The 60,948-nt window shown below is 50.7% G+C and overlaps 1 protein-coding gene and 1 long non-coding RNA gene across 9 annotated transcripts; both read left to right on the plus strand.

Moving 5' to 3' along the window:
- Window positions 1-2,638: 2,638 nt before the first annotated feature.
- Window positions 2,639-5,236, plus strand: LOC118243062 (uncharacterized). Its single transcript, XR_004777170.2, has 3 exons — window positions 2,639-2,767; window positions 3,576-3,657; window positions 4,457-5,236. It is a non-coding gene; the product is annotated as an uncharacterized LOC118243062 (long non-coding RNA).
- A 10,710-nt stretch (window positions 5,237-15,946) lies between these two features.
- On the plus strand, window positions 15,947-57,811 carry SH3BP4 (SH3 domain binding protein 4). 8 transcript variants are annotated; one of them, XR_004777212.2, is made up of 7 exons: window positions 15,947-16,065; window positions 39,787-39,999; window positions 43,263-45,625; window positions 54,411-54,599; window positions 54,897-55,165; window positions 55,806-56,010; window positions 56,284-57,811. XR_004777212.2 is itself a non-coding variant. In XM_035537003.2 (5 exons), the coding sequence occupies exons 2-5, from the start codon at window positions 39,882-39,884 to the stop codon at window positions 55,119-55,121; spliced, it is 2,895 nt and encodes a 964-aa protein (XP_035392896.1). In that variant the 5' UTR covers window positions 15,947-16,065; window positions 39,787-39,881; the 3' UTR covers window positions 55,122-57,811. The 8 variants fall into 8 exon arrangements, 4 of the variants coding, with proteins under 4 accessions (XP_035392896.1, XP_050567341.1, XP_035392897.1 ...); XR_004777213.2 differs by having other exon boundaries at window positions 56,588-57,811; XR_007708441.1 differs by having other exon boundaries at window positions 54,897-56,010.
- The last annotated feature ends 3,137 nt before the right edge of the window (window positions 57,812-60,948 follow it).

Below are 60,948 nucleotides of genomic sequence, written 5' to 3' on the forward strand. Positions count from 1 at the left end.
AAAGATGCTGCAGGCACCTTTATCATGATCCTTTTGGCTGTGAATGCCCACAAGTGTACATGCAACATCTAAAAACCATGATAGCCACTCCAAGGATGGAGTTGTCCTCTGTATGCCCTGTGGTTTGGAGGTGTTGCATGAAAGGAACTGTGTTTGGGGGTGAAACATCTTGGGATACCAAAGTGCTGCTGCTTATTTCAGGCTCCCTGTGGTCTCTGGGAACAGCAAGGAAAGGAACACAGCACTTGGCTGAGTTGTAGGAGCATGAGGCTGGAGTCTCTGCTCCAACACAGATGTCTTGCTCACTTCTGTACACTGCAAATCCCTGTCTGTGGGATGACATTATGCTGTGCTGGAGGAAAGGGGCTTATTCTGGAGCAGGAATAAACAGCCACGTGGTTTAGTCCAGGCTGGAGTAAATGGATCCCTGCACTGGTAAATACAATGCACAGGGGGGGAAGGAAGGTGTGAATGGGATTTGCACTTCTAAGAGGCTTAGAGCAGCTTTGGAAAAGCCTGTCTGGTGTGTGAGCACTGCCTCCTTCATAGCAGGGCATGGCAGCTGCCCCACCAAGGAGGGCACTGTGCTCTCCTACAGGCACACACCCTGTGTGGTGGGACCTTGTCTTTGCTTGGCTCCTGCTGTTGGGATGGGCTTGGGGGGCTGAAAGGACAGGGGGGGACCTCGCACCTTTCTGAAGTGCAGCCACATAGAAGTCCACTTGCAGTTGGACTTGATGATCTTTGTTAGGCCCCTTCCAGCTGAACTATCCTATCCTATTTCCTATCCTATCCTATCCTATCCTATCCTATCCTATCCTATCCTATCCTATCCTATTTCATCCCATCCCATCCCATCCCATCTCATCCCATGCTATCCTATTTCCTATTCTATTCAATTCAATTCTATTCTATTCTATTCTATTTGTTATTTATTCCAAAAAGCTTCCTTTTCAATAGAGGGGATTAGGTACATAGGCTTTGTGCACAGAAGTCCTTGGACATCACTCACTTCCACTGGCAAATGCCAGCTGTTGAAGTTGCTCCAATTTAGAGCTGCCTCATGACATCTCTCCCCGTATTTTGTGAAATAAGTAGAGTTTTGTGGGCCCACTGCCTTCTGAGAGACGGAGAGAGCATGGGTGATACACTGGAGCTCTGCAGCAGCCGCAGAAGCAAGACAAGACGAGGGCAATCCCAGTAACAGCATGCAGACACCTCGAAGGAGACACAGCACGACCTGTGCTTCTCAAAGTGGCCAAAAGCACAGCAAATCAGATTGTCCAGGCCATACATTCAAAATGTAATCATGGAAAACACCCAGCCCTTAAGAAGAAATGCTTTGGGTGAAATTCTGCAGAGTTTGATGCACTCAGACAGCAAATGAGATAACACATCTGACCAGCAAAGAGCCAGCAGTTTTGTGGATAGTGGATAGTGACGTGAACACTAATGTCAAATTAGTTCGAAAGTCCAGTGAAGCATGCTGCTAATCAGCAAAGGTGATTGCATCTATGCCTTAAAATAAGTGATTGCCACTGAATGACCCAAATTTGCTGCTGAGCAGCGGCTGGCGCAGCAGACGCTGCAGCAGGAGGAAGGCTGCTTGCTACTGAGGGGACACGGAGAGTCTGACAGCTCTGACAGTTGTCTCTTGAGACCGTTTCACAAAACCTTGGGATTAATGAAAATGCCACTCAAGCAAGATGTGGTGATTAGGGATGTGAAATATGGAGCTGAATTCCTTTTTTCATGACTGAGCAAAGGCAAACAGTTTGCAAGCAGGTGGCTCACACCTGGTAAGGTCACCTGAAAGCGGACCGTGACATTTGTCAGGTTTGGAAGGGACATCCCATCCTCTCCTGTCCAAGGAGGGTCATAGCTCCTTTTCGGGGCTGGCAAATCCCCCAGGAGTTGCTGGACTCACCGGCTGAGCTCCTAGAGGGTAGCTGGTGACCCTGAGGAGCAAAAGCCAGCTGCTGAAAGGAGTCGAGCTGGCAGCTGGGAGGGAGCAAACTTCTCAGCTTCAAAACCCAGTCGGTCTCTGACTGTTGTGGTCTTATCACACAATTACCACAAGTTTTCTTGCTCCATCCTCTGAAATGCCTGGTGGTGGAACGAGGAGCTGAGCGGTCTTGCAGAAAATCAGGGATTCTGTCCTGTCTGGCTGGAAGGTCACGATCTGACAGAGAACGCCTTTGGCCAAAATATGTGCAGCTCCCAACATGTCTGGGCTGCGACCTCGGACTGCTGGGCTTTTCAGCAGTGTAAATAGAAGCAGATGAAAGTGCTTGGATTGGCCCCAAAACCTAATCTCTACTGCTGGGTTTGCTGGGAGAGAGGGAGGGAGTAACAGGCTTTAAAGTGCATATATTTATATATACACACACAGGGTTTTTAGTACATTATGTACATCAATATATATAATTTAGATATTAAATTTATGTTTATATATGTTTTAACGATCATATTCTAAAAGCTCATGAGCCCTTACTGTATTAATTACAGAATGGCTCAGGTCTAAACTTCCCTTTCCTATTACCCATTTTCCTCTTGTTGATTTTGAGTAAGACAGACTTGACTTTTCACACAGTCTGAAACAAATAAATAGCACAATAGCGAAGTGAAACATGCCATTTGTCTGCATGCAAACTGGCAAGCTTCTGACTTTAGGAATGATTTACAGGAAATTTTAATGTAGTCAGCATGAGTGCATTATGGACAGCAAAACTGGGAATGAAATTTGGCCTTGAAAATGAGAAAAAAGGTACAGTATTTTTGTAACAATTTTCCTATCAGATTTATGCTTTTCTGAAGTTTTATGGTGTTAGCATGTAATTTGTGATATGCTTTCAAAATGGTGTTTTCCTTCCAAATGAAGACTGAATTGCAGAAACATTTGCCGTAACCTGTCTCATGACAGCTGCTACAGCAGCCACAGCATTTTTTCCAACACCGCTGCACGAAGTTACCCACCTAGGGTGGGAGATGTGGGCATGGAGGATACAGGCTTTTCACATCACTGGTGTAGTCCTACCTAAAGCTGTCCATGTGCTGAAAAGCTGAGATGCACAAAAAGAGCCATCTGCCTCTGCTCAGGCAGGCGAGCCACCTGCAGGGAAACCAAACGTTTTAGCGTACATTTTTAATTCTTTAAGTACCTCCTGCTAAATAATGAACACACTTCACAGACGTGATGCCTCCTTTCCTGCTCAGCTGTGGCTTTCATGAGGCGTGAAGACGGAGCCATCAAGGAGAACCAAGCAGTTTGTCGTATAAATGTTTATTTACCATCTTCTTTCCCCTCTGAAAGAGCCAGACCAAAGAGAAGAGCTGCAGGCACCCCTCTGCCAAGGCTGGTCCTTGCGTGTTGCTGAGCCCTGGGAAGGTGTGAATCTCTGCAATGGTGCTAACAGCCCCAGCAGGAGGCTTTATTTGATTAATGTTCCCTATTTCTATTCTATTCTATTCTATTCTATTCTGTTCTGTTCTGTTCTGTTCTGTTCTGTTCCGTTCCGTTCCGTTCCGTTCCGTTCCATTCCATTCCATGCCAAAGCAAGTTATTCTGTTTCCAGGCTTTTCATTACTGGTTTGTATTCGGCCAGCCACCCAGCCAGCGCCAAATCCGGCCCTACAGCAGCTCTGCTGACCCCAGGGGTGAGTTTGTCCCAAGACGTTTCTATCACAAAGCTATCAAACCTAATTTCCTCTGATCTGACTGCCTCAGAATCCCAGCGGAGGCGGCAATTCATCTGCTGCTAGATGTGAGATATAGCAGCAAATAAATGTCAGAGACAGCGCAGCCTTGCTGGAGATGAGAAATCTCATCCTGTGATGAGAGGTTGTGAACCTCTCTTATCTTATCTGCTCGGTTCCATAAGGAGAAGCCTGATGCAGGCAGCTCACACTGAGCCCCTTGGGGGGCACCCCATGGGCAGGGGCTGGGATGGGGAGGTGGCAGGGGGAGCCTCAGCCCTGCCCTGGTGGGCGGTAGGGCTTGTGTCTCTTCCAGGATCAAGGATGTGTCCCCAGGGCCGACTGGGGGCACCGCAGTGGGGTTTCTCATGCCCAACATGGGGTGTTAAGGATGAGGTGGGCAGGAAACACACCAGCATTACAGTAATCAGGGATTTAACAGCAGATACTTTATCTACCACCAGTAGATAAAGGTGGGTCATCTTCACTCCACCACCTCCAGCCCATCCCACGTGTCTGGAAACTGGGTGATTTCAGTGTGGGGAGGTGGAAGAGTCCCTGTCCCTGAGGTGTTTAAGGGAGGTGTGGATGTGGCACCGAGGGACATGGTTTAGTGGTAGGACTTGGCAGTGTTAGGTGATGGTTGGACTTGGTGATCTTAAGGGTATTTCCCAACCTAAAGTATTCTGTTATTCTATTCAATTCTTTTTTAGTATTTATTTATTTATTTATTTATTTATTTTCTATTTGCCTGTGGTAGCTACACGTCTGCTACACGTCTGCCGAGTGAGCTAACCTGTGGAGATGGACAATTCGACCAAACTCATGTAGGAAACTGGTGCCTGACCCCAGTCCTGGCACTGCCCCGGTTCGCTGGCAGCTGGCGGTGCAGCAGCCAGGAGGAAATGCTGGGGCTTAAGTGATTTAACTTGGAGAGCACAGCAGCAAGAATGAAATCCACTTACACGGGCTAATTGATAATGAATGACTCCTTAATTAGAAATTATAGAAATGCCCCCAAACTTAAGAGGAGAAATGGGACCAAGGTGTTGATGAGCTGAGGGGTATTTTTGTGACTCTGGATTTTCCTTCAAAGATGCTCTTGCCAATTAACTTTTCATGACATAAATTTGTTTGCCTTAATACATCCAGTTAGAAGCATTTTCAGATACATTATTTAAGGCCTGAAAATAAATAGTGGATGCTCAGCCTGCGCTCTGTAAAGCTCAGAGCGGCTTGCCTTCTCGCTCAATTATTGATGGCGCTTTCCGCTGCATTTGAGACACTCCTGCCTGCACAGGGGAAAATCCTGGCTTGTTTTCTTGCTTGCTCTATTCCTCAAAGTCTCAAAAAATCTCATTCGGCAATGGATTTGAGGCTTTTATCACCGCTCTGTATTTCACCCTTACCACAGCAGAGAATTTATTTCAGCTGCTGAAGCCCCATCCGTGAGCTGCCAGCCCCAGGAATTTCTCACCACAGGCACTAACGATGGGATGATGCAGTGAGATTTCACTTAGTGTATCTTTTTATTTAAAAAAGGAAATGCCAGCAATGACACAACACGATTCCACCACCAGTGGAAAGTTGCACACTTGCTAGCTGGATGAGCACAGGATGCTTCTGAAGCACCCGAGGTTGACTGCAAGGTCTGATTGATGCTTTTCTCACTTCATGGACTTTTATCTCTCTCCCAGCATGGGCTTTCTGATGTTTAATAAGGTATGAGCTTCTCACGCATTTTTTTTCCTCACTGAGACATTTACAGGATCTTTCCTCTCAACACAGATGTCACTTGATATAAACTTCTGCCACGACATACTTATCCTCGGAATTGCCATACTTGTGTCAGATTTGATTGAAATTGGCCTGGAGGCTCCCCAGGGGGGACAGCAGCCTGCCAGCCAGCTTTTTGAGCAATGGGCTGCACAGCATCACCCAAGACAGGTCTGAGTAAGAGAGGAGTGTTGTCAGAAGCAGAAATGACAAGGAACCTGTTTCAGACACCTTGCACTGAGCAATTCACTTCTCATCCCAGCTCTTTCCCGCATGGCAAATGGGAGCCACAGAGCTGGAAAACACGTTGGGCTCACATCCCTAATTAATATTGCAAACGAGCTGGGGATGGGATGCCATCAGACAGGCTCCAGATGCGTCCTGACCTTTGCTGTCAGCAGGTCTGCAAAGTCCTGAGTCTCCCAAGGGGAAATTCAGCACTGACTTCAAGGGAACCAGCGTTTTGCCTCCTCCTGCAGCCTGCTGCTCCCGTGCTGTGCCAGCATCTACTGTCACCTCTTTGGGATGCAACAACCCATCTGTGCTGCCTTCACCTGCTTTGATAACCTGCAGGATGGGTCTTTTTGCTTTTAAAATGACAAGAATGCTCCTTGCTCCACAAGTCCTTCCTCTGGTACCTGCTAAGGTGGAAACTCAGCTTTTGGGCTGGTGTTGTCCGATGGCTACTGCTGTTGTGGAAAGGGTAAGGTTTGTGACATCTATGCCAATAAACCCACTGCACTGGGAACTAAATGAGAGCCCAGCACCTGCCAGGGAGAAAAGAAGAGACCTGAGCTTCTCTTCCCCATAGAAAATAAGTGCAGATAATGCACTCATAAAAGAAGGAGGGAAAAGAAATGCAAACCCGAGTACTTTCCGTTCTCCTTTACATGCTTACAAGAAAGCAATTCAGGCTTGGTACTTGCATTTATTCAACAAAAAATTCTTGTGACTTCGTTTCTTTCCAGAGCAGTCAACCACACTGCTTGATATGCCATGACCTTGAAACATAATGAAGCATTGAAAAGCAAATCCGGCGGTACAGAAAGGAAGTGTGTTTTACCCTGCAAGAGGAGGTATTGAGGTCCAAGTAAGAAACAACCGAGCGGTTATCTCTGGCAGCTCAAATCTCATCCAGGCAGGGCTTGTACAAGACAACCTTTGTTACAAGAGCCATGCCCAGGGCAATGTGCGGAGGGCTCCGTGGAGGAGCACCTGGCGCTGGGCGCACATCTGACATTTAACATCATTTTGCAACGGTCTCATTGCATCTTGTCCCTCTTTGCCCTTGGTGGTGTGTGATAACCCCAAGGGCAGGGCCCTGGGAGCAGGGACCTTTGCAAAGAAATGTCCTCGGGGTGGGGGGACAGAGGATGTCTGGCACAGGTGGGAGAGGTTTGCATGTGTTTGCGGATTTAGGGGCTTGCTGGCACACCAGCAGCACTCCTGTGCTACACTCCTGTGGCACCAAATGTCCCCGGTTTCATCTCAGAGGCAGCTCTAGGTAGCGGAGGTGGCACCTGTAAAAGAGCCTTGGAGGCAGGGTGAGGGACCTGCCCAGGAGCCCGTTCAGAGAGCACTTGGTTGAGGGCATCAGCAAGGATATTTCTTCCCACATAGGGTAGCCAGAACTGAGAAAAAGAGACAGGATTGAAAGTCTGTGTGTTTGGTACTGTGAAGTCCTGAATGCTCTCTGTGTCCTGGTGGTGCTCAGCACCTCCCAAGATGGGACCTCAGAGACAATTATGGTCCACATAGAAACACAGAAGCCTTTAGGTTAGAAAAGTTCCTTAAGAACACCAGGTCTAACCATCACCTAACACTGCCAAGCCCTACCACTAAGCCATGTCCCTCAGTGCCACATCCACACCTCTCTGAAACACCTCAGGGACGGGGACTTCACTGCTTCCCTGGGCACCCCCTTCCGATGCCTGAGCTCCCTCTCCATGAAGAAGTTCATCCTGGCATCCAACCCAAACCTCCCTGGCACAACTTGATGCTGTTTCCTTACATCCCATCCCTTGTCACCTGGGAAGAGACAGGCACCCCCTGGGCAGGGAAAGCTTGCTCTCCTTTGGCCCCAACACGAACACCTGGGTGTCAGGGTTGGCTGCAGATGCACTCCTTTGGAGACATCTCCCAGCATTGCTTTTGCTTAGGAAGCTTAGGAAGTTCATCACCTTGGCCAGAAACCTAAAAACAGCATTAAAAATAGAGGGCTCGCTATCCAGAGTAGAAATGCAGATCTTCTTCATGCTCTCTGACACGGGCTGCAATACACTTAGGATGAATGCAGGTTTCTGGAGCTGGGAAGTTTTCCTCCTAGAGTGACTTTCAGCTCCAAGTCTTTGGGATGAGAGGAAAAGCCTCTAACTTCAGCTGGAGCAATGCAGCCCCATCTGGCCCAGCACTCTGGAGGAAAGCCAAGAGGACAGCACTCCTCCCCTGCTGGTACGTAGTTTGTTTGGCAGGCTGCAGCTCGCGCCGAGCCGTGCCGGGACTTTGCATCCCTGGCTTGGACAGGATGCTGTGAGGAGCTGGTAGGAGAAAGCATCTCTTGGCAGGGCAGCTGCCTTCACATTAATCTGTAAGTAATTGTTAATTACTGCACTGAGTTAGTATCTGCACAGCCCTTACATCCAGGAGATGCTATATAATGCAGAATCAGCTGACCAGCATCCCAAATTGGGCGAGCAATCACTGAAAAATAATCTGAGTTACTGCCCGGACAAAGGGCTAGTTGTCAGGGTCTGGTAAGCTGGGCGACGCTGTAGGGATGTGGGGCAGCATGGGGCTGTGCTGGTTGTACCACGTGGTCCTGGGCACCCAGTGTTGGCTGTGGGAAAATAAAACTGCGCCAAGTAATCCTCATGCACCCTCCGATTGCCGCCACGATGCTGCTGAGCGGGCACGTGCACGGGCAGGGTCTTGCTCCAGCCCTCGGTACCGTGTGATTTATGTCTCTGGTCTCTTCTGGATTTTGGGGCTAATTCCTCGCTCCTGTTTCCATGTGCCTCTGGAGGCCTGGGAATCATTATTTCTCCTGTATCTTTTGACAGCCCCTCTGCAAAGGGGACAGCAGATTGCCAAAGGTGTTAATACTTTTATCGCAGGAGACTTGTGCACACTTTCGCTGGGGTGATTTTGCAGAAAATGATGCTTCCCCCGGGTTCCCCCTGTCTTGTATCGGGTGCGTTCATCCCTTGGGCTCAGACCTGATTCATCCACCAGCAGGCACTAGAAATGAGACTGCTGGCTGCAGCACAGCATTTTCTGAATGTGTCGGTGGGAAGACACACAGTGGTGGTGGAGGTCACAGAGGAGCAGCCCAGCATGCCCCAAATGTCGCGGTGATCCCCTTTGACACGAGCCCCTGCTTTTATTCTGTGCTCCTGCTTCAGAGCGAGCCGAAGCAGAGGCCCCAAGCTGCAGAGACAGATAGATGAACCCAATGACCAGCTTTCAGGCCAGCATATATCTGTTAATCCAGAGCCACATGGAGCCAGGACGGATGGTGCGAGGTGGCGATGCTGGCTGGTGCACAGCTGCAGCAGCGTGGTCCGGCCCGCCCAGCATCTTGTACTGCTTGCAGCGTGTTGGAGACGAGTGTGGGCAGCTCTTCTGGCAGATCATCACGTTAAGTGGTGCTGATGATGTGAAACAGCTGCTCCGAACACAAGTCGGTGCAATCACCAATTCAATTAACCGTATTGATTAATACGGGAGCTCAGCAAAAATCTTAAATGAGGCCGCCTGTCACCGAACATGTGAAATTACCGTGCCCGACCTACACTAGTTAAATGAGGCTGAAACATTTACCTTTCTTATCATGCTGCTGTGTGAGAAGTGGAAAAGGTCTAGCAGTGATTCGATGGAAAGGAATAAATCACAGGCATGTCACCCCACAGCACCGTTAAATGGCTCTTGCTCTCCACATCTTCAACCCAGAGAAGTAGTGATGCTCTTTGGCTGTACAGGGGGAAATTGGGTAGCCAATTTCCCCAGGGTGGCTCCAGGGGACACAGAAAGGCATCCCAGGTGAACATTGTGCCAAAGTTCAAAGTCCTCATTAGCCTTTCTGCACCTCTAACACCCTCCTGCAAGCTCTGGGCCTGATCCAGCCCCACAGAAATCCCCTGGGGCCACTTCATGGACTGCAGCAGACCTTGGTGACAAATCCCATATGGCAGCTGAATTGAGCTGGGGGCAGAGGGTGTAAATCTGAGCCGATTTCTCATCTCTCAACCTCATTTCAAGGTTCACGGTGATGCATTTATAATTACGCTCTTTCTCACACCTCCTCTGCTACGCAGGGATAGCTGTCCATCTGCAGAGCCTTCACAAACAGCAGCAATTTCCCCTTCCCATTATCTTGGCCGTTTCTTTCCTAAATATGATAAAACAAACGCATCTTGGTGGTTAGTTTTAGATAGAGCTGTCATTGAGCCCCGGCATTTTTTGCAGCTTCCATCACTCTGTTGCCAGGAGAATATCCGTCAGGAACAAAAGCTATTTTATTTTGTGCAATTGGACTCAGGGAGGAGGAGAAACTCTGTACAGGAAACCGCAGCATTAACTCAGAGATTGCAGCCTTGCCATTGCAATCGGGAGCTTTGGTTTGTTCACCAGGCTGGGAATTATAAATAGGAATTGCGAGGGGATTGCTCAGCTTATAGTAGGAAGGTGAGAGGGAATCTGGCTAGGAAAAGAGGGCTGGAAACGGGTGCGAACACAAAATGGTTTGTCCACAGGGATGGGTGCAGCGTGCTAGAGGCACGCGGATGAGGCAGATGCTTAGGAGCTGGTGGCAGAGGCTGGGGAGCACCTGCGGTGCAAGGCTGGGTCCTGGGCCTCTCTTATCTCTCACCTCCGTCTCTTTGCTTTCTTTTGTTCATTCATTCCAGCAGCCAAAGAAATTAAAGCTGTTCCGGAAGCCCTGTCATTTGCTCTGCATACTTCCTCACGCGGCTTAACAAAATAATCCTTGTTATTACTGGGAAGTGATCATTACCTGGATGGGTGTTTGCCTTCACCTCGCACACCGGGGCTGGATGCTTGGTGTGAGTAGCCACAGAGGCCGTGAGATTCGTGTGGAGGTTGGAAATGGGTGTCTCAAGGAAAAGCAAAACAAGAAGACAGGTTTACCGACGTAGCATAGTTACTGCTTTTGCCTTCAGCCATTGCAATAGCTGGAGAGCTTGCACAATGTTTGTAATGCACAGACAAGGAAGGAATGGAAAAAAAATCCTCCCAACTCCAGCTACAAATTGGGTAAATACACATTCAAAACAGAGACTTGTGTCAGAGGAGTAAGTTTGCCTTGCTTTCATTACAGCCCAGTGTAATCTAATTCAGAAAATGAAGCAGAAAAATCCATTTGGAGAGCTTGGCAGAAGGAAGATGATGCTTTGTTTGCCCATTTGAAATGCATTGAGAATTATTTATTAGAAACTTTTGTGGGTAATTGGTTTTGAAATGAGATCAAGTCAGCAGGAAAGTTATACATACAAAATAAATCTCGTCTGAATCATTTATTTAGTTTATACTAGTCATAAAACAGAGTACCCTGACCGAACAGTGTTCAAACACCTGTAAGTGCAGACTGTGTCAGGGATTTCCGGAGCTCGCCTTGCTCCCTGCCAAGGGATGCAAAAGCAAAATGAGCCCTGCTCACCTGGAAGCCAGCAGTAACTCTGCCACCCAATTCTGTAGGAGAAGATCTGTCTTGCTACAGCACGACCCAGGAGGCACATCTAAAACTGCCAGCTGCCAAGGGTCCCTATCACTTACCTACACCATCACTCACCATTGTGACTGTAATTGATTTGCAGCAAGGGGAAGATTGGCCTGGAAGAGCCCACCCCAGGGAGTTTGCTGGGCTTATGGTAGTAATGAAGCGCTATGAAGCATACCTTGGCAGCAAAGTGCTCCCTTCCACGGCTCCGGAAAGCAATGCATAGCATCGCAGGGGCAAGGGGATTTGCTGGACAACTGCCAAAATTCGTGAATAACAGAAAACATGCTCCCTCAATGCAACAGGCTGCAACAAATCGGGGCTGTAGTGGGAGCTCTGACGCTCCCACCGAGGGCCAGGATTATAGGACTGGCTTGGACCTGTGAGCACTCGACATGTTCTGCTCTCTGCAAGGTTTCAAGAGCTCTGTGCTGGCGGTGCTGGGCCAACAAGCCACCACTTTGCCTGCAAGAGCTCCCTTCTGTGTTTTTGGCCCCAGTACTGGTGAGAGAGTTCTGCTCCTTGGCTCTTCGGAGCCATTAGCCGTGGGGGTGTGTTTGCAGGGGAGCACGTTTCGGGGTTTTGCTGCACAGCAAGCAGAGGTTCAGCTCCTATCTGCAATTTCAAAGGCAGCAACTAAGCAAAAAAAGCTCTCTTCCTCAAAGAGCCAGACACACTCTCGTATCTGAGTCATGGGGATGTCATCCCAGACCAGCCCTTCTGAGTGCTGCTTAGCCAAAAGGGGACAATGACAGTTCAGTTCGTCGGGCAGTTTTGCCTCCACGCTTGAGAAACACCACAGGCGAATGGACAGAGAAAGTCTTACGTGAACTTTAACATGGAATTCCTCCAAGATCATCTGCAGTGCAATACAAAAGCCTGAGCTCATTAGGGCATCCTGCTCAGGTCTAATTGCTCATCAGTATCACTTCCTGACAGGGGAAGTGAGAGTGGCACATTTCCAAAGGTGGGATGGCCCCGCTGCCAGGCAGGGAGCACCAAGGCTGCCACAGGGACAGGGTGAGAGCCTTGCTGCAGCCCACACCGGCCCTGCTCAGGGACACGGTGTTGGTGGATGAGGGAAGAGCAGCTGATGGCATCTACCCGGACTTGTGCAAAGCATTTGACAGCTCTGGGGCCTGCTCTTGACAAAAGCATTTGACAGCTCTGGCACCAGCAGGAGCGGGGCCAGAGGAGGCCACGAGGATGGCCAGAGGCTGGAGCACCTCTCCTAAAGAGCCAGGCTGAGGGAGCTGGGGGGGTCAGCCTGGGGAGGAGAAGGCTCCCGGGACACCTTGTAGCGGCCTGCTAGTGCCTGAAGGGGCTGCAGGAAAGCTGGGGAGGGACTCTTTTGTCAGGGAGTGTGGTGATAGGACATGGGTAATGGCTTTAAACCAAAAGAGGGGAGGTTTAGATTAGTTTTATGGAAGAAGTTCTTCACTCAGAGGGCGGTGAGGCCCTGTCCCAGGCTGCTCCGAGGAGCTGTGGGTGCCCCATCCCTGTCAGTGCCCAAGACCGGGCTAGATGGGGCCTGCTCTGGTTGAGGGGTGGCACTAGGTGGGCTTTGAGGTCCCTTCCAGCCCAAACCATTCCCTGGTTCTGTGAAGGATGCTGGTGGGAGCCTCTGCTTCCATCCCCACTGACTTAGGTCCCTACTGCCTACAGCACCCGGCCTACAAATGAGTACCGAGCCCCACAGCCCCTGAGGGACTGAGCTTTGCCTGCACCTCATGAAACACCTTCCAGGAGAGGTACAGAGGCAGGGACGAGATGCACTGGTGGTGTTTTACAGATGTGCTTGTGGAAGCAAGGGTTTCTGGGGCTAGTTTCATCTCTCCAGCCCCATCTCAGCCAGGCCTTCCCACCAGCAACGTGCCCAATGTGCCTCCTCAGAGAGGGGAAACAGCTTCCCGATCCCAGGATGGGCAGAAGTCGACACACATGAATTGTGTGTTTTCAATTAAGCAGACAGTTTTAAGTCCATTTCTGTTTGACATTTTGCCACCAGGAAATTTGGGTTTACCAGAGAAAGATCACAAGGCTGCTGAGTGATGCATGTAAGCCTCCTCCATCCCAAAAAACAGCTCATCTGAAAAGACATTTTTGCCCCCAAAGCCACTCAAGGCATCTTTTATCTCTGGCCTGAGATGATCCAGAGATCCCCACAGTCATTTCTCAGGATGGCAGAATAATTTAGCTATTCAGTAAATTACTAAAATGAGTGAGAATGAACTGGGGCTTGGAAGAGAGACAGAACGAGTACATTTAGACTTTGTTGGGGACTGCAGAGGACAGTGTGATTTCCCCATGACAAAGACTAACTCATTTAAAAGCAGGGCAATAAATTATGTGAAATGTCAGCTGGTTGGGACAGGAGGTTGTTTTGATAGTGAGATTCAATACTTCAGTATTCCCAATAAGGAAAACATTCAACAAGACAAGCCATTTTGGACTTTAAAGTACCAGAGAGATACCAAGTCTGACTAAGAGGATACCATGCTTCGATATCACTGGGACATAAATGCAAATAAAGTTATTTTACTCAAGAGAACACAGCACTGGTTTGCTACAGGGTCAGTTTAGAAAGATACCAAGCAGCTAGGACATCGATAAAGGAGAGGCTGAACAGCGACTTTTCGGAGCAGCTCCCCAGATGATGCCACAATGGCTGCCACCTGTGGCGTGTGCCAGGCTGTGGCTGTGCAGAACCTGATGATCTTGAGTTCATCTAAAAAAGCACCATGGCCTCATCCTGTGCAACTGCTGGAAGATGCCAAAGAGATTACTTAATAAGCCAGCAGCTCCAGTAATGCTGTTAATGAGAGTTTTCGCGTGGCAGGTGCAGAAGCAGAGGGAATGGGAGTCAGGGGGACAGAAGGACTTTGGAGCCACCCGAAATGTTTCCACTAGAAAGCCAGATCAAAATGCCCCATTGCAATTAGAGAACCGGGCTTTCCAGCTCCAGGGAGCTTTCCTTTGATAAACCCAAACCTACCAAAACAGTGTCAGAGAAATTAGCTCCCAAGGTAACTTTGAAGTGGTTACACTGCTCGTTTCGTCTGCGCTCAGTAGCCGGCGAAATGGCGAAACACCGTGTCCTGCTGCAGCGCTGGAAGCCTGGGCGCAGGAGGAGCCAGCCCCAGGAAGAGGAAATTTAATCATTGCAGCGAGCAGGGTCCCCATTCTCCCCAGGAAAAAACAAGGGGGAGGTAGGAGGAGCAGCGGCTCGGCTCGCAGTGGCTGCCTGTGCCTCCTCCTGGATGTCCTGCAGCTTTGTGCTCTCCTGCTTTTCCCAGGCGAATTTCGACATGGGACGGCCCAGCCGCCTGCGAGGGTTTCTGTGGCCACCAGCACTTGCTGTGCACTGTTTCCATCCCCGGCCTGTTGCATTTGCTGCCGATGATGCCATTTTTCCCTAAAGCAGCACCCTTGTTCCTTTAGCTGTGTAAGGTCTTGTGTTTGATGGGTCTGGTAGCGAATATTTCGTTAGTCCAGTATTTTTTCATGCAGTTTTGCCTTTGGCTTGCTGCCTGGGGGCTGGAGCCATTTCAGGCTTAGCATCCACCTTCCTGAACTGTAGTTAACTCCAGAAACCCTCAGTGGAAATGCTCCACTTAGGAGAAAAACATTGAATTGCACAACTCATTGCTTTATTAAGAACAAAGGTTTGATTTCCATCTAGCATTTTCCTCCCTTTATTTTCCCCCGGTGCAGGAATTGACATCCTTGGAGGCTGCGACTCCAGGTGAGGGCCAGCTTCCCGCAGCAGGGGTAAGATAGAAGTGAGGGGTTGCAAAGTGCAAACCTGCCACGGATTTTCTTAATGGCTTGAGGAAGCCAGGGTGCCGCAGGGAGCACGGGGCTGGGTGACGGGCTGGGCTTCGCTGCTTCGCTTGCTTAACTAAAATGTTGGAAACACACACAAAAAAGACTAGATCAGAACCGAAAAGCCCAGTCTGCGTGGAAAATGGCCTGAACATCAGTGTGCTGTGTTGAGTGGCTGTTTGTACCGCTGCTGGGTGGCATCCCTTTGCACGAGGGCTCGCTCACACAGCCCCCGTGCTGGCTTGCTTCGTGCAAGGTCTGCCCCTTGCACGAGGGGCTCCCACACTCCTTGTACATGCCTGTTTTGCACGAGGACCCTTTCCCGAGGGTCTTCCATGCCCCTTGCACACCCGTTGTGCACGAGGACCTCTTGCACATAGGACTCCCACACCCCTTGCACACACGCGTTTTGCACAAGGACCCCCTTTTACGGGGGGATCCCACACTCATTGCACACACCTGTTTTGCTCGAGGGGATCCTACACCCATTTCATACGCCCATTTTGCACGAGGACCCCTTGCACACGTGACTCCCATGGCCCTTGCACACACCCCTTTTGATGATTACTTGCACAAGGAGCTCCCACACCTCTTGCACACGCCCATTGTGCACAAGGACCCCTCGCACACACCCGTCTCACACGAGGTCCCCCTTTCACGGGGGGCTTCCACGCCCCTTGCACACACCTGTTTTGCACGAGGGGCTCCCACACCCATTGCACACGCCCGTTTTGCACGAGGAGCCCGTGCACGAGGAGCTCCCACACCCCTTGCACACACCCGTTGTGCACGAGGACCCCCTTGCACGAGGGTCTCCACTCCCCTTGCACGACCCCCCCTTCTCCCCCCGCCCCGGGGGCCGGTCGGTGCTCGGTCCGGCGGCCCCGCCCCCTGACGTCATCGCCGGGGGCGGGGCGGGCGGCGCGCGCGGTCCGGTGCCGGCGGGGAGGTGCGGGCCGGGAGCGGGGATCGGGGGTCCGGGATCGGCGGGGATCGGCGGGGATCGGCGGGGATCCGCCTCCGCCCGCCCGCAGGTGAGCGCCGGGGGCTCGCAGGGCGGCAGCGCGGCCCCCCCTCCCGCCCCGCCGGGGGCTCCGCTCCGCCGGGGAAAAGTTTGCGGCGGCGCCGGGCGGGTGGCGTGGGGGGTGCTGCGGGTCTGGGCGTGCAACGGCGGCGGGTGTGCAACGGCGGCGGTGTGCGACGGCGTGCGAGAGCGGGCAGCGCCGTGAGGGAGTGTGCAACGCCGTGCAAGGGGGTGCAACACCGTGCGGGTAATGCTGTGCGAGGGTGCAACACCGTAAGGGTGCAACACCGTGAGGGTGCAACACCGTGCGAGTGTGTGCAATGCTGTGTGAGTGCATGCAATGCCATGCAAGCGTGCATGCTGTGTGTGCAACCCTCAGAGTGCGTGTGCAACCCTCGGTGTGCATGAGGGTGCAATGTCCATACGCAGCGTACATTGTGCGTGTGCAATGCAGTGCGAGTGTGTAGTGTGTAATGTGTAGTGCCGTGCAACTGTGTACAACGTGCATGTGTGCGCGGTGTAAGCGTGCGCTGCGGAAACACACGCATGCACAACCTGTGTTTGTGCACGGTGTGTGTGCCCAGTGTAAACGTGCACAGCATGCTCATGCAGCGCCGTGCAGGTGTGCACGTGCAAGTGTAGCACAGCGTGCAAGCCCCATGCAGCGTGGGTTAAGTTGTGGCACGGCTGTCAGCTCCCCGAATTAACCGTGAGCGGGCCGGGGAAGGGGCCCGAGCAGTGAGCTGAGCACCAGCGCGATGCCTCGTGGGGTGAGCACAGCCATTCCTCGCCTCTGCGCTTGGCACGGTAATTATGTTTTCGTTTTAATGAGAAGAAAACCATTTGTGAAACAAAATATTTATTTTAGCCTGGTGGGGTTGCTCTGAAGAGCTTGTATCTATGCTAAGGAGGTGGTTTAGAACTGCTTTTTTTTTTTTTTTTTTTTTTGATGAGAAAAACATTTAAATACAGCGAGAAGCTTTTCATCCAAAAAGCCTGTCTGCGCGAGGAAGCGAGCAGCTGTAGAGGTCAGGATAGAAGGGAAATTTGCATCCCGCTTATTCTTCTTATTTTTGAAGAGGACTGAAAGTTGTGTTGCGTTCTGCTTTGGTGGGTGGATTTCTTAAGGCAGCTGCCCTTGAGGGGAGCTGAAATAAATGCAGGTAACTCGGCCTCCAGGTCTCCCAACCGTGCTTCCTCAGCTTTCCCAACGCCGTTCCGAAAATGCCTGAGCTTTGCAGGTGGCGCAGGAGGGATGCCGAGCGGGCCGGAGGTTTGCTGCTCTGGCAGAGAACACACAGCTTTTAAAAGTTATTTGCCTGGGAGCGCGGTTTGTGAAATTCAGAAGCGTGAATTGCAGCCTGAGCTCGCTTTGTGGCTAGAAATGCTGCTTTAAAAAGAAAAACCAAAGAGTAAAAGGCACTTGTGACTGTGACTTTCAGAAAGGCCTGTGACTTTCTTTGGGTGAGCCCAGCAGGTCCCTCAGCAGGCACACACACGTCCTGACGAGCTCCTTCCCTCCCAGCAAGGAGCCTGGCTTTCTGAACGAGGCAAAGCCTTGCTCCCAGCAGCTCGGTTGGGAGGATCTGGCCTTCGTTTAATGTCCACTTGATGTCCTGGTAGCACCACAACCATCCACAGAGCCGGGCTGATTGAGGGCTAATTCCCAAGGATATGAAGGACACCCGTGGCATTTGTCCTCATAGCGGTCTGGGGTCCGTAATTTCTCCCAGTGGCCCTTGGACATCACGTACACATTGCACAGATCAAATACATCTCTAACTACTTTGTCTCCCTTAGAGGACTCTCAAACTGTGATTTTTTTTGCAGCCAAACCCTGCCTGCTCGTAGTGGAGGCAAGGAGCCGATGGATTGCCTGCCTGCTCTTTCAAAAGAGTTGCTGGCTTTTTATGTGGTTTGGGCTTGATGAAAAATACCCAACACTGCAAGCCCCAGCGCTGGGAGTCAAGTGATGGCAGTGTGTTTCTGCTCCCTTGGACTGGGAAAGGGAAGCGTGAGAGTATGGAGAGGGGCATACCCCATGGCTCATGGTGACAGGAAAATGAAGGAGCACTACCCCTTATTTTTTCTGTTGTTTTTTGTTTCCTGTTTGTGTGCCTGTGAATGGTTTGGGTTTGCTTCTTGGCTTGGTCTGGCGCGGGACTCACCGGGGCTGGGAGCACCCCACTGTCCCCGCGGTTTTCAGGCGCTGCTGCCAAGCTCCGCTGCGCGTGTTGGAAATGTTCCCAGGACAGGGTTTGGTTTTTAACGGGTCAAAGAGCTTGCTGAAAGACTTCCAAGTCTCCAGTCCTTGGATTTGTGTTTCCTCTGTGCTAAGGAAGGTTCACGTTTTGGGTGGGTTGGTTGAAAGTTGCGCAGGACCTGGCAGGCACGGGTCCACCTGGGGTACGGGGACAGCGGCCACGGGGCGCCCCGCGGCACCTGCAGGTGCTCCTCTTGGAGCCAGGTTCTCTCTGCCCTGCCCCAGGGGCTTTAATAAGGAGAGCATGAGCTGCTGGGAGGAGACATCAGGCGGTGAGCTGCGAGCAGCATTCCCAGCCTTTGCCGGCTGCAGTCCCACTGTTTGTGGAAGCGAGGTTTCTGCCATCCTGCTGTCAGCATGCGGCTCCTCCTTGGCAAGCCCTAGGGGAGTCCTAGGGCTGAATATTTCAGTGCAGTCCTGCCTGAAGGTGCTCAGCTCTACCTGGCCCCTGGCGGAGGCATTGCTCTGCACCCCGCAGCAGAGACCACGCATGTAGGGTGCTATCTGCTGCTGCTCTCGGGGCCGAGGTCGGGCGACGCGCTTCATCTCCGTGAGCAGACAGGAATGATGGATGGGAACATAACTTTGTAGCCTCAAAGCTGTGTACATTAAAATACAAATGTGGAAGGTGGCTGAGTCATTGTTTTCATCTCTCCTGTTCCTTCATCAGCCAGGCACTCGGATGAAAATTAGTGGGACGGGAACACGTGTGTTTGGCAGCCCTGTGAAAGAACAAGGGGAGAAACGCGGCTCGAATGGTACATTGTGCGGGTGGCCTTATTTGAACGCCGTTGGCTGTTTCCTTAGGAACAGAAAAGCTTTGTGGAGTTGAACAGTGACATGTCCTGTGGCACGGTCAGTGAGAAAGGAAGGCAGGAGAAGTCAGGCGGAGTAGTTACGGCTGCTGTGATTTTGCCAGCGAGCTCTGTGTGGGCTTCAGGCGTTGACCAGCTTGCTGCTAGCTTTGTGTGGCTCTTTGCCTGGCATGACCATCCTGTATGACGGAGGTGTCACAGTGTGCAACCATCCCTGTAACTTTGCACCAGTAAAGTGCTGGCGAGGGGGTGGCTTTGGGATGGGGGCACCCCTCTGAGCCCTTTAGCTGTGCCAGGTGCCTTGGTGCAGGCGTGGAAGCGCGCAGGGTTTGTTCGCATGGGTGTTATATGCACCGTGCATTGCATGGTGAGAGGCGGCGTGTGAGGTTTTAGGACAAAAACCACTTAGCCTGTGTACAGGATGGGGGGACAGAGTGAAACGAGCAGAAATTTGGACACCAAAGCGAAGGTCCTGCAGGGAACTGAGACCAAAGTCTTTCAGGTCCTGCGTGCCTCCTCGCCACTGCGGCCACTCGTGATGGGTCTGAAGGACTTAACCAGGGTTAGTTTAGTTTGGATCTTCTGTTTGAGACCTCTGTGCAAATTGGGGATTGCAGAATTGGGGATTGCAGAATTGCAGCAGAAAGCAGTGGCGTGGAGTCCTGGAGAAGCCTCTGCTGTCACTGAGCACTGGCAGTCGGGAGCAGCAACGTCTGCCGAGTTGCATTTGGGAGTAAAAATAGTCTTTGTCAGTGCCGAGCTCGAGTCATGTGTTTGTGGGAGACATTAAAGTTTAACTCCGCGGTATTCCCGGCGGCCGTGCCGTTTTCTTTGTTCGTGTCTGTGCCCATAGCAGGCAGCGGGGACGTTGGGTCTGTGAGCTGGGTCTCTTGGGCACAGGGCTACGAGAGCTGTAATTAAACAAAGAGAAACTTTCTTTTTTTTGTAACCGGTCCAGCTTCCAGAAAATGGCAGCTAACTTAAGGGAGGAAAACAAAACAAGGCTTTGCCTGGCCAGAAAAAGCGTCCTCACATCTGTGGCATTTCCTCTCTTTCTTTCCCTCTCGCCAGCCTCCCTCCCCAGCCCATTGCATCCTGACCGCAGCATTGAAAACCTGCAATCAGATTAGCTGTACCAGGGTGGGGTTGCTTGCAGCCTGGACAAGCAGTGTTTCCCATCTGGACGCTGAGCCCTGGGAATTACTGTTCTCTCCCCGTGAACAGCAGGCGCTGCATCTCCGACCCCAAAACTCTCCGTGCTGTTTTCTGCCCTCGTGAGAACTGTGGTCGGCATTTTTGTGTGTGTGTGGCCGTGCCTGTGGTACAGGTGTAGCTATTGAAGTCCGCAGGAAAGCTCAGGGAATAGTTCATAACACACCTGGTCTGCGAACAGCCTGTTCTTTGCCGTTCATCAGGTTTGAAATTATGGAAAAAAAAAACCAAAGATCTGTAGGTGCATCCCTGAGCTCTTCACTTTAATCCCACCAGGTTTAAATACACTTCTGTGCGGCTGTCTGCCCCTTCAGCCACAGAGCCTGGCTCCCGGAGCGCTGCCACAGGGCGATTTTCCTGACATTCCCACTGGGAAGAGGTTTAGTGCTGGCTGCGTGGCTGTATCCTGCGCTGAGCAGGCTGCATCGGTCTCAGCAGCCTCCTTGCAGCTGTATCCTCGGTGGCTGGGGCTTGGGTCTGCTGGGGTCCCTTCCACCGACATCCCCTGGGGAGGATGGAAAATCCTGCGTTGGAAAACACAGCTGCAGGGAATGCCCAGGGCGCTCCATGTGTGAGTTTGCTTTTCTGAAGACAGATGCAACGCTTTTCTGATGCTATGTACCTTAGGCTGCTCTCTTTTTTTGCTTTCCTTTTCACAGAATCACAGGAAGGTTTGGGTTGACAGGGACCTCAAAGCCCACCCAGTGCCACCTCTGCCGTGGGCAGGGTCCCCTCAAGCAGAGCAGGCCCCAACCAGCCTGGCCTTGGGCACTGACAGGGATGGGGCACCCACAGCTCCTTGGGGCAGCCTGGGACAGGGCCTCACTGTCCTCAGAGCGAAAAATTTCTTCCTTACATCTAATCCAAACCTCCCCTGGCTTTCCCGGGGCTTTCTTTGGAGAAGGATTTTTTGATACCGGCTTTCCGGGACGTGGCTCCTTCTCAGAGCTTTGCGGCAGCTGGTCTCCTCATCCAGGAGAAAAACACAGCGGCCACAAAGCAAGCCTTTCTTCTGGCCATTGTGAGCGTTGCTTGGTTATCTCCAGGCAGGGGCTGCGGGCAGACAAAGTATTTACTGTCCCTGGGAGATGGTGATTACCTCCGTCAGCAAAACGTCTCTGTGCAGGATGGCCTGTTTGTGTTCTGCAGGCTCTGGCCTTGACCAGCTTATCGTCCTGAGAGTTACGGGCAGCGTTGCACAGTTCCCGGGGCTTATCGCGTCTGCTGTAGGCTGGAATGGGGGAAAGATGCCCTAGGATCAGGTCATGGGCGACAGATCTCTTCCCACATCTGCTACAGCCTTCCTGCGTGTCTTCTAGAGAAGTCTCCATCCCAGAAAAAAAGGCCCGCCAGGCAGACCTCGTGCAGCCTATGTGTTCACATGGCTGCTGCATACACAGTCTTTCCTTCTCTGCATCCTGTTCAGCCAGCCTGGTAGTGAAAAACAAATGGATTTTTTAATTTTTTTTTTTTATTCGGTAAGCTGCTCGGAGTCCGAAAACACGGCTGAGAAACAGCTCAGTGCGATCAGTAAGAGTTTCCAAGTAATTGTTCTCCTGCTTCATGCTGCTGCTGAGGTGTGGCCTGTGCTCCCTGGAGAGTGCCCGAGCTGCTCATAAGGAGCCTTTCCAAAATGCGTAACGCAGAGCCCTGTTCCTGAAAGTTAATCACTGCAGAAAACGCTTTAATTAACTCAATTAGCCAGACAGTCCATCTGGACTCCTGCAGTGCTTCATTAAATCCCACGAAACGAGGTCACAGCTCTACCCTGGGGAGGGGGATGGACTCCTTCAAGCCTTTTGGGGTTGTGCTGTGGGCTCCGACATGGTGCTGGTGGGATGGGTGATGGGTTTCTGGTGCCGCTGCTTTCCCAGCGCTGTGGTACCTGCTGCAAAGAGGAAATGTTTTCAAGGGAGCGTGTAGACATTAGCAGAGACCCAGAGGGCTTCTAGTGGGATGTGGACGGTGTTGTCATTGCAGCCGATGCAATGCCACAGCCTTGCGGTGGTGAGTGAGAGTGTCCTCACCGGTGCCCCAAATTACCTGGTCGAAAGAGCTCCTCTTGCAAACCTGCAACTGAGATCCCTTGAACTCGAGGGGTTTGGAGGTCACCGACAGTGTTGACCTCTGCTGCAGCTGGTGGGTGAGCAAGGCTTTTTTTTTCTTGGCTTTTTTTTTTTTTTTCTTTTCACCTGATGTTAGCACCTTGCTCACCAAAGAGCTGGGGGAGAAATGAATTTGGGGGGCTCAAGCTTGCTGAGCACAGCAGGGCGGCTGGCTGGAGCAGCTGGTGCCTCTCCTGCTCTGCCTATTAATAGGAACTGTTAAAATGTGAACCAAGTTCAGGATGCAGGACATGGCCAGGCATGGAAACAGTAAGCAAAAAGCTTTAGCCCAGCACGCTGTTGGAGCAGAGGAATGCAGGCTTCTGCAACACAGATTTGGGGAGGAGGGCAAGCATTTAACCCCCTCTGTGTGTTTTCCCTGCAGCGGGGGTGACCTTTCTGTCCCCTTGGTGTGTTGACCTCTGTTTTAAATGTGATGGGGAGAGGAGTTAATCTTGTGTTACAAGCATCCCTGGGGAAAGCTGCTTGCCATCCTGCTACTGCTGCCACCTTTCCTGCTGCCTGGCCATGGTGGGAAGCCCCAACTCAGTGAGACAGTGATGCCTTCTGCAGCTTAAATGGGCTGTGGAGGTGGCCCTTGCCTGCCAGAGCTGCGTGTCCTGAAGGGTTTGAGATCTGGCTGATAGCTCTGGGCTTGCTGTCCTGAGGGGGAAACTGAGGCACAGAGCACTGGCATTGCCCAGGGGCACTGTGATCCCAGGGTCAAACCCCGGCCTCTGCAGTTGCGGAGCCCATGCCACAAAAAATGGGCTCCAAAGTCACTTCAGAAACATATTCAGGGGGAAAAAATGTCACGGTGTCCTGTTCGCCCTACAGGCAGGCAAGATAAAAGGAATAAAAATCGTTGCAGTTTGGCCTAATTTTTAGTGAATTGTGAATGGAAAGCAGCGATGCCAGGGCTACATCAGATGGTCTGCTCACTCGGAGGGGGTAGGGGAGGTGTTTTGCTTTTGAAAAGGGCAGGTGGTTCCTGGCTTAATGCTGCTTTAGGCAATTTAGCTTGCGAAAGCAGGGCAGGAGGTAATTCCCTGCATGTAGCCAGAGATGGGTTTCTGCTGCCAGGTGCAAATCCTGCTTACGGCTCCTGGGTGTGCATGTCGAGGAGGGGCTGGGGTTTTGATTCCTCCCGTTCCTTTGTTTTTGCTCGCTCTGCTGTGGGAGAGCCTGAGACAGAGCCTGAGACGTAGGGGAAGAAATACTGGTGTGGCTGGCTGGTGGTGGCTGCTCGGCCGCCCTGCTCCGCTGGGGTGTTTGCTCGAAACACGAGTGCTGCAGTGTGTAACTGCAGAGACCCCCAGGTCCACACATCCTAAACCTGCTCCAGCGGGGACACCCCGAGCAGGGTGCCCAGCCCCACGTCCCGGCGCCTCCTGAAGCTCCCCAAGGAGGAGACCCCACAGGCTCTGGGCAGCCTGTGCCAGGGCTGCGGCACCCGCCCAGCACAGAAGTGCTGCCTGGTGCTCAGAGGGAGCCTCCTGGGCTCCAGGCTGTGCCCAGGGCCTCTCGGCCTGGCGCTGGGCACCGCTGGATGGTGCATCCAAGTCCCTCTGGATGGCTGCATGGCCCTCTGGTCAATCTGCCACTTCCCCCAGTTCTGGGTCATTCACAAATTTACTGAGGGTGTGCTCTGCCCAGATGGTTAAAGAAGATGGTGTCCTGCAGACCATAGGGATGGGGTGATGGGATTTGAGTAAACCTGGCCCAGCCTGTGTTGAGGCAGCCTCTGCTCCGTGTTTGCCTTGTATCTGGCTGGCCGTAGGCTCGGCAGCAGAGGAAACGTGCTCTCTGGCAGAGACCCAGGCCATTCTCTTCTAGGGGCTCCACGCTGGCCAGAGCTATTCTTAGTCACACCTCAGATAAAGCTGGGCCTGGGCCTGGGCCACGCTGCTCTGCCAGGAGGGGAAAGGGAGGGCTGCACGCACGCAGTCGTCCTGCTGTGGGACAGGCTTCTGTCCCATGTTGGACACAAACCGTTTGGTTTCAGCGAGATTAGTGGCTTTGAGAGCAACCTGGCTGCTCTGGGTTGGAGCAGCACCCACCAGTACCTGGTCCTGTCCTGGCTGATGCTTGGGGACAGCATGTAGGAAAACAGGTGTTGTTGGCGCTGTTGGGTCTGGAGAAAAGGAGGCTGTAGCAAGGAGGTGTCTCTTTTCTCAGGGGATGTGAGAACACCTCAAGTTGCACCAGGAGAGGTTTAAGTTGGATGTCAGGAAGAATTTCTTCACAGACAGGGTGGTCAATATTGGGACAGGCTGTCCAGGGAGGTGGCAGAGTCCCCATCCCTGGAGGTGTTTAAGAGAGGTGTGGATGTAGTGGACCTGGTAGTGTTAGGTGCTGGTTGGACTTGGTGACCTGGCCTGTTGTCTGTATGAATTGGATAGATCCATCTGAAAATCTGTCAGGTAATGTGCATTTCTTCCAATGCAGGACAGTCCTGAGCATGGCAGAGCTATAGGAAATCACCTGTGTGTTTTTTCTTTGCATGCTCTGTTGGGATCAAGAGAGGTCCCTGCCCATCCCCAGGCCCAGGCACTGCAAAGGGCTGGGTGGTGGCATTCTTGAAGTCCTCCACAGCGTCTTGCAGTGGCAAAATGTGAAAATGGAGCAGAACAGCTCAGTGTATCCCTGCCCCAGATGTCTGGCTTGGTGCAGAAATAGCGGGTATGTCACCAACTTCTAGCTTCCATGAGCTGTGAAGTGTTTTTTTTTTTTTGTCCCACCCTGATGCTTTTGCAGCAATCACCTTGGATCTCACTTCTGGTTAAGTCCAAGTAATCATTTGCTTGTTGGGATGGGAAAACCTCTCTCTCTTGCGGGACTGCGTAGAAGTTGTGATGCGTTCAAGGTGTAGCATGAACACCAGGCATTGCAGAAGCACTTTCAGGGATGCTTCTTCCTCTGGTGCCTTGGGTAGCTTGTGGGGAAGGTGGAGGTGTTTGTGCAGGGTGAAGTGAGTCATTTGGGAAGGGCTGGGGTCCCCAGTCTTTTTTTCTGTCCGTGAATGGGTTATGTGGGAATCACTTAGACCCAGAGGTATATGCCTAACTGTTACAATTCCTATATAGTGCTGCAAGCACTTCTTCCTCCCTTTTGCCTTTCAGCATCATGAAAAAAGTCACTTTTTATGCCTTTTTCACCACAAAAATGCAAGTAATGTTGGAGAAATTTGGGATGAGGTCTAGCTGATGATCAGATATCTAGCTAAGCAAATCTTTGACTTCTGAACTAATACCTCTTAAATGAATAAAGCATTATATTTCTTCTGTAGTAAAACTCTGGTCTATAAGACTTAGAAATGGCTTTTTTGAACACCTCGGTATATTTGTTTTATGCTGAATTACAAAAACGTTGTTAGTTATCGTTTTGAAAACAGACCTGGCAGTAGTAAACACTGAATTTAAAAAATGCTTGCTCTCTTGTGAATGCACGCAGTGTTTCAGTTGATGTTCGTCATCAGGGCTCTGTGAGCTGTAAATGTAGTTTACTGGGATTGCACACGGAAAACCCAGCTGAATTCCGTGTAAATGCAGAACTGGCAAGATTGTAAATGGTGGTGGGAGTTGCCTTCCTTTTGTTTTTCTTTTTCCCTTCTGGTCAGTGTAAGAAGAATTTTCCGTTTCTTTTCTGTTGATCGAGTACTTGTGTCATTCTTCTAAATATAAAACTGTCCTAGAGCATCAGCTGTGCCTTTGTTTTCAAGTCTTTTATGCGTTACTTCAAGTAAGTTTTAATTAGATAAAAAAAAAAAGAAAAAAGAGATTAAGTCCCTCTGCATTGGTTTGATATGGAGGCTCAGTTTTCCCATCAAGAGCATATCTAATTCTGCCTGTCCGTGTCTGGGTGCTCTGATGCATATTTTTTTGTTGTTGTAGAGGGGGCTTTGGTGTGACCAGAGGGCTGAAACAGCTCCTTGCAGCTCAGGAAAGGGAGTAATTAATGGCCACATTAGCCTTAGCACCCTGTTGTAGCTCCAGTTGAGTAGGCCAGTTGGTAAAGATGGCCATGGATGGTGTCGTGGCATGTTTGTTGCACCTGCACGTTGTCATCTCTAGCCAAGAGCCTGTTGCCAGAATTCAGCCTGCTCCTAGATCCCAACCCATAGATAGGGAGCCTTAAATAGGGAGTTACAATTAAAATACAAATACAACCATGGGTATTAAAGCAGCTGTGAAGCAGAGCTAGCACTGCGCTGCTCGGGCTGAAGTTGCTTTCCATAAAAATCAATAAACAGACTAAGTTCTTCACTGCAAATGGCCATTGCTCAATTGACACAAGGAAGTTATCTGTCCATAAGTATGTTCATTATTTTTTTACCCACTTTTAGCTGTTAGTTTCTAAAATAAGGCATTCCTCCAGAGACAAAGGACAAGAATTGGGTTTTCTGCATCCCACTGGATGGCTGTCAGTAACAGCTTTGTCTGTTTTTTCTCTAATACGGATGCTTTTGTGTTGGCTTCAGACAACCCTGTACCACGTCTGAGTCTGTTAACTCTACTTCACCCCTAATTCAAGCCGCAATAATCTGAAATTTGACGGTGTAGTCTGTTACCATAGAAATCTCAGCGGGGATAAATTTAGCACTCCGCTTTCAGGCTCGAGCAGGGGAGCTGCAAGCAGCTTGCCCAGGTTGCTTGCAGCCTTGCTTCTTGGGCGGCTTTCCTCGCGCCGATGGCAAGCAGCAGATGAGGAGTGAGGGCAGGTACATCTTCCAGCCTTGCCTGGGGCTGTCTTTTCTGAGAAAGCGAAGAGTGAATAACTTGTCCTTCAGAAATGCTTCCTCTGCTCTCCGTGGTGGCTTAGATTTGCCTTTTTTTTTGAAGGGAAGCTCCCATGAAGACAAAGGGATGACAGGGGTTAGTCAATTTGATAAAATGCAGAAATGGGAATGTGTTTGGATGCCGCAGGACAACAGCTTGAAGAAAAAGTGTGACGCAGAAAGTTGCAGAGACCACCCCCACTGAACCATAACAGCTCTGCTTTAAGTGGGGAAGATCCTTCGTGGACTTCCCATGTCTTTCAGGTGCTGTTTTAATTTTGCCAACTGACTAACACTGTAAAGATCATGTCCAAGATTCAGGCCTGCTTCGTCCAGGAGCGAGAGGGATTTTGAGCATTTTGCCAAATGTTTGGAAATGGCTATTTCTGTGCCTGAATATCCTGCTAAAGAAAGGCTTCCTCCCCCGAAATGCCTCACCCCAGTGGGGGGGCTGCTGGAGGGTCTGGCTACATCCCAGCACGGAGAAGCAGCGCGGCTTTGACATTGCACACCGAGAAGTTGCACGGGATATACTTGCAGTGTCATTTCATACCACATTAATTTCGAGTGCTTTGAGAGCAGCCAGGCAGGGTCCTGGTGCGTTTCAACTAAAACAAAATTTAACACTTCAAAGCGTGTACCTTTCTTTGCAGATAAACCCTTCCAAAAATGCTCTGGTCTGAAAATAATGAAATTGGTTTCTTATCAGCTATCTGACCTACGATGATGAGATCAAACAGCTTTTACCTGACGCAACTGAAACAGCGAACTCTGATGCACAGGGGTGTGGGTTGTATTATTATTATCTTTTTTTCCCGTCATGGTACTATTGATGTTATGGAAGTGCTTTGAGGCGCTGATCAGATCGTATCTGGCATCCCCGACCCCTGGGTTGTGTTCCCCCCTGGTTAATTTGCAGGTTGCCTAAAGCCTCCGTGCAGTTTCACAAGGTTTTCATTTAAGGGATAACTGTAATTAAATGATTTCAAGAAGCCATGGTATTTGCTCTTATGTTGCATAAACAGAGGGTTGTTTTGGTTTATCTTAAACCTGTTGGCTGACAGAGGTTGTGTCTGCACCTGGGAAGCTTTGTTGGTTAAAATGCCATGTGTGGATGAGCTCTAATCTAAATTAAGGTAAGAACTCGGCTGCTGAAATCCACCTGAAGTCAGCCACGTGGTCTTTTGTGCCCATGTAATGAGTCTGGTGCTGAAAGCATGCTCAGGATTGAACCAGCAGTGCTTTCCTGTACAGGTATGCGACTCGCTGGAATTGTAGATGAGGTTAAATTGAAAGAACAGGGCCAAGAATGCAAACAGGGCCGAGAGGGGTGTTTAATAGCTTCTGCTCCTCAGGAGGAAGAAGCAGTGAGAAGAGAGCCTTCCTGGTGCGAATTTACGGCAGCCTCTGAGAGGAGAAAGCACAGGGCAAGCGATGCTGACCAAGTTAGCAGAAGTACCAACTGCTTACAGCTTTTTGCCTCACATCCTAATACTTGCCCTGGGTCTGAGCAGCTGCCTGCCCTCACATCTACTTCTTTCACCTCGGGCTGCGTGCCTGCCCTTCTGAGGAATGGCAGAACGAGCTGTGGGTTTGCTTTCCAGGCATCTTACTGCTCTGAATGAGCTTTTCAGCACGGGATCATGGGCCAGGGTTGAGTCAAGCGCGGAGCATCCCATGGAGCGAGTAACCTGTACTCTGGTTTAGCAGAGCATTTTCTTCCTTGCTTTCATGCAAGAGACTGTCAGCTCCAGCAAACGGTTAAGCTGCTTAAAACCAGGTGTCATGGGGAATCTGCCTTGGAAATGTTTACCGAGGCAGAGTGCTTAAAAATGCTGTTTTGAGGAAATTCATTGCAATGCGCTGATTGCATTTGTTTCTGCCTAATTCAGGCTTGTGATAGATTTTGGCTCCTGTCAGCATTTTCAGCATAGCTGAAAGCATCATGTAATCCACCAACAGATCAGTACCTGGGCTAATCAACAAGGTGTGTAAGAACATTAAATCAAGGTTAAGCTTTTGCACGAGCTCATCACTTGAGTGAGTTCTCCTGTATGATAATCCAAAGAGGTTTTATTCATTAGTGAGAGGAGCTGGCTGCTAGGTGGTGGCTGTGGAGCATGCTCAGGCAGTGAGCCGGGAACGAAACCCCTCTTTTTTCCCCAAAGGAAGTTCCTAAACAATTCTTCAAAATAGGTCAATGGCAAGCCCAGCTGACTTTGGGGCCGCATCTGGCTACTTGCTTGCAACGTGCTCTAAGTGGCGGCTGCTGTGGGGCCATCCTAGGATGTGGTACCTCTGGTCTTGAGCAAAACCCTTTCTTTTCAAGTGCAGCAGCTCAGGTAAGTCCAGAGGATCCCGCAGGATGGATTTTCAGCCCGCGATGTTTTACGTGTGAGGAAATGGTCGGCGTCAGGGAGACGTGTTCTGGCTGGGTACGTGGGCAGAGACCTGTACAGAGTTGGCTCTGTGTTGGTCTGGGGGCAAGCTGGAGTGTAAGTGAGGGGCTAGCTCATCTCCGGAGCTTTTGGTTGTCCTCTCCCTGTGTCGCTGCACCAGGTGAGGTGCCAGCCTGCCCAGCCAGCAGCGCGAGTGGCTTTGCTGTGCCTGCCCTTCTCTGACCGCACTCGTGAGACTGGTTTCCCAACATTGCAGCTGGAAACAAGGAAAGCCAGCACGTGGCTCTGGGCGTTGCACCAGCAAGTCACCACCACTGAGGACAGCTACTCCTTTCCATCAAAAGCAAAATTAGTGAAGGGTGATGGAGACGGGACTCTGAAGTGTTGATGCTGTTCAAAGCCCTGTCATCATCTCCACTTGAGGGAAGCACGGGTTTTCAGGGACTCGGCCACTTAGCTTTTGGCCACTTGATTACTTTGCTTGAAGACCAAATCTGCATCCAAATGATCTGAGGAAGGACACACTGCTGGGACTGTGGCCCTGGGAGTAGCAGGGGGAGTGAGTTGCTCCCAGTTTCTCAAAGAAAGCCTTTTACAGTGCTTCAAGCTTTCACATTTTAGTTTACCAGCTTGCTGCCATGGTTAATACAGTGGCCACGGCAGCACAATTATGTGACTTTGTGGGTGCACTTGCTTGCCTCGGCATATCCTACGCCAGAAGGCACGTTTCTGGCTGCCCTTAGCCTGCTCTTTCTGAACATTGCCCTGAGATTGCATGGGGAACCGTGAGGAGCATCTCTTCCACTGTGGCATCACACTAAAAAAAAAAAGGCCCCAGAGATCATCAGGGCCAACCATCCTTCTCTTCCAAGGCATAAGATAAAAGATTGTGAGCCACAGAGGGGATTTCTGATGACAGACAAGGCTGTCTCTTCCTTAAAAGTGTCTCCCTGTAGTCAGTGGCTGGATTGCGCCTCTGGAAATCTGGGTTTCACTCCTCCTTTGTCATAGGTTCCCTGTGTTGGCTTGTTCTGAGGCCCGGACTGGCTCAAATATCAGTTCCCACTTTTCTGAAAGGTCAATTGTTCCTTGCTTTTGGCTCTGAGCAAACCTCAGGAGCTGCAGCCATCGGCAGAGCTCTTGGACTTGCAAAGACCTTGGAGGGGCTTGCAAAGAACTCAGAGGGGCTTGCGAGGGCTGGGAGGAAGAGCTGGTGCTGTTCCTGACCCCTGCAAAAGCCACTGGCCACTAACAGCACTGAGCAAAACCCGTCTCTTCGTTCCAAAGCAAGAACACGCTTTGCCGTGCCCCAAACTGCCGTGCTGCTGAGCTGAAAGCAATTAACGAAGCTGATGCGGAGGGCAGGGAAAGTTGCCCTGGTTGAACTCCCGCAGCCCGGGTGCTTACGAAGGCAGCGCCCGGTGTGCTCCTGAAACGCTGGCTCCTTGCCCTCCTCTGCCCCAGCAAACATCCTCCGGGCGCAAATAGGCATCGGGAGCCTGGGCGGGAGGGTGGCTCGTGCTAAAGCTGCTAATTGGTGCCTCGCAGCAGCGATTCCCGGAGCCGCCTCTGCTTCGTTGCCTTGCCACTCGGCTCTGCACATTCACAGGCACCGTCCTGGGCTCCCGTTCCCTTTGGGGGTTTTATACTGGGGTTTGTGGCTTCTCTGCTTAACCCCTGGGAGCTCTGTGCTGGATGTGATTTGGGATTATCATGCTTTTGATGCTCCCCGTGAGGACTTGGTTGGAAGAACCCCCCTGCCCTGGTGGAGGAGGCTCCATCTGCATCTGTACAAAAAACCCGAGGACTTTCCCACCTGAATTAGGAAGTGCTTTTCTCTTGGAAGAGATTTGATTTGCCCACCCATCCCAGCCCCGCTCCAGCAGGGGCACCCCGAGCAGGGTGCCCAGCCCCACGTCCCGGCACCTCCTGAAGCTCCCCAAGGAGGAGACCCCACAGGCTCTGGGCAGCCTGTGCCAGGGCTGCGGCACCCGCCCAGCACAGAAGTGCTGCCTGATATTTAGGCAGAAAAAACATCCCAAGGCTGCCTGGGGGCCGCTCTCCCAGCCGAGCACGCTCTGAGCTGGACTTTGTGCTTCGCGTTTGCTGGGTCGGGGCTGGAAGCCAGGAGCGCTCGGTGGTGTGATGCGTTTCGCAAGCCCTCTCGGTGGGTTTGCTGTGACAACTCCCAGCCATCCTGACCTGGCTTTGGTGGCGTTTCGGTGCCCTTGCTGAATTCTGCAGCAGAGGTGAGCATTGCTGGAGCAGTGGTTTCTCCTGGCTCCGTGGCTGGTTGCATTGGGAATGGATAACGAAGGCAGTGGGGAGCTGTAGGGCTGGGGCCCACGCTTGGCAGCCACAGCAGGCGCTGCAGGGAAAGCTCTCTTACCCCAAAGACACCTAATCTGTATTTAGCCGCTTGCATCTCCGTCTCCAGCATTGACTTTCAATGAGACTCGTGCTCCAAAGTCATTGCTATAAAAGGAAGCTTTCCTGTCCTTCCTTGCCTCACTTGCAAAGGGTAACGCACCCGTTAAGGAGGCTGTAACGGGTTCCCTCTCTGTAGGTGCCAGCAGACACCGGGAACATGTGCTCAGCAATAATCGCATTTTTTTCCCCTGCAGTGCCCCCCGTGTCCCCGAGAGCTGTGAGTCGAATTGCTTGCACGAGCCAAATTCCCATCCAACCCGTGCCCGGCCTGCGTGCTGGGGCTGGCAAAGAGCACCGTACTTGTAAGGAGCCCTAAATGGGAGCAGCTTGTGGCTCTTGGCATGCCAGCATCCTCAGGAGAGGAGGAAGACAAGGGCGTGCAGCATTGTCCGGCCATTCCTCTGGCTCCCTGCTGCCCGTCCTCGCTGGGGGAGCAGTGTGAGCGGGTGTACCTCAAGCTGAGACACTTGGCATTTTCCCTGCCGTCCCGTCCTTGCAGGCTGGATTTTTCCATAGCACTTGGCACGGGCTGTGCTCCCTGGCCAGCACCGCTGCCAGCTGCCAGCATCGAGCCCCTGCTGCTCGGCACACAAAGTGGGACTCCAGCACGATCAGCAGGGTGGGCACAGATAACTATATATATATATTTTTTTTCTTTCTGAATGTTCCAGTTTCTTATTTCTGGACTTGAACACCAGAGGCAATCCACAGCCTCTTTGCTGGGGCTTGGCAGGGTTTGTGCCATGTTGCACGCAGCCTCCCGGGGTGGGACCTGAAGCAAACCCATGGGAGATGAGGGCACTGTGGGAGGGACTGAAGGTCCCCGTGTTTCTGCAAGTCCCTTCTCGTTTGCTAAAATAACACGTTTTCTTCTCTCACGTCTCCCAGGAGTTGTTCCGGGGCGTACGTGAGTTCACACAAACATGTTCTTTCTGGTACAAAGAGCTTGTGTTTTGTGTTGTCTTAAGGAGCGTTTTATCTTTGGTTGGGGTTTTTTTTTGGAAAGATGAAAGCATTGGCTTTGCAAACATAAGTGGTAAAGTAGGAGGAGGAGATAACAGAAAGGTGACAAACTTGGAAATCACCAGGGTATGTGGCCCGAGATGCTTGGGCCAGGCTTCTAGAGAAAAAACAATAGCAGGCAGCTCTTCCTTACCAGCAAGGCTCAAAGTACCTTACAGAAGAGGCCAGGATGGCAGGGGGCGAGATGCTTTGTCCCCAGGACTCCGTCTTCCCAAGGTCAGCAGCACGCAAGAAGCCGGGATTCACACTGCAGCGTGCTAGCTGCAAGACCCCGCTACCGTGGTGGTGGCACCAGGGGGAGGTCTGCACTGTCCTGGCAGTGTGTGGGGATGTATTTAGTGGGTTTTCTCTGCTTTGGAGAGTCAGACAGGCTCAGGAGATCTGGCTCAGCCTGGCCTCAGCTCCTGAGTGTAATTCCGGCATGCTTTCTCAGACACGTCAGCTGGCGCTGTCTGAGCAGATGCTCGTTGGCTCTTCCAGGTCTTGGGGTGTCCCCCGTGCACATAACAGCCTGGGTTTCTGGAAGGAGTCTCTGCTGTGCCCGTCTCCATGGTCTTGAGTCACATAAAGTATAGTAGCAGTGACAGAAGCAACATTTTCAGTGAATTTATTGTCTAGGATGAATGTGCTCCATGGGTAGCTGTGGAAAGTGAATTTCTAGCTACAAAAAGTTAAATTCACTTGTATTTAAATAATGCTGACTATGTTTTAAAACTTCCAAAACCACTTCTGTTATATTAGTTTTGTTCTGTTTTGTTGTTTTTTCAGGAGAGCTAGGGGATCTTGACTTTCGTAAATAAAAGGTAAATGAAAAATAATTAGCAGCAAGTGACTGGGGTTGGTCTTGGCTTTGGTGTGGGAAGCTGGAGGAGGATGATGAGCGATTGATTACAAGCTCTTTCTTCTCTTTCTACCTTTCAGTCCGTGGCAAGGTGCAGCCCTGATTTGACCGGTAGCTCACGGGCTGTTAAGTGAGAGGTTCACCCAGCCTGGAAGGTGCCTCTGGCTAAAGGGTCTGTGCAGCCAGAGGGGGAGTATTCCCCTTGAACTTTTTCCCCTGAAGGATTTGGTGGGCTTTTTATTATTACCCGGGAAGAACATGCCTGTGAGCACGGCAGTTTGTGCAGGAATAGCTGGCTGCCTTGTGTCACCGTGGCTCCTTTTCCTGCTGTTCCCCATGGGTGTGAGTGTGTGCTGCGAGCAGATCCCGGGTTTGGCCAAGCTGCTGGGAGGAGCAGGTTGGCCGGGGACGTGCAGCATCCTCCCCACCACCCTTTGGCAGCGAGCACCACGCCTGCTGCCCTTCGTTTGGTTGCACGTGGAAGGTCCTGGCTTCATCTCCAGCCCCGTGCTTGGTACCGGGCAGCCCCACGAGCCCTCCCTCTTATCAGCAAAAATTCTCAGCAGTTGGGGGATTTCCATTGCCGGCTCTCGGATGAGCTCAGGCTCCTTGCAGTCCTCTCCCACCTACCCCTGGTTGCAGCGGGTGCTTGTCAGAGAAGGGCTGGTGCCAGTGGGATTCGCAGCCCCAGAGCCTTGGGACAGGTGAAACGGGCTGGTAAGCAAGGGTATTTTCATGCAGCTGGTGTGAGAGGTCGAGGAGGGGCCTCTCACGGCTCACTTGTCCCCCTGTGCCATGGGAGAGGGTTGACAAGGACAGAAGTGACCAAAGTCAGCTCTCTCAGTTCGCAGCACGTGACGGAGCCGAGCACAGAGGTGCTGCTCACCCTGCAGGGGCTCAGGTTTTCCCCGTACACTGCTCTGGACATTTGCTGTGGTCACCAGCACTGGTGGGCAGCTCCCTGGGCTTGTGCGTTTTGCCCCATGCCTGGGGATGCTCCCAGGAAGCCACCCCTGGGCAGGGAGCAAATCCTGCTACCTGCCCTCAAGGATTTTGCTTCTATGTGCTTCCAAGCTTTTATTGTATTTCTTTGCCTGCAGACGTGGGGATTAGACCGCCGATGAGTATTTTTCCTGAAATTGCTTTTCCGCACTAATCCAGTTTAGCCTGGCTGGGATGCCTGTGCTACATCTTTGATTTGTAGTTCAGCGGTGATTAAATTCCCTAGATAAGATACGGGCCTCTTTGTCAATCCAGCATGAGAATAAGGCTTAAACAGAGGTGCCGAGCAGGGGAGGCTCAGCTGATGGTAGAAATAACCGCTGTAGAAATAACCGCCAGAGGTGGACGTGTACTTTAATCCCACCAGTATTGGCTTGGGGTGACCGACGGGGCTATAACAGGGGGGGAGTATGGAGCTTGCTGCTGCTGTCCCCATCGTGCCACCATCAGGCCGGGCTGGGCAGGATGGTGGGCACCGGAGTCTGTGGGGTGGACGAAAAGCAGAGAAGGGAGCACTGAGGAGCAGGAGCAGGCTGGGCTGGGGCTTGGTTTCCGGGCTAAGCCACCCCTCCCGACGAGGAGCAGCATCCGCTGCAGGGAGCGGCGGCTCCGTCCTGGTCCCCCGCTGCCACCGGGGTCTCGATGCTGCTCCTCATCCCGCTCACCAGGAGAGCCCCCACGTCCCCACCGTCTGGGTGTTGTCCCCACCAAACAAAACTTATTTGTAGCCCAGGCTAATGCAAAGCTGAGTCTGCTCTGCGAGTCCCTGTTGCAAATCGCTGTGTTCATTCTCTTAGGGGTGAGTCACAGGATGTGAGTCCAGAGGCTCGTGATGTCCCCCGGGCGCAGAAATCCAGCAGGCAGGGTGGGGAGGAGACAACAGCTGCTGTCACCCCGTAGGATGTCAGCACAAGGAGCCGTGCACGGAGAAAGCAAACTCGTTTTCGTGCTGGTGGTTGGGAGTTTGGGTGCCACGCTGTTCCTGTCCAGGAGCAATGCAATCCTTGGTGCTTCTGTGCCCTGGAAAGACAGTGAGAAGGAGCGTGGTGCCAGCCAGCAGCTGTGGGAGCGTGCTTGGTGGTGCTTCTCTAAAGCTTTGCCCAACCTGTAACCCCCCGAGCCCATTTAGGATTTGGGAAAGAATAAAATGGGGGAGTCTTAGTGGAGGTGGCCCTGTGCTTGGTGTCAGAGGGGGGCATGCAGCTGGTAGATTGGATTTTTTGCCTTTCGCTTCTGGGAGGAGCAAACTGGCATGAAAAGTGGATGCAGGTGCTTTGGAGCTGGTTGTGTGTTGAGATATCGTCATCTTCCTCACTTGCACAGGGCAAAGTGGTTGCACTGGGCTCCTCGCCTCATCCCCGTGTGCTGCCAGACAGGGATATACACGGGGGGAAAAGGTCTTCACTAACTCGCCCCCCGTTTCCTTTCCTCCACTCATTAAGGATGCTGTTTATTGCTGTGGGAGAACAGATGGAACTGTGTTTTTTTTTTCCTATTCTATATTTAAGGTGCTTTCAGAGGAGTTTGCAGACCATTGTCTCAGCCATGGCTATAGAAGTGACTTCTAAACCATTCCTGCCACGGCAACCCAGCACCCGACTGTCCCCTTTTATTCTCACATAGTCCAGGTTTGAAGAAGCAGTCTTATTCTTGCTGATTTGTTATGTCCCTGCTCTGCATTCAGAATCAGCCCTGTTCCTCCCCTGGGACTGTCAGCTCCAAAACACAGCTCTCCCCACCCAGTTCCCCTAAAAATTTTCCCTAAAAATTGCAGTGGGGTGGGTGCACCCACATCCTTCTGTGCACGTGGTAGCATTGCTACATCCAGAACAAGATCCTGCATTAGGGAGAGGAAATGGTTTTTCATAATCAGTCATTTTTAATGTACATTCTTGCTGTCTTTTGAGATTTGGGATGCATGTAGGGCTTATTTTCCCAGCTGTTTCTCCGCACGATCACATCTGTCACAGACCTTTAGCATAAAGCTTCCCATGTAGCAGTTAAGGGAAGAGTGGGAGGGGGAGCATCCCTGCACATTCCAGGCACTACGAGGCTTGTGGGTATGTCTGAGATTTGTCAGTTCACAGCCGTGATTACTGATAGTAAAAATATTTGGCACTGGACTACCAAGCAGGTATTTGAAAATGTATTCATGGCTTGCACTTTGGTTCTCAGGAAAGCCACTTATCTATGACTGGTTTCTTTCTTGCTCAAGAAGCCTTCATGCAGTGCTCACCACACAGGGGTAACCTTTGGGCTGTCAAAGTATTTGTTTAGTCTAGTTTTTTTTGTTTGCTTTTAAGAGGATTGTGTGCAAGAATTGCTGAAACTGGGAAAAGTTCACCACTTTAGGTGTTCCTGTGACAATAATGCTGCACATCTAGAGCTGGAGTTTGTGCCTGTGTGGAGCTGTGGAGGGCTTTAACCCTCCAGCCCAGCAGCAGAACCCCTACAAGACCCTACCAAGTTTCTGCATGGTTTGCCAGGGGCAGAACCCAGCGTGTGCAAACCCCTCTCCCTCCAGAGTGTTCCAGCAGGACCCAAAACAACTGTCTTCTCCAAGGGAAAAGTGTTTCTACAAAAGTTCTCTCTTTCCTTTCCGTCTGAAGCCTCCTGCATCCTTACCCCAACTGCATTCCTGGCATACCAGCCCCGGGATGGCTTCTGAAGTGTCTCAAGCAGGCTGGAGTATCTCCTGCTCAGACTCTCCCGCCTGGGATGCAAATTTCCTCTTTCTGCATTCCAGAAAAGGGCACTGAATCCTTCCGGGCTTGCTTCTCCTCCTCACCCTGCCTGCGGAGACCCACTGGTGTAATAGCAGCCAGCTGCAGCCCCGGCAGTTGCTTGTCTTTATGTTTCCTTTATCTCCATATTCCCAGCAGAGCTCTACCGTCTGAGGAATTTGGGTTTGGGAGTTATTTTCCGCTTGATCTGGTTTTCAAGCAAGGGAAAAACTTGTATGGGGCGGGGAGGAAGGGAGAACAATGTTAGGAGGGGATTAAAAGCCCTTTGGGTTGCTGAGCTCGAGCAGGGAATTTGGATTTGTATATAGCTTTTGATTGCAGAGGGCTTTATGTTCAGAGCTGGTGGTGCTCTGTAGCCAGGCTGGCATGTCTGCTGGGGGTCTGACCTGGATGGTGGGGTTTGCCAGGCTGGTGCTGGAGCATGTACCTTCTCCCTGGTGCAAACCTGAGAGAGCAAAGCGTGGCTCGGGCTCTGTGCTGCAGCGGTGCTGTCAGCCAGCAGAGCCTGCCTGCTCGCCCGCGTGCTCCTGGCCTTTCTGGCCACCCTCCAAGCTCCAGAGCAGACCTGGTGACACCAGAGGAGGTATTGCCAGTGCTTGCATCAGCCACTGTGTTTGTGGTCAAAGGACCAGCGTGTTCTGCAGGCAGCAGGAAATGGGTTAATTTTTCCCTTGGCTCTAGTGCAGCGATGTATCTGTTCTTCCACAATGTTTAACCCTGTAGAGTATTTTTGCAAGTGTTTCTGGAAAAAAAAGAAAGCAGCTACTGGACCTTTCTGCCACCACCCTGCCACGTGGGTTAATCCCCAAATCCCATGGCAGTAAACATCTCTGGCAAGTACCCACTTACCAGCCTGGAAACTCTGCAAGAAGCCAAGGGAGAGGAAGGCTTAGCCTCATCCTCTGCTGCTCAAGTTCCGCTAGCATCTATGGGATACCAGAGCCAGCACACGGGGATGTGGTTTTGAGGTGATTTAGGAGAGTGACTCTAATAAGCCACCAGCTCCACAAGCTTGAGCAAGTCAGGCGGGAGGGTAGAAATGCCACCTCATTACCTCCTCCGCGTGGCCAGCTGCGATGCCAGTGGTGTGGGCTGGATTGGGGCATGGCCCCAGAGCTGGATGTGATGGCTTGGCAGCTGGTGTTTCTTGTCCTATGCTGCCCTGCTGGAGAGCACAGCTTTCAAAGAAGCTGCCTGAGACCTCACCCACAGCCTTCTTGTCATCGTCTTGTTGCTTGGGTCCTGTGGTGACTTTTTAAGGGAATCCCCTGTGGCAGCCTTGTGCTGTTTGCAGGACAAGGTGCTTTCTGTATTCGCTCTAAGCACCCTGAAATCCATTTACACTTTGGGTCTGATAGTTGTAAGTGAAATGGGGAAAGGGTAAGAGATCAGGGAAGAGGAGGGCAGTGTGAAGCCAGGTGCTGGAGGAGAACAGGCTTTGTGGCAGAGGAAGAGGTCTGCATTTGTGGGTGCTGTCCCAGCCTGGTTGTGTCTCTGGACAGTCCCATTGGTGAGGTCTGGGAGAACGGCTGCAAAGGGGTGTGCACAGACTGTCCAATGCCTGTGAGATCTGTCGTGCTGCTGGCACCTTGGGAGCAGCTTCTTAAAGCAGAGGCTGGTTTGTACAGGGTCGTGGCGAGCAGCTGTGTAATGCGAGGCCAGGCTGTCCTTGCTATCCAGAGTATCCAGAGTCCTTGGTGATTTGTAGGCAGCACCTTGCTTATTAGGAGTACCGAGGTAATCGTTCCTGATGCTTTAAGGAGAATATGACAATATGACCCTGGACATGGTCCTGAACAAGCTGCTTCAGCAGGGGGGTTGGACCATATGTCCTCCAGAGGTCCCTTCCAACCTTAATCATTCTGTGATTCTCTGATCTGAGGAAGTTCTCCTGAATCAGCACTGTAGGGTTGGCTTGCAGGTGTGGAGAGATGATGGCTTTTTCCCTGGAGTGCTTTTTTGATAAGCAAATGGAAAAGGGAGGATGCAGCTGCCCTGAGTCAGCTTGAGGCTGAAGCTGTGGCACGTGTTAAGCTCACATCATTCAAGGTGCGTCGTGTGGGTGTCGTGTTGAGAGCTGGCGGCTTTGCTAACGTGCTGGGCTTTGTTTTTGTCTGCAGGCTGGTTCCCCAGGGTGCTGTGGTAACACTGGGTTCTGCAGAGAGGCCATGACCACCTAGCAGTCCCCAGCCCTGGGTGTCTCAGTGGGCTCGAGATGGCGGCGCAGAGGATCCGGGCAGCCAACTCCAGTGCCCTGCCACGGTGCAAGTCGGAGGGGACGCTCATTGACCTCAGCGACGGCTTCTCAGAAAGCAGCCTGTGCGACGTGAAAGGTGCGGGGGCCCAGTGGGCCAGCAGGGGTCACAGCCCCCCTGGGACGGGACACATATTGACCCAGTGCCACCTTGTCACATGCAGGAGAAGAAATGGCTTCACCAGACAGAGCCAGTGACAAGACAATTGCACGGGGTTGTTTTCCCTTCCCCAGAACAGATTGTTTGAATAATCCTTTTGTTTCCTTTTGTCACTTTTTTTTTACTTTATTTACCTTACCCAGCCTAATAGTTCCATTCAAATGAGAGAGAAATTACTGTTTCCTCATTATAAATGGATCCCAAGAAGTAACTCCAGGTGGAGGTAGAAGTTAGTATGTGCTGAGGGTCTTTAAAAATAAACATGCAGAAAAGTGATTATTTTTTCACAAGGGACAAGAAGAGACCAGAACATCAAATGCTTTTGCGTTAGTTTGTTTTTAATGCAAAAATAGGAATTACTCACATCCTTTTAGTCATTACTCATTCTCATGACGGAAGTGATTGTCCCGCTCCGCTCTGCACTGGTGCGGCCTCCCCTTGAGCACTGTGTGCAGTTTGGGGCATTATAGTATAAAAAGAACATAAAACTATTGGAGAGTGTCCAAAGGAGGGATACAAAGATGGGGAAGGGTCTAGAAGGCAAGACGTATGAGGAGTGGCTGAGGTCCCTTGGTTTGTTCAGCCCCAAGCAGAGCAGGCTGAGGGGAGGCCTCATGGCGGCCTGCAGCTCCCTCATGAGGGAACGGCATGGAGCTGGGACGGGGAGGGTCAGGCTGGGTGTTAGGGAAAGGTTCTGCACCCAGAAGGTGGTCAGGCACTGAACACGCTCCCCAGGGACATGGTCACGGCACCGAGCTGCCGCAGTTCAAGAAGTGTTTGGAAGCGTGTTCCCGGCAGCTCTGTGGATGCGGGTGGTTTCACCAGAAGTGAAACTGCATCTATCTCCATGGCTTCATAGCCCTTCAGCAGCCAGAGCGTGGCCCTAAGCAGGGGTAGCTGAAATCACAGGCTTTTCCTGTTTGGAGGTCTGGCTGCTCTTCACCGCAGCTATTTAAAAGCTCAGTTATTAAACCCCTTACTGGGGCTTTCTGATGAGGTCTCGTGGATGTCTTCAAGTCCTGGGGCTTGGCTTTGCATCACCACTTCAAACAACATGGTCTTGGCAAGATTAAGTGGCCCAAGCTGGGAAGCCTCTTCAAAGCACCAAGGAGAGATGCTGCTTTCTAGCAACACGTTGCTTTTAGCCATGGCACCATGTGGGCTGGCCACGGGACCAGAAGCATCCCTGGGGAGCAACTGCAGGTAGCCCTGCACCATGCTTCTCTCCAGCAAACAGCTTGGGCTACAGAGCTAAATTGACAGCCGCTTCCTGCCAGGGTGGCAAAATAGTTTCAGTGCAGAGTTTATATATAGTTTTACACTGAATAAATGTCCTCACAACTTTCCTTACCTGCTGGCAGAGGTTGGGCGGGGGAAGTGAGTTAATGATGAATTGTTTAGTTTGTACAAACTGTTCTTTTTCCAATATCTGAGTCCTAGAGTCCTTATAGCTAAACACTGTTCTTTGCTCCTCAGTTGCTGTGTATTTCAGTAGTGGTATTGTGAATTGTGCCATGGCTGTACCGAGTATTTTTTTGATTTACGTGTTTTATGTAGGGCTGTCAGGCATTCTGACATTCTGTGTTTTCCCTTTTCTTGTAGTTTTTGTCCAAGAAGTGCTGCTTGCCTGCCGTTAGTGCCCGGAGGGATGAGCAGTCTGTTCTGCTGTCACTTTGTCTCTGGGATTTTAGGGGCTTCCTGTCTTTCGTAAATCCCCCTTTTCCCTCCAGAGAGCTCTCAAGCCTATTGTAGCAGATGGTTTCCCAGTTCTCTTGCTGCTCTGTATTTGAGAAAATCCAGCTCTTTTCCCTCTCTCCCCCTTGGTATTGTTTTTTTTTCAGGTCTGTCTCGCAAGATAATGGACATTTGAATACTGATATAACATTATCTCCAGCTTATTTCTTGTGATTCTTAGCAGAAGTATGTCCTAAATGTGAGAGCAAAACCAATAAATACAGTGACAATGTGAACATGCGTAGTGTTAATTGAACTGTTTTGTTTGCAATTGGGATCAGATAATACTAGCAAAACAACTTGCAGCCGGACCTGCTGCTCAACATTGCTGAAAGGGAGATTGGAGATGCTGCTCGGTCTGTGCCAGTGCTGTGGGAGGTCAATACTGTGTTTGTTTCTGCTGGTTCGAATAACATGACTTTGTTTGGAAAAGGAGTTGTTTTGTTGAGGAGCTTTGAAATATAAATGCTATGTATGAGGAGTGAGGTGCTGATTTTTTGGGTGGTGTGACATGAAAAAGGAGGACCATGATGTGCTCTTAGTGGGTACCCTTGGTTGTTTCTTACCCTGAAACATAAGGTATTTCACACACTCAGCAGAGGGGTTGTGGAAGAGTGAGAACATTTCTAGCCTGTGAACATTACCCTGAGTTATCATGTAATCTGTTTGTAGAAGAGGCATTCACCTTCAGCAGCATTGTTAACTATTTGCATGGAGAATGAAAAATGGCAGTGCTACAGAGCTGGTGGCCAAAGACATTGGGATACCACTGACCAAATTTGTAGGATAGTGGTTGTGAAGGATCATGTAAATTCTTTCCATGCAGCACATCATTGAGAACTCCTTTCGAAATTAACTTCTGTTGTTTTAAATGTGAAAATTTAGTGGGGTGCCTGCTATAGTAGCATGCACCCTCAGGAGCTTAGATCTGGACGTGCTAGGCAAAAGAGATAGCTGATAAGAAGGGGCTGTGACTTCCTTGAAACTCCCTCCAACACACCTTTTCGTGCATCATTCATCCGTGAATTTAGAGGCTGTCTCTTCTAGAAGCAGCTGAATGAGGTCCTGAATCAAGGGGGAGGCTTGTTGCTGAGACACTTGACTGCACTGGGAGACCTGCTTTCTCTGCCCAGGCCTTGCTTCCACAGGAGGGTAACAAATTGCTGTTTTTCCTATCTCAACTCCTGCTGCTCTTTCCAGCAGTGTTGATGCCCATCACTCTGGGGAAGGCATTCTTTTCTGCAGCATGAATTTATCAGAAATAGTAAAGGGAAAAGTCTTGTTTAAAAATTTTAGAGGAAAAAAAACAAACATAGGTTTGAGATGCTATAAAACTACCTTGGCTTTACTGCATAAAGTAGCACGGATTGCTTACCTGAAAGAAATTATTTTAAGTACCTTGTGACTCTTGTGGATTGCTTACAGCTTTGTTTTTCTTCATTTTGCAGTGCCTTCTCCTAGTGCCTTGCTGGTTGACAATCCCACATCCTTTGGAAATGCGAAGGAAGTAATAGCAATCAAAGATTACTGTCCAACTAATTTTACCACTTTGAAGTTCTCCAAGGGGGACCATCTTTACGTCTTAGACACATCAGGAGGTGAGTGGTGGTACGCTCACAATACTACAGAAATGGGTTACATCCCTTCTTCCTACGTCCAGCCTGTAAACTACCGCAACTCTTCCTTAACGGACAGCGGGATGATAGACAATCTACTGGAGAGCCCTGACGAGGGGGTCAAGGAGTTAGACCTGCTTGGAGAATGGACCGACGTGAAAAGAAACTCTCTGAAAACCAACAATAACAACCCTTTCTTGAACGGAGTCCAGACAAACCCGTTTCTGAACGGGAATTTACAAACATTGACCAGCTCAGACAGAGAGCCCAACTCTAAAATGTCTGTTGACTTGTTGCTCTTTGACACAGGGCCTCCTACTTCAACAGTTTCTAGCTCGGTCGCTAATAGCAGCATGGGTAATATTTTTGATGAATTTCCATCCACAAACAGGCTGGACCTGGAACAGCCTGTGAAAAGGGACAATCCCTTCTTCAGAAGTAAACGCTCTTACAGCTTGTCTGAACTGTCTGTTCTTCAAGCAAAGTCAGATACTCCAGCATCGTCAGGTTTCTTCAACGGTTTGAAGTCTCCCACCCCTGAGCAATTCCAGAGCCGGGAAGATTTTAGAACCGCGTGGTTGAACCACAGGAAGCTGGCCCGGTCTTGCCACGACTTGGATTTGCTTGGCCAAAATCCTGGCTGGGGTCAGACACAACCGGTGGAGACCAACATTGTCTGCAAACTGGACAGCTCTGGTGGAGCTGTTCAGCTTCCAGACACCAACATCAGCATCCATGTGCCAGAGGGTCATGTATGCCCTGGGGAAACGCAACAGATCTCCATGAAAGCTATGCTAGATCCACCACTGGAGCTGAACAGTGACAAGTGCAGCACCATCAGTCCAGTCCTGCAGATCAAACTCAGCAACATGGAGGTGAAAACATTTATTATTCTGGAGATGAAGGTGTCAGCAGAGGTCAAGAATGACATCATGAGCAAGAGTTTGGTAGGACTACAGTGCCTACGGAGCGACATGAAGGAGGGGCCATACACACCCATGCAGCTGAGCTATTCATATGGGGACACGATACAGGTGCAGCTGGAGAATCTAGAGCCTTGCATGTACATTGCGGCTGTAGCTCAAGGGCAGAACATCCTCTACCCTTACACTGTTTGGGATTACATCAGCAAGAAGATCACGGTTGGTGTCTACGGCCCAAAACATATTCACCCTTCCTTTAAAACAGTTGTGGCCGTGTTTGGGCATGAATGTGCACCCAAGACTCTCCTAGTGAACGAGGTCACGAGACAGTCTCACAGCCCAGCTCCGGTTGCCCTGCAGCTCTGGGGTAAGCACCAGTTTGCTCTGTCCCGGCCTCAGGACCTCAAGCTTTGCATGTTCTCCAACATGACCAACTACGAGGTGAAAGCTAGTGAGCAAGCCAAAATTGTGCGAGGCTTCCAGATGAAGCTGGGCAAGGTCAGCCGCCTCATCTTCCCCATTGCCTCCCATGACCCCAATGAGCTCTCAGACTTCACACTAAGGATACAGGTCAAGGACGACAAGGATGCCATTTTGACCCAGTTCTGCGTCCAGACACCACAGCCACCTCCTAAAAGTGCCATCAAACCGACAGGGCAGAGGCGGTTCCTTAAGAAGAATGAGGTTGGAAAGATCATCCTTTCACCTCTGGCTGCCACTGCCAAGTATCCAGTTTTTCAGGACAGGCCAGTACTGAGCTTGAAGTATGGCAAGCTGCTGAAAACAGTGGTGCGGCAAAGCAAGAACCACTATTTGCTGGAGTACAAGAAAGGAGATGTCATAGCCCTCCTCAGTGAGGAGAAGATCAGGCTGAAGGGGCAGCTGTGGACAAAAGAGTGGTATATTGGCTACTACCAGGGCAAAATAGGCCTTGTGCACACCAAAAATGTGCTGGTGGTTGGAAAGGTCAAACCCAGCTACTTCTCTGGGCCTGATCTCACCACCAGCCTGTTGCTCGAGCAAATCCTGAGGCCCTGCAAATTCCTGACCTACATCTACGCCTCCGTGAGGACTCTGCTCATGGAGAACCTCAGCAGCTGGCGGTCCTTTGCCGATGCACTGGGGTATTTGAACTTGCCACTCACGTTTTTCTGCCGAGCAGAGCTGGACAGCGAGCCAGAGCGTGTGGCCTCCGTGCTGGAGAAGCTGAAGGAAGACTGCAACAACACAGAGAACAAGGACAGGAAATCTTTCCAGAAGGAGCTGATGACGGTGAGTCCAAGGTTTGCCAAGGGCATCTTAATTCTCCGTGGCGCAGTCCAAGTGGTTAGGGAGAGTGGGAGCTCAGGTTTCCTAATTCAGTCTGTGAAGAATGAAGTGCATTTTAAAGGTCCTCCGCAGGCTGCTCGGCATAGCCGGATGGGAATTCAGGCGTGTGGTAACATGCATTGACAGGCTAATGGGATCGTGGCTATAAATGAGGGAAGCACTGGGTGAGAAACTGCATGTACATATAGTGTGAGGGAAGCAAACAGACTTGCTTTGGGAGGTAGCTAATCTGAAGGCCCTCAAAATCAAGGTGATTTTGATCCAGTGCTTTCATGGCACTGGGCCTTGCTTCTGGGTATTTGCATAGCCTTTGGTGATAGCTAAAAGATGTGCCTGTCAAGGAGTTACCCGAGAGCTGCTGGCAAAGTGATGTCTGTGCATGAGCTCCTGACTTTCATGGCAACACTGATGAGAGCATGGAAAACTGGAAAAAGGCAAGAAACAAACAGTTTTCTTGTATGGTGCGTGGTAGGCAAACCACCTCTCAGGCTGTGTGTGTTTATATCGGATCAAATTCATCAAAGCATGCCGGAGAGGGGTTTTATGGCTGCTCTGAGAATGGGTGCTACGACTTTATGTTTATGAAACAACCTAAAATTACTCTGTAACAATGTCTGGTTATGTCTGCTTCTCCTCTCCGTGAGTAACAGCTAAACCAAGGGCTCTTCTGTATTGGGGTGCTTTATGTGCAGCTGTGGATCGTGTTTGCAAATCGTCCAAAATGCCTGGCTTGCTTCTGTCCTGACAGCTTCTGCAGGAGTTTGGGGAAGTGCCATCTGCAAGTATTTCTAGGATGCTGTTAGAAAGTCTCTTATGAGAAATCGTCTTCATGATAACAGCTTCTAGCGTTTTGTAGGAAGTGGGCCAAAGAAAATGCAGGACTTTGTGTCTAGAAGAGATTTCAGCTCTCACGTCTCAACAGTCTGTCTTGGAGAAGTAGATAACTGAGTTATAGTGAATCATGTGTTTTAAAATGCCAATTTAATTAAGAAATAGCAAAAGCTTTGCTTGGCAATGATGTGGACAGGCAGTAGGGCAGGAACATGCAGCATGCAAAATGAAATTATGAGTAGGCAACCTGGGTAAAGAGGGCTGCAGCTAAATGAAGTCTTTCGTATCCCAACGTCCCTTTAATAAGAATGGGGAAATGTGAGGATTGAGCATTAGGTGTAAGGCATTATGATGAGCATGGATCCCTTCATTACTCATGGAAATTTTTTCTGGGGAGTTCAGGGCGGATGAGTTGTGGATGTACTTCCTCTGCCTAACAGCACAGGGCAATTAATAACTCTTTATAAGAAGCTCTGTCTGAGTGTTGGTGTCATTGTGGAAAATGGGAAGATCATTTCCAAAAGTCTGTGACTCACGCTTGTTACAGGGCAATTAGACTGATCACTGGAGCTCTCTTTGCGCACGTTCATTTTGGGCGAGGATATTAAAAAGCCGCATTGCACTCCCCAGAGGAGCCTGGCAAGTTGAAGGCTGACAGGCTGTAGATCAGCCTGGGTGGGTGGAGGTGCCAGCCGAGGCTGCTGCCTGGCCCCAGGGTTCCTCCAAAGGAAGCTTTGCACCTTTCATCGTTCACCTCCGTGGCTGATGGGGTGAAATGTGTGCTCCTCTTGCTGAGTACTTCCTTGGGCTTTGTGCTGTTTGCTTTACTGGCTTGCAAACATGTCAGCATTTCTTTTATCTATTCCCTTTGTCTCCAAGGGTCAAAGACAGTCTGCAGGTAATGGAAAAGCTTCGCCAAGCCTAATTGGGGAGATGAAGAAAAAAGATAAGGCTCTCTGGGTGCTCACAGAGCAACTAACTCAAGGGGAGGACCATAAGCTGCCAGAAAACATACTGCTCCCAAAGGGATGCATCTCATGCAGAGTCCCAGAGCAGGTTTTATTTTCCTTGGCTGAATGGAGATTAATCCTGAACATTGGCTCCATTTCCTATTCTGTGCAAGATCTTTGTAAGCCTGAGCCTGTTGGTAAAGGATGAGCCCTTTTCCTGATGGAAGGCTGTGCTTCTTCTAAGCCCCTTGCTGCTGTCAGACTTCCTTAGCTTACAAAGAAATAACAGTGAGCATGATTTAAAAACAAAAGAAATGAAATAGATGTTTCAGGGGATGACAACTGAGCAGTAATGTATTTTGCTGCGTTTAAATCTCATTTTATTTGCAACAAATGGACTTGCTTTCTGGCGTCTGCTGGCAAGAACTGGTTGGATTAAAACCTGATCGGGCCATTTCATGTTAGAGTTGATTGTCTCATCTCAAAGGGACTGTGAAGAGAGAAGTGGTAAGCACCCTTATCTGACTTCAGTGTTGAGTACACAAAATTGCCCTGGCAAAGCCATACACCAGTAGCCAAGCATGGAAAAGCCCTGTCATGAGGACTAGTTAATAAATAATCTGCATTTATTTTTTTAATCTAGCAGAATCAGCAGTGTGTGAAGGTAAGTGAGGGTAAGTGAATTGCTCAGAAGTTAGTCATCACATTGGAAGGAGAAACCTACCTCTCCCTTCCTCCCTCTCTGCCCATCAAAACCAGACAGTGCGCAGATCGTCTCACTAACAAAGCCTGTAGGAATCAAAGCCCCAAATCTGCAAAATTCTCTGAGCTTGTGCCTGCTGCTGCTCAGACAGGCTGTACAGGGCCGGGCCAGGTGCTCAGTGGGATCAGGGTTGTGGTGTGTCCTTCATTGCCCACTACAGACAGCGTTCCCTGCCCGGAGCAGCAGGGATGCTTGAGCTGTGCTCCGGTTTCAGGTGCTTGTTGTACTCCTCGGTAAGCCTTGTTTCCAAGCCGTGCCCCAACAGGGAGCAGGTACTATCTCCAAAAACATCTCTGGGCTTAGAGACAAGCAAATAACCTGGGCTGCCAGACCTGGCTGCTACTGATGAGAAGAGACCTGCGTTCCCTCCCCTCTCCACGGAAAAGCTTTATGGTGATGTGCTTCTCCCACACACACCAGAAGCATCCCTGTGGTCAGTGACAGCAGCCCAGCAGGCAGGTGCTAACTCCGTGTTTCCAACCTTTTGGAGTCCCAGAAAATTCACAGGTTTCAGGAAAAGGCTTTGGGTGGTTTTGAAAACATTCAGTCACATACCACAGCGTGATCAAATGCACTCAGGCTGCCGCAGAGAGCCATGCCAGGTTTCATTTGAGAAACTTGACCTGACTTGCCGTGCAGTGAGTGCACTGCTTGGTCCTTGGAGCTGGAGTTAAATCTGTGGTGAGATCCAGCATTTCCTTCCCTCTGGGTTTTTGATACGCTGTCACTTTTATCACCCTTTCCAATAAATGCTTCTTTTGAGGAAAAGCACTGGTCTTTTAAAAATGCCAGTAGGCATGTTAGCAGAGAGCTGCAGAACCTGTGAGCTTTTTCTTCTCCAGACTACTTTTAAAGTTTACACAGGACAAAGATGTTTCCCCCCCATTTTGTTCTCTGTATTTGTTGTGACCGCAGCTGTGTGCACGCTGCCACTTTTCTACCAAGAAGCAATGAAGGGATGAAGCTGGTTTCTCGTCCTGGTGCAGCCTGCCAGCCCAGGGTTGCTCACGTTGGGACCCCGTTGCTCCTGCGTCCTGCAGCAATCTGCTGGCTGGTGGTAGTCCTTGCAAGCATGTGGGTCCGAGGTAAAACCACCTTCCTGCCTTTCTCTTTTCTTTTCTTCTTTTTCTTTCCTACCTTTCTTCTGCCTTCAAGGGAACTTACCTGGTGCCGTAGTGAAATTGATGGGGATGTTTCTGTAGGACGTGGCTTCTCCTACAGAAACAGCACAGGAGGAGGAACAGCTTGCAAGACTCCAGCAAAACCTGCTTTTCATACACAAAAGTTATAAATATTGCCCTGCACCCCTAACAAGTAATAAAAAGCTGCAGAAATGCTACCAATGCCTTCCAGCTGCAGTGCTCTGCTCCTCCTTCCCCAGGGAGTTACCTTCCTCCATCAGACAATAAAAAAAAAGAAAAAGATGCTCTAATTACTTCTTTTTTATTTCAGTGTCTGGCCCAGGTGATGTGTGCAGAACAAAAGAAAAGTGTTCCCTCAAACATAGCTGGCAGGGAACATGCTTTCACCGAGGCCATGCCAAGCAGGCTGCCCAGAGCAAGGTTACAGGAGAGAAGCGGCACAGGTGCTGGCTGTGACTTTCCTGCAGGTTCCTCGCTCTGCAGACAGAACACGACAACCCACTTTTATTTGCTGGGGTTGGCAGGAGGTTGTTAGTGCCTTCCTGTTCCTCAGAGTTTCGGAGCCCTGTGCCTGATCACTGCTGTCTCCGTTCTTGCTCCTGTGCAATTTTGCTCTTGCAAAAAAAGTCTCCTGCAGTTGCACCCGTGGTGCAACTAAATGTAAGGGATGTTTAATGCCTGAAGTCAGGGTTATTTAGAGGGGCACCAGTGCAGAGTTAGCTCCCTCAGGCCAAAAATCCGACCTGGCCTGGGGCTATGCGACGTGGCCCTGCTGCTGGTGCCCCCTCCCCAGGCATCTCCCGTCAGCCCTGTTCCGGCCCCATTGCACGTTCCCGTGGTGGTTAATGGGACACTAAATATTACTGCTTGCTGTAACCACATCTACGCTTCCCCTGCCAGATACCTTCCAGCCGTTTCAGGCAGTGATTAATGTGTGATAACACTTGGACCCTCCAGGGTGCTTTCTAATTTAAATGCTGTTTAAAAAATCATAAACTAATTTAAAAACTCCATTTCCATCACTGCTTCCTTCTGGGGTTTGCACTGCACTTGGCAGGCATGAGTGAACTCGGTGATACTTCCCACTTCTGGGGCAAAGGAGAAAGGTTTTTACCCTCAGTTTGGCCAAAGAGGGGGAAGGAAACAATGCGCCCACAGTCCCCATGGCTCCTCTGGAGCCACGTGCTGGGGACTGAGTTTGTGGGTGAGAGCAGGGCTGGGTGCTCACGGGGTTGGGGGCAGGAGCGACCGTGAAGTGTGCTCTGACGAGTGTCCCCGATGCATCTGCAGTCAGTCTTTAGGGCTGGTTTTACTTTTTTTTTTTTTTTTTCTCCATAAGAATAAATGAAATTGGGGGAGCAGAAAGGGGCACACAGGAAACACACTTATATTTTCAACCAAGGAGAGCCACCACTCCGTAGCTCCTTCCTCAGCTTTTGTGCTGAAACCCCCTCGGGGCTCCCTGCTGCCAGTTTGCTTAGATGCTGTTTGCCGTGATTAGAGGATTGGAAATGGGATTCTGCATTTCAGAGCCGGGATGCAAATTCAGCCTCCCCTGGATGCATTTTAAGTATAGGCTCCTCTGCTTTGAACTGGAATTTGAATATCAAACCATCTCCTTTGCTACACCGCACGCTCAGCTGGTGGAGCAGGCTCGGGGCCTCTCCGAGGTTAATAAACGCCTTGGTGAGCACTAACAACGCACAGCTTTAAAGCAGTGGAAAAAAATAGCACAGCCCAGGTCAGGCCTCAGCAGGGAGCATCACCGGGTACTGAGGAGACGGGGACGGAGCGAGAAGAACAGCCAGCTGTGTCCGTCCAGCTGTCCGGGGAGGTCTGTTCAGGCCGAGGGAGGAGGATGGAAAGAAATGGTAGCATAATCCCAAAAGCGCCTGCTGGAGGATTAAGCCTGCTGTAAACCCTGCTAATCCCGGCTGGGCAGCGAGGGCTTGCAGCAGAGCCCCGTGCCTGCCTGTCATAAATATGTTTGTCTGGCTGCAGCCCTCCATCTCCCCTTGCCTCTCCTCGCTGCCCCGTGTTTTCCCCAGCTCGCTCGCTGCTCGTGATTTACAGGTCGAGCCTCCCAGCTGAAATTCCAGAGGCACAGCAAAGGGAGAAGGCATTTCTCTGGTTATCAGTAGGTTTCAGAGTTAATGTGCTGAGCTGAGGGGAGCAACTTTGCCTCTTTCAAGGCTGTGGCTTCGAGTCTACCATTTCCTAGCACGTCACTCCTCTCCTCCCATCATTTCGAGAAGCCTTGTTGTTTTGGCTGTCCGCCGCCAAGTGCTGCAGCAAGGAGCCTTGCCCAGCTTTACCATGCGAGCTGTGCAAAAACCAGCAGCTTTTTGGGCAGCCTGCTCGGGTGCCTGCAGGGGCCTGCTGCCTCTTCCCTGCCTGGGCTCCAGCACGAGAGGAGAGCGGCTCGCTGCCACCTTTGCATGCCCTGCTGTTTGCTAAATACTGTTTGCTACGTTTGCATGCTGGTGATGGGGCTGCCTGTAAAGACAAATTTCAATGGGTCTGGCCAGTTTCTGTGTCCAGCCTTGCCTTGGAAGCGGGGTGACAGCTTGCAGGGGTCTGCAGGCTTCAAAGACATCTGTAGGGAGGATTTACCACCTTGGTACCAGCTCTGTGGTAACCTTGGGAATACCCTTCCTGTTCCTGGGGAAGATGAGTGAAAAAAACACATCTTCTGCCTTTTTCTCCCCCGCCATTACTGCCTTTTCCCGTGTCCATGGGGAAGCAGAGTGTGTTTCTCCCAAGGACTTTATGGCTGAAAAATATCTGCTGGATACATCTCACCCAGGCCAGGGCCAGCTGATTACAGCAAAACTGCAGCGGCGAACTCCACCGCAGGTGACCAGAGGAGCGCAGAGGACAAGGTGCTTCTGTCTCATCTGATTTCTAATGGTTCATACCTGCTGACGGGCAGTCTCTGAGAGAAGACCCCAGGACACAATGGCACAATGGATTAAGTAATCCTAAATCTGTGCCTCTTTAGGACCATCTGAATCCTCTTCTTCAAGCGGAAAGGGGCGTGAATCTGTTGGCTGCATGATACGATAATACTGCTGGGGAGCTGGACCTAGGACACTCTGCAGAGGCGGTTACAAGTGCGGCACAGATATCAGATCTAAATGGTTATGCCCATTTGAAAAAAAAAAGCTCTTTTTAAAATGTATTTTACTTGCTTAACAAGAGGGTTTATTACTTCTCTTAGCACTTTGTGGAGAAGAAATGTGTAAGCACTTTGCTGGAGAAGCAAATGCTGGTCCACAGTGGTAATTAGATTCAAGCCCAGCTTTGCTTTGTGTAAGCTGGAAACAGATAAGGGAATCAACATATATTTGCTTTGCAAATTGCTGGAGTGGTTTCAGATGTTACCATCTTCTCCCAGCTGTTTGTTACTGTCCCCGTGAAAACCGGTGCATGTGAGGATTTAACCTCTCTTCTTCAGAGCTAAAGCAGCTGGGGATTGCTTGGAGGTCCTGCTTGGACCTCTGAGAGCTTTCCCCAGATCCATGACTTCTCTAATAACCTCCCTGTGCTGCTGTGGAGGTGTTGGTGATGTTTCCAGTGGGAACACTTGAGCAGGTGTGCCTCACTGGTGTTCTGCATCATTCATGGGGGGTTGTCCTCTTTATCCCCAAGCTGTAGTTTGCATCCTTAGTGAGATCCCCTGCTGAAATGCCAAGCGGTGCCCTTGGTCTTCAGCCATCCTGGAGCTGCCATCCTGATTCTGCTGTCGCTGCGGCTCCAGCTCTCGAAAACAAAGAAAAAAAGAGGGTACTCGACAAAAAGGAAAGGCAGCAGCTAGCAAATGTGTCTCCTTTTTGTAGCGCGTGATGAACCTGCAAAGGCACTGCTGCAGTCCGTGCTGAGGCGGGCAGCATGGAGGGAGAGGGATGATTAAACCTTTCTGGGTGGTAAACTGTCCCCCAAGGCATTGTCTGGGGTTTGTTTGCATTGTTTTGATGTTCTTTTTGGTTTGTTTGTTTGTTTGCTTGCTTGTTTATTTTTAAAAAAGGATGCTTGTTCCATAATGTAAAACATATTTCCATAGACACTAAAGGTTGAAAGGAGGATTTATCTATGGACACAGGTTACTCCTGAGGCTGCTGTTGTCCCTTCCACCACATTTGGCTGTGGCATACACTGGGGGATGCTGATTCTGTTGGTCCTCTGATAATCACCATTTAAATCCTTCCTTTCCTGAGCTGCATCATGGGTTTTCACTGTTGCAACTTGCTTTGCATTTTGAACAGATATTAATGGGATTTTGTTACCTGAAGATAGGAGTTGGACCTGCTCTGTCCATTTCTTTCTGGCTAAGCTATTGGTACCTAGAAAACTTACTGCTGTGGGTGTCCCTAACTGAAGCAGTTTCTCCTCCCCGCCTCTTCAAAGCCAGTTGCAGAGAATCTCAACGTGTAGGCTAATAACTGATGAGGAAAGGAGGTGGTTTCTGACCTGACACGTGAAGACAGTAAGCACATCCCAAGCAACGCGACCGCTGCAGTCAGGTTCTGCAGTGCTCTGGCCTGGCCCTTTGTCTGGGTTTCCCCATCTCCTGAGGCAAATCTCCAGGTCTTGCCCCAAAATGTTGTGGCTGGCCCATGCCCACCAGCTGCTTGGGACAGTCCTCAGGTACCTGTGCTGTCTGCACCAAGGAACACTGCTCCTCTGGGTGCAAGCAGCATGGAGCACAATGGATTAAGTATCTTGGCTAAAGGCCTCTGTTTTTCTCAGCCCTGAGTTGCTTTAACCTCCTTATGTGGTGTCTGAGGATCTTGAGCAATGGCCAAGAACATGAGGCTGAGGAGGTGGTGGCCAGCCCCAGCTACAGGCCTCATTGAACAGGGGTCGGCACTTCCTTCAGTCAATGGGATTACTCCTCTGTCGAGCCTGTTGGCCTAATTTCACCAGCTGCTGATAGAAAGGAAGTGGGAGGGTTTGGGGATGGCTTCTTGAGGGACTTCCCCACACAGTTCCCTGGGCCCACCCTGACTCTGTCTTCCTGTTTTCTCGTGATGGTCCCGCAGGCCTTGCTGAAGATGGACTGCCAGGGGCTGGTTGTCAGGCTGATCCAGGACTTCGTGCTGCTGACCACAGCCGTGGAGGTGGCCCAGCGCTGGAGGGAGCTCGCTGAGAAGGTCTCCAAGGTCTCCAAGCAGCAGATGGATGCCTACGAGGCCCCGCACCGGGACAAGACGGGGGTGGTGGACAGCGAGGTGAGAGCAGACGGGCCTCGGTCTCTGAGGGTCTCGTGCCTTTCCCAAGCATGTTTTTGCCTGTGGCCACTATACCTCCTGCGTGGTTTTCTGGTGTGCCTTTGGGGAATGAGAAGGATCTGGGTGCGTTGAGGGGGAAACCTGGGGGTGTCTTCTGTGATCAGGGCATGCTGGGGATGGCACCACTTGTGTGCTGGATGTTGAATCACAGACATGAGGAAGGCAACCACCGAGGCAGGCTGATAAAGGCTTGGATTTCACATTCAGCTCTGCTCTCTCCTACCCTCTGCCCTGCAGGCCATGTGGAAGCCCGCGTACGACTTCCTCCTCACCTGGAGCAGCCAGATGGGCGACAGCTACCGTGATGTGATTCAGGAGCTGCACACGGGGCTGGACAAGATGAAGAACCCCATCACCAAGCGCTGGAAGCATCTCACTGGCACCCTGATCCTTGTCAACTCCTTGGACATGCTCCGGGCAGCTGCCTTCAGCCCACAGGACCACGAGGATTTTGCCATCTAGCACAGCTCCCTGCAGTGATACTTTTGTCCACATCTCATTTGATGGTGGTGTCCACATTTCTCTGTGTTTTGTCCCTTTTTTATAGCGGTTAATTTTAAAAACATGTGGAGATTGCTCTCCCCAGGTTTAAAGAGGCCAAAGTTTGCAAGTTCTCAGCAGGACTGGAAATCAGCAGGAGATGACCCTCCACCTGATGGGAATGCATCCAGAAGGGATGGCTTTTCATATGGAATTGATATTGGTTAAACTATTTCTTACTAAGAAGTTTAAAGGGGGACAAGGGGTGGGGAGGGGAGTGGGAGGGATCACAAAAGAAAACACCTTTTTTAAGCATTTACAAATAAAAATCTAATTTTTTTAATGAGCAGTAAAGGTTGTAACCACTTTGGAGGGAAGCTGTTGCTGTTTTTTATGTTGTAGAAACTGCTTTTAAATTATCATTTTTGAGATGAACATGACTCATGTAAATATGTATTTAAGACAAAGCACAGTGAATGCCCTGTGCCACTGCCGTGGTCAGGTTTTGGCAAACTCCCAGACATGACTGTAGAGCACCGTATGAACTTGGGATGTCCTCAGCCCAGCAAGCATCTTACACCAGAATGGAGCTTATTTTTTTTTTTTTTCCCTATGTTCACAGGCTATATGACCTCTCTGGTTGTTTTTTTTATTTTTATTTTTTAGCCTGCCTGCAAACATGCATTTTATCATCTGTGGACAGGGAGATGCTCGTTGCCTGTGTTCAGATGCGTGGGTACCGCTTTTTACCATGAGAAGTGACACTGCCCCTGGCGCTTGGCCAATGATTCATCCCACCTGGGTGCTGCAGGACGTGTCTGGAAGAAGCCGGAAGTTTGGGGTTCAGCAGAGAACTGCTCCTTGCTGCCTGGTGAGATAGGTGGGAGGGTGGTGAGAGTGGTTTGCCCTGCCATTGCAGCAAAGTGCTTGGGTGCTCCTCTCCAGAATCTCTTCCTCTGGAGAGGAGGCCAGAAAAGGGGAGGGAATCGTTGCAATCTACATATTATCACCTTACCAAAAAAAAAAGAAAAAAGAAAAGAAGAAAAGAGAAAATGTTTCTCCTATTTGAAATCTATTCTCGAGCTCAACAGAGATGTTCCAGATGTGTTATGTGACTTAATGCTCATTGCCATTGATTTCACAGGGCTTTGAATGGGGCTGTTCAAGGCTGCTGAGTTCCAGACGAACTTGTAAATATCCTTTGCTATAAAGCTGGTGCCATTGAGCTAAATGTTTGTGGTACCAAGTGCCCATACTTTCCCCTGGTGTTTTATAGCTGACTTTTGAATGACCTCCCCTCTTTCTTCTGCCCCCAAGCCTTGAAATATTTTACATGGGAGGGAAATATTTTTGCACAGAAAAATTACTTTATTTTAAGTGCAAAGTCTCTTTATAGCGAAATGCTGCTACCACCGAAAGGTTAGTTGTTAAGGATAATTTTCTTTCAGGTTGAACCAGAAGAAAAAAGTGTGGGGAAAGTACCTTTTAAAAGCCTGGTAGCAGCACACAAGAAGGGCTGCGTTGGCCTCGCTGCCAAGCAGGCTGGTGGCACTAGACTTCATTTCTCCACCGTGAAGCTCCTAGGAAGCTGAAGGTGACATTAACTCCCCAGCAAGAGACATGTGTGGGGTGATTTGGCTGGCTCATGCTGCACAGCATGGTATGGGCTGTATGGTCCAGGCAGCATGCAGGCATTTGGTGGCTGACGGTGCTGGCACGGCAGCCTCCAGAGGGAATGGTCCTCCTGTGGCACAGCCTCACTGCTCTCATTGCCTCTTCCCAAAACTGTGTCCTCAGAAGCAGTCACCCTCACCAGACCCCGCAAGAAGTAAATAGCACCTTAGTTTCTCCTCAGGGGCTTTAAGGAGTTTCCTATGCAACATAAAATAGCACAGAAACAGGGTCTGCCAGCAGCCGAGCCCACGATGTGTTTGCTTTCTCTCTGCAACAGCAGGGCACCGTAAGAGCACCTTTTCCTTACGCCAAGCAAAAATCTCCAATGCAATAAGGAAAAGCTCCTGCAAGAGACTCAGCCTGTGCCAGCAGGCAGATCTGCTGACAGACAGCAGGTAGAGGGATGGCGGCTTCATCTGCTTTGCCCAGATTGCAGGCTGTGCAGGGCTCCCCAACAGCTGAGCTGGGCCGGGTTGTTCGCAGCAGGGGAGGGCAGCCCCTACCCTCCTGGGCAGAAGTTTTAGCCTCCCGTGCCTCTGACAAGATGGGGACATCCCCAAATAATTTCAGCACTTCCCCTCCCTGCCCTTGGTTTTTCTAACTACCTCAGGTACTCTGTATACCCAGCTTAACATTTCACAGTGGCAGCCTGAAACTTGCCATGCTCAGCCCCTTGGCTGCGCACACCCTCCCTGAGGACCGTGGGAGCACGGCCAGCACATTTTGGGGTCCGTGGGGTAACCACTGCATTAATTTGTCCTTGTCCTCGGTCAGAAATCCAGTCTCTCCTCGCATGCTGGGACTGGGCGTGCGTCCTTCAGATGCCTTCTGCCCACTATTCATCAAGCCCGTCTCTGAAACCTGTGTCTGGGCCCTGCATTGCCACAGTTTGTGCAGTAACTGGTTATTGTACTTACCATTTATGTTCTTTTTTTTTTTAAAAAGAAATGTTTTTGGAAAAAAAAAATACTGCAATTAAAGCTGTTACTATTCCAGTGCTATTGAGTGCATTTCATCTACTGCTGTTTCTTCATCTCAAAGCAGCTTTGGTGGGTGAGATTAATTTAGAGGTTTTTCACTGTACAAACAACAGTTTCTCACAGCATGTGTCTGCAGCTAGAGCCAGCCGTCCTCTGGGTCTTGAGTCTGATTTGATCTCAAGCAGATCCTCCTTCAGCTTGTGTTTCCATCCTGCCCTCTTGGGAGGAAAGTTGCTGGAAACAATCCTGCTGTGACTGGTGGCTGTCAGAGCAAAGCCTAGGGAGTAATTTCCCTTCCAGTAGCGTGTCCATTCTGGCCTCCTAATTACTGTTTATGAAACTTTAAAATGGGGAAAGATTTGGTTGCAAGATCTCTTTTAGTCCAAAGATGTTTTCTGAATGGAGAAAAGATTCTTGTGTTCAGCCAAGGCCCGTTAAGGCAGTTGTGCAAGGTTGGTGGGTGCATAAAATGGGCTTTGCCTTGCCCAGTGTGAGAGAGCAGAATTAGATCAGGGAAGAGACTGTCCGAACGATTAATGTTCACATTGCCAGACCTCTGCTACGAGGAGGCCGTTATCCGTCCTGGCTGTCCCAAACCACCTGGCCTTGGACTTGCACCACAGGCCAGCAGTTGCAGTGCTCCGATGTGAACTGAATTCAGATTTCAGGCTATGCATATGAAATATTCTGTCATCCCCTGGCTGCAGCTTCGGCTTGCCAAGGATGAAGGAGAGACCTGATGGTTTGATTTAAGCCCTGGCAAACACATCTCATGGCCTGGAACAGGGAGGCTGGCTGGGCTGCTGGGCCAGGCCCACCACTCCTCACAGGTGGTGAGGAGGATGTGGTGGGACCTTGCTTGGCACCTTGTGCTCCATCCGTGTCTGCCTGGGTGTTGCTCTGCCTTCTCTTGAAAGCCTCAGCCCTTCCTTGGAGGCAGGAGAGGCTTTGACAGCCTCAGTTCACCCACGTATTTTCTGCTGAAAACGGCTCTGACTGAGGGGCTCGAGGGTCGAGGCACGGACTGGGAGATCCCTCACCAGCTCCAGTCACGGACAGGGCTGGGCAGCGAGTGCACCGAGCAAACCAGAGCTGCCTTCCCCAGCCGCCCTCCTCCACCTGCTGCCCCCAGAGTACTTTAATGATGTATCTGTGCACTGGGTTCATCTGGGGACCACCACGACTCCTACCTTGGATGCCCAGGTGGCCCTCCTCGTGTTCGGGTCATGCTTGACCTGGCAGCTCACAGCCATTGCAGCAGAGCCACTTCTCCTTGCTGCTGCTTCTCCACAGCCCTCTGATGTTTCTTTCAGCTGCTCACCCAGAACTGGTGGTTGCTTGCTCTGTGCTTTGAGATGCATGTAAACCGAGACAAAAAACAAGGGAGTAATGATCCGGGATTAGATTCCACGTATGGATCTGCTGCTCCAATAACGATGCGTTGGCTCGCTTCCTTTAAAGCTGCAGATAGCTGCTGTCCCATTGCCTTTCTTTCTTCTTCCTCAATTTGCTAACAATGTTCAGTCACTAGCAAGCCTGTGCTGATAAGGTCTCTTAACTCAGCTGTCCTTACTTATTCCCTTTCCTCCTTGCAATCAGGCAGTGCCAGTAATCTGGGACAGGGCAGTGACTGATGTTGGGAACTTTGCAATGCAGCGCGGTGTGAAAACCCATCCTCCGCAGGTACGCCTGCTGAGAAAGCAAAAGGGGAGCATATGTGAGATGACATCCCACTGAAGGTCTGCTGTGAGGTTTGTCTGAGTTATTTCTGATTCTGTGCCCCCACCACTGGTCCCCTGTATCTATTTTCCACATGGAGAGGATCACCCCTGGGTATTCCCATTGCCCATTCTGCAGTTTCTAGTTTCACATACTCGTGTGCTGCAGAGAGCAGCTTTCTGCTGGGGTTCTTGGTCCCATCCTGCCTGCCCCAGCACCTGGCACCACCCAGGGGTGGCCGTGGGGCTGGGGGAGGCCGGCTGTTCCACACCCGTTTCATCCTCTTCTGGTTGACTTCTGACTGTGATCAGCCACTTTTGTGCAGCCTGTTTTTTTTCTATGTCGTGATAAAGCTGTCTGGTTACACATTTCATCCCTACACCTATTGTTCCCGTGTAGTCTGGGCAGAAAGGGCACTAGCCATCTAATTCGAGCAGTTCCCCATTAGCTGCTTCTCTGATGACTGACTCCCTCTAACATTTCAGCTTCACAGAAATTGTCTTTTTTTTCCTAGATCCAATCAAGGGAGTGACCTACTTCAGCACAGGCCCCCTTGGAAATGCATTCGCACCATTTTCTCCTCTATTTAAGCCATCAAAATTGAATGATCATCTTGCATCAGCTCAGCTCATCACTAAATGAATGAAGAAGATATGTCAGAAGGGGGAGGGAGGGAAGTCACCTCTGGGTTATCAGTGTCTGTACAGAAAAGCTGCTGCAGCTGTGATTCTTGCTTTGTCCTCCCCAGCTCCCAGTGTCCGGACACCTGGTGCAGTTTGCAATGACTGTGACTCTGGAGGTCTCATTTCGTCCCTTGAAATCCCTTCTGCCCTCCGTGCTCAGCTTTGCCAGCATCCCAGCGCATCTGGCTGGGGAGCCCTGCTCCAGGTTTGGTTTTGGGCTTGGGTGACTGCAAATGAACCAAGGCGGTCGCTGTTGGGACACGCAACTCCCATTGCGCGTCCGTGGCGAGACCTGCTCACCTCCTCCTCTGTCGTAACGGGGGGAAAGGTGCAGGGCAGAACTGCTTGTTTTCCCAAGGGCTGCCCGCGAGGGACACTGCCTGAAAGAGGGGCAAGCTCCACATTTAGGGTGGTCAGTTCTGCAACTGGTGACTGATGGCCTGATTTAGGGTGGGGGTACCCTGAAGCCCTTTGTGAAAAGGAAGGAGCCTCTGGCTGCAGTGACAAAGGTGTTATTTTTGTTGTTCTTTAACAGGCTTGCTCAGCATCAGGAGCACGGCCAGTTTTGGTTTCCCCTTCCTTCCCCCCACCCATTACTTAATGCATCCTGCCCTCCTCAGCATCCCTCGTGGTACGCTGAAATCACCTCAGACCAACCATTTGTCACCAAAACCCAAAGGGCAGCCCCCCACCATATCTTCAGCAGCCTCTGGGGGATAATTAACCTTGGGTTTCTTTGACTACCCCCTGCTG

This window comes from Cygnus atratus, chromosome 6 (assembly GCF_013377495.2).
Source record: "Cygnus atratus isolate AKBS03 ecotype Queensland, Australia chromosome 6, CAtr_DNAZoo_HiC_assembly, whole genome shotgun sequence".
NCBI classification, from domain to species: domain Eukaryota; kingdom Metazoa; phylum Chordata; class Aves; order Anseriformes; family Anatidae; genus Cygnus; species Cygnus atratus.

Bases quoted from the DNA above. Each gene is read 5' to 3' on its own strand.
- SH3BP4 (XM_035537003.2), top strand. From the start codon at position 39,882: ATGGCGGCGCAGAGGATCCGGGCAGCCAACTCCAGTGCCCTGCCACGG. The intron at 40,000-43,262 runs GTGCGGGGGCCC...TTCATTTTGCAG, and splicing joins CAGCCTGTGCGACGTGAAAG to TGCCTTCTCCTAGTGCCTTG. The intron at 45,626-54,410 runs GTGAGTCCAAGG...ATGGTCCCGCAG, and splicing joins TCCAGAAGGAGCTGATGACG to GCCTTGCTGAAGATGGACTG.